The 71,833-nt window shown below is 32.1% G+C and overlaps 6 protein-coding genes across 7 annotated transcripts in view; 4 read left to right on the forward strand and 2 right to left on the reverse strand.

The window, feature by feature from the left end:
• The window catches only part of LOC123219735, a 3,794-nt gene extending 687 nt beyond the window's left edge, over positions 1-3,107 (reverse strand). The window contains exons 1-4 of the mRNA XM_044641717.1: positions 2,936-3,107; positions 1,980-2,073; positions 1,325-1,436; positions 193-1,074 (exon numbers count right to left, since the gene is read on the reverse strand). Coding sequence (XP_044497652.1) covers positions 193-1,074; positions 1,325-1,436; positions 1,980-2,073; positions 2,936-3,107 — 1,260 coding nt within the window. The remainder of the gene's footprint in view (positions 1-192; positions 1,075-1,324; positions 1,437-1,979; positions 2,074-2,935) is intronic.
• Positions 3,108-5,404: 2,297 nt separating this feature from the next.
• Positions 5,405-9,875, forward strand: LOC123218078 (protease Do-like 10, mitochondrial). The gene is made up of 8 exons (XM_044639289.1): positions 5,405-5,849; positions 6,759-7,004; positions 7,109-7,304; positions 7,451-7,710; positions 8,079-8,206; positions 8,335-8,538; positions 8,946-8,996; positions 9,358-9,875. Exons 1-8 carry the CDS (start codon positions 5,447-5,449, stop codon positions 9,595-9,597), a joined length of 1,728 nt encoding a protein of 575 aa, XP_044495224.1. The 5' UTR covers positions 5,405-5,446; the 3' UTR covers positions 9,598-9,875.
• A 19,375-nt stretch (positions 9,876-29,250) lies between these two features.
• Positions 29,251-37,977, forward strand: LOC123219174 (mitochondrial proton/calcium exchanger protein-like). The gene is made up of 15 exons (XM_044640954.1): positions 29,251-29,406; positions 30,709-31,380; positions 31,468-31,780; positions 32,040-32,186; positions 32,301-32,389; positions 32,512-32,604; positions 33,112-33,238; positions 33,835-33,899; positions 33,986-34,160; positions 35,086-35,280; positions 35,385-35,432; positions 36,185-36,328; positions 36,474-36,556; positions 37,094-37,209; positions 37,494-37,977. The coding sequence occupies exons 2-15, from the start codon at positions 30,788-30,790 to the stop codon at positions 37,580-37,582; spliced, it is 2,277 nt and encodes a 758-aa protein (XP_044496889.1). The 5' UTR covers positions 29,251-29,406; positions 30,709-30,787; the 3' UTR covers positions 37,583-37,977.
• Positions 37,978-44,136: 6,159 nt separating this feature from the next.
• On the forward strand, positions 44,137-47,759 carry LOC123219175. Of its 2 annotated transcripts, XM_044640957.1 has the most exons (5): positions 44,137-44,366; positions 44,789-45,322; positions 46,061-46,469; positions 46,624-46,701; positions 47,251-47,759. In XM_044640957.1, exons 1-5 carry the CDS (start codon positions 44,359-44,361, stop codon positions 47,302-47,304), a joined length of 1,083 nt encoding a protein of 360 aa, XP_044496892.1. In that variant the 5' UTR covers positions 44,137-44,358; the 3' UTR covers positions 47,305-47,759. The 2 variants fall into 2 exon arrangements, with proteins under 2 accessions (XP_044496892.1, XP_044496890.1); XM_044640955.1 differs by having other exon boundaries at positions 44,137-45,322.
• Positions 47,760-49,155: 1,396 nt separating this feature from the next.
• Positions 49,156-54,192, reverse strand: LOC123219176 (actin-related protein 2/3 complex subunit 2A-like). The gene is made up of 10 exons (XM_044640958.1): positions 54,004-54,192; positions 53,790-53,856; positions 53,173-53,380; positions 51,946-52,115; positions 51,695-51,772; positions 51,294-51,426; positions 51,123-51,214; positions 49,786-49,842; positions 49,569-49,643; positions 49,156-49,476 (listed from the first exon to the last, which is right to left on the reverse strand). The coding sequence occupies exons 1-10, from the start codon at positions 54,063-54,065 to the stop codon at positions 49,432-49,434; spliced, it is 987 nt and encodes a 328-aa protein (XP_044496893.1). The 5' UTR covers positions 54,066-54,192; the 3' UTR covers positions 49,156-49,431.
• An 892-nt stretch (positions 54,193-55,084) lies between these two features.
• On the forward strand, positions 55,085-59,460 carry LOC123219177 (membrane-bound transcription factor site-2 protease homolog). Its single transcript, XM_044640959.1, has 8 exons — positions 55,085-55,478; positions 55,911-55,999; positions 56,116-56,263; positions 56,434-56,514; positions 56,636-57,097; positions 57,183-57,503; positions 57,841-58,010; positions 59,169-59,460. The coding sequence occupies exons 1-7, from the start codon at positions 55,155-55,157 to the stop codon at positions 58,000-58,002; spliced, it is 1,587 nt and encodes a 528-aa protein (XP_044496894.1). The 5' UTR covers positions 55,085-55,154; the 3' UTR covers positions 58,003-58,010; positions 59,169-59,460.
• Positions 59,461-71,833: the final 12,373 nt, after the last annotated feature.

The raw sequence follows: 71,833 nt of genomic DNA on the forward strand, positions 1-71,833 counted from the left end.
CTTATTGATTATCCACAAATTATATGTCAAAGGATCTTAGGATTTAGTTGATGTAAATAATTTTTTTTATACACTTTCCAATTTAATAATTGTATATATACGTATATGTGTGTATATGTTCAGTAACAAAAGCAAAATAAGTAAAAGAATTATATAGAAAACAAAAAAAAAAAAGCTAGAAGAATTGCTTACCATATGCTTGAGAGCCATGTCTAAAGAACTCTTAGACATCAAGCTTCCAAAAGCATTTCCATGAGAAATGGAAGCTCCACGAGACTTCGTTTTTGTTTCTGGTTTCTCTTGATCACCTATTGAATTTTTTCTAGCATTCATCATCTTCTCCACCATCTTACTCCCCACAAAATTATTTTGTGTTCCTAAATTAACCATCATTCTCTTTCCTTCACCTTCCTTGGCCTCAACTTTTCGACCCCTCGTGACGCCTGGTGAGCACGATTGCCTCCTTGATCTAGCTACAACTTGTCGATCATCTATGTTTTGTTGCACCAATGGAGTTAACATTGTTGAATTAGTTCGAGTCTTCATTGTAGAAGTTGAGCGATCAGTATTAGGTCGACCTTTTGTCACTGAAGTTAATCGATCAGTATTAGGTCGACCCTTTGTGGCAGAAATGGAGCGATTAGTGGTAGTCTTTAAATTAGAGGGTGTTTCATTAGAAAAACTTAGGATTTGAGTAGAAATTGTAGACCGCATCGAGGGTGACACACCCCGACTTTTTGGCTTTGTTTTTGTGGTTGTAAGAGCATCCATTGTTGTTTCCGCTAAGGTTTTAGAGAGGTTAGATGCTAGAAAACTATCAATTTGATTATTAGTGACTGTTCTTGTATTTTTGTTGGTGTTCATGTTTGTTTTTTTGTTGTTCAAATCATTAGGCGATGGTGTTGTTTTTTGGTTTAAAATTGTTGTTCCTTTGAAGGTTTTGGTTTGAGATGGCATACTTGAGCTTTGACTCGGAGCCATTGATCTTTGAGAGATTCTAGGTTTAGGTTTTGGAGACTTCGGCCTTTTAAAGTTGTTATTGCTTCCCTTTTGCGCTCCTGAATTGCCTGCAAACTACACAAATATTTTTTTACCCTATATCAAAGGGATGCACTATACAAAACGAACAGTAGATATTAACAAGTACAAATAAATTAATATGTCATCAAGTGATTAGATAATATAATTGTTTACATTATCTCCATTCAAAATCATTTAATCACATGATGATATGTTAGTATGTTTGTATCTGTTAAAACCCAAACATTTGTGTGTGTGTGTGTGTGTGTGTGTATAGTATTATACTTTTTATAAATAAGCATACTCTTGAGAGAGGTTGCACAATTGGTAATTCCCTTTGAATAACAAGTTCAGGGGCACCGATGGCTTCCATTTCTAAGGATGGAAATAATGGAGTGGCTGGTGGCGTCTTTAACCTTCATAAACATTCATCAAACTGATAAATAATTAAACCTTAAATAAGTTTGTTAATACTATGTATGGTTACAAACATTTGATGAGTTATAAAGTGATTAGTTAGGTGATTCTAATTAGAGATCAAATAACATCCAATCATATGATGTTAATTAGTGTTTATACCTATCATTAGTGTATGAAAAGGGCAGATTCTAATCGAACCAAGCTCAAACTTAGGTCAGTTCAAATTTGGTTTAACTTAAAAGAATTGAGCTCCTCTCAAACTAACTCAAGCTTGTCGAGTCAAAATCAATTAAAACGACATTATTTTGATGTATATTTAACAAAATGAAATTGTTTTAGCCAATTTCAATCTAACTTTTTCAAGCTTGCAAATTTAATTAATCGAATACTTCCAAGTGCAAGCTCGACACTACAAAATCCTTGTGTTTGAACTTGCATAAGTTGAGATTATTTGAACTAAGTTGACAATCGAACTCAACAATCTTAGGTCGAATCCACCCTTAAATGCATGTAGTATTACTAGTCAAAAAATTAGTTACCAATCATAGTCGTTTTTCTCCTTCTCTTTCTCACCAAAGAGGTCATATCCTGTTCCTTTCTTCCCTGATGCAATTCTGTACAGTGAATAATTTCCTGTAACATTACATTGCAAATGTAAAAAATAATTATATTTATATATAAGAATAATACTACCAATCAAGAGGCGTTATTGTTCTTTATATTGACCATTGAAATAGTTTGATCGATTTGTACCATAAATATAATGTAACATCATCTCTCTTTATACATTAAATCAGAATAGATCGAGGATTTTACGCTAATATAAACTCGTTTATACACTTTTCTTTTGTATGCTTCTCCTTTGTAAAACGTATTTTAACGATAAAATCATAAAACCAACAAAAGTCAAAATAGGTAATATCTTATAGCTTTAAGTAATGTTGTACATACAAATTGGGGCAATATTAATAATGATGTCATTGGTGGGGATTATGTTAAGTGTTCTTCTTAAACCTCTTAACTAGAGACGGTTGATTTTAAAATTTGACTGTCTTGAGTCAATATAAGTCCATTGTTTCTCCTCCCTTCACAAGGTGTATTTTAATGGTAAAAATATAAGATCGATGAAAGATAAAACAAACACTACCTATATGTAGGGACGATATCAGATGTGCCTCAATTGGGGGTTGTGTTAATATTAAATTCTTACATTAAACAAGAACCAACGATCTTGAGTTAATATAAATTCATTATCTCTCTCTTCCTTACAAGACATTTTAGTAAAACAATTAAACCAATGAAGACAAAAACAAATAATACCTCACCACTCTAAGTAACTTTCTATACACAAATGGAAGCACCATCAACCCCAATCAATAAATCACTTGAAGTCACTTGAATTTGCTAGGCATTGACGAATGACTAAACCCTAGCCAACAACATAATAAAACTACCAATCACACATAAAATCATAAAAACGTAAAGAGTAAAGTACCGGAATTCGGCTCAAACTCATCGGAATCCGGCTGAAGGAGGCTAGCAAGTCGATTTTTTTCACGTTTATGCAACTCCTTGAAGAGAAGAAGATCTTCATCTCTATTATCTTTTCTCTGGGACAACAATGGCATCGAAGGGACCTTCGTCTTCCTCCCACCACCACTGTTCATGACTCTTATTTTACATTAACTTGGATGAAGAGATCAATGTAGTGAAGAATATATAGAAAGCAATTTAATGGCTTGAATAATTTAATGGAAGAAATATGAAGAGATTGACATGTGGAATGGAGGCCGGCCATGAAAAGGTCTCTGTCATTTAAGCCGATGCAAAGCAGCCAAGATTCCAAATTCATGAGAAGCTTTGGGATAAAAATACATAGATTCCTCTAAGTTTACATTTGGCATTGTTCAATGGGACAAATGAGATGCCTTTACATTATTCAATTGTAATGGGAAATCAGCATATATATATATATATATATATATATATATATATATATATATATATATATATATATATATTTGACCATAGTTATAATTATCTTATTATATACAATACGTTATATATATCGTACAATATAAAATGATATATATTATAAGGTTATACAACATGGAGAGTATATTATACAATACGATACATATTATTAATACGGATTAATACGTATTTTTTGAGAAGGGATGACATGTACAAATGTATTTAAAAGTTTTTAGATTTTAAAAAGATATTTATGATATTTTTAAAATATTGACATAATAATCAAAATTATTATTATTTTATTATCATTTTTTTTTTTAAAGATGTGTATCTTATGATAGAATAAGATATGCAAAATCTAATACGAAAAATGAAGTTTTTGATACGTGATACAATATGTGATTTGACTTAACTAAATGTTTCATAATTAATTGTGACAACCTTAAGTAAATTTTATAATTTAAAAACTTACAGACTATTTAATCAACATTTATCAAATTATTGAACTAATTTTATATTTCAAACAATGTGAGATATCTATATTCAATATTTTTTTATGTATTTTGTCAGTAAAGAATTTGTCTAGGGTGCTACAATTCATAAATTTGTCTGGGTATCATTGAGCTATTTCACACAATGTAATGACTAAGTTTGCAATATTTCGACTCTTGAATTCAAACTTCTTGATGCAAAATCTAAGTAAAAAAGGGGAAGGGGTGCAAATTTTGTTCATCTCAACATTAGGTTTTTAACATAGTTTCAAAATCTAGATTGGATTGTTGGTTTGAATGATAATCAATTATAAATCCGTTTTGGTTCTCTGTTAAAACCCATTTTTAAGTATCAAACTAGATAGAATTGAGGTTAAATAGAGTGACTCATGTCAGGTTTGTGATTCATCACCAAGTTAGGCTATTCCAACTATTTTATTGACGTCAAAACTTGTTATTTGTATCATATTAATATCATGATGATATCATAAATCCACTTAATTGATCGAATCAATTTATCTGTGGACTAATCTTTTGATCAAATTAAGACCCAATCCGGCCCTAAAGACATTGATTTTTAATGGTCTTAGGATAAGACCATCTTTATTGATTATATATATATATATGTGTGTGTGTGTGTATATGTATGTATGTATGTATATTATCATATCTGAAAATAAAATCTTAATCGATGTAATTCCTCTAGACATTTCTTGGTGATAAGTTATTTATAAGTATACAGATTAATGCAAGATTACACTTTTATTGCTTTACATAGAGTTGTATGTACCTTGGTTCATATTGAGTTGGACTTAAGTCAGTTATTGTTTAATCGAGTTTGAGTTCGCTATTGCTCGTCTTGATGAACTTGTGAGATCTTAACTCAAGTATGATATTAATAAACCTTTAAAAGTTTAAAATCTTATAGTTATATCCGGAAGTTTTACTTCACTTTTAATATAGAGGGATAATTGACAAATATATAAATATTAGATGCAACCTCAGTTTTTGAAACAAATTTGAGTTATTTGTTTTTATCTCAAGCTTGAGCCTCCAAGTGTCAAGCTCGAGGTTGGCAACACCCAATCGAGCCTAACACTACCCTGTTTGGTTATTATAGCCTAACTGCACATTTAGAAGTGTTAATGGACTAGATCGAGAGCCTACTCAATTGCAACCATTTGGATTTGGTTAACTCGAAAAATACACAAGGCTCATGACATGGCCCTATGCAACGTGACATGGCTCTCGTCACGGTCTGGTACAGTCTGCTACAGTAGCATACCAGGCTAAAATTGCCTGCTTCGGCCGGCCGACACCTCTATACACATTTCATCTTTCGTTTCTGGTTTACCTAGGAGATTTCTCTCTTTGTAATGGGCTTGAAGGGAGAGAAATTTACAATTTGGACACATAGGCCCATTCTATTAATAAGATGGGCCAAGCATACTAGCCGGTAGGCCCACTTTCACAAAACCTAGCAAAAACCAAAAATCAATTTCAATTTTCTGCTTCCTGCTCTTCCTCTTCCTCACAAAGCAATGCTGGGTTCAGCATTGCGCAGAGTCGCCACCAGGCTCTCCTCTTTTCCTTCTCCTTCTTCCTCATTTCTCATCTTCAATAATTCAACTAACCCCAACTCAACCTCAGGCAGACTGTTTCATCTTCCTCATTTTTACCTTTTTTCAACCACGGTAACGGTGCCGGCGGCTCATGAAACTAGCATTTTGAGAAGCACCAGGGACAAGTTGGGTGGAGGCCGACGAGCAAGACGACCAGTACGACATCGTTTCGTTAAGAAAAGTAGTGGTAATGTTACGACAAATACTTATGCTGCAATTGAGCTGGCTTTGGATTCGGTGGTAAAGGTTTTCACAGTTTCCAGAAGCCCCAACTATTTTCTTCCGTGGCAGAACAAATCCCAACGAGAGACGACCGGTTCAGGTTTTTCATTTTCTCCATTTTCTTCCTGTGAATTTGAATTTTTGCTCCACATAGTCCATGGCATGCATATTAAGCATATGAAGCTGCAGCTTGACTCAGAAGTGTTAGCTTTAGGTCCAACAGCCTCTTGAATTGGATGTGGATTAGATAAATTATGCTCAACATGAAATGCTAATATATTATTTTTCTCCTGATAACTCCCTGAATGAATGCATTGAGTTAGCGTTTCAGAGAGGATGAAACCAATATGTAGGAGATTATTGGATCCACCTATTAAACATCCAATAATCCAGAAGCCTACTCTGAACTATCCTTCAAATTAAACCTATTCGTAATCTTTTATTGAACTATTCAATTACTTTGTTTTATTTAATCGAGTTATAAAGAATGTTAGCCCATATCATGAAATTTTCTAGTACAACACATGCATTTAGATTGCTATTAAGCATGTTAAGTTACCATTTGGCCAAAAGGTTTTAGCTTAAATGACGACTTGGCAAAAAATTTTATGTCCATCAGCTTGAAGTGTGTTAACAAAGATTAGTTCAGGAAATAGATTTCCCTTGACAAAGAATTTGAGGGATTTGAATTTTGGACCTTTTGCTTTAACACTATGTTAAGTTATCACTTTATTGAAAACTAAGCTTTCCAGTGAGGGTTTAACATTGAGCATCATTCGAAACTTATAAGTGCCATGGTAGAAAGATGTAAGGAGAGCATGATGACAATCAATGCACATAACACACTTGATTGTCATTTTGTTGGATGAACCTATTTAGTGGTGAAGTTAGTATTAGGAAATGGCATTCTGCTCCATCTGCAATAAAATTTGGTTAGATGTGCATGAATATTTTTTTAAGTGAAGTGAGTTATTAATTTTATAATTTTTGGGTTTTTGAATTAATGTAGGATTTGTTATTCATGGAAAAAAGATTCTAACAAATGCTCATGTGGTGGCGGATCATACATTTGTGATGGTAAGAAAGCATGGTGGTTCTACCAAATTTAGAGCCCAAGTTGAAGCCGTGGGTCATGAATGTGACTTAGCCATTCTTGTTGTTGATAGTGAAGAATTTTGGGAGGGTGTGACTTTTTTAGAGCTAGGAGATATTCCATTTCTTCAACAAGCTGTTGCAGTTGTTGGATATCCTCAAGGTACCTCCAATGTTTTACAATCTCTTATTTGTTTAAGTAGTCTCATCTTCTGTGGAGGTGCAAATTACTTATGTTGTGCAAAATGTTGTGTTCCTTGGTTGCAGGTGGTGACAACATTTCGGTAACTAAAGGAGTTGTTTCCAGAGTTGAACCAACCCAATATGTCCATGGTGCAACACAGCTGATGGCTATACAGATTGATGCTGCTATAAATCCTGGCAATAGTGGTGGCCCAGCAATTATGGGCAATAAAGTTGTTGGTGTTGCCTTTCAAAATCTTTCCGGTGCCGAGAATATAGGGTAAATTTCTTTAGTAGTCTTCTTCACGTGTATCTTATGTTTATATTTAGGAAGCAACCAGATACAGACTAAAATATATTTCTTTTCATCTGGCAAAAAATTTCCTTCTCTGGCTGACATCTATTTTGTCTTATTGTCCCTTGCAGTTATATTATTCCTGTTCCAGTTATAAGGCATTTTATAATTGGTGTTGAGGAAAATGGAAAATATGTTGGATTCTGCTCTCTAGGACTATCATGCCAAACCACAGAGAATGTTCAACTTCGAAACTACTTTGGAATGAAACCTGAAATGACTGGAGTACTTGTGGACAAAATTAATCCTCTATCAGATGCTCATAAAATCTTGAAAAAAGATGATATCATCCTCGCATTCGATTCCGTGCCAATAGCAAATGATGGGACAGGTACTGACTCTGAACTTCTTTGCGATGATTTTATAAAATTTCATTTTGTTTTCATTTAATTTAGTAATTGTTACCTCATATGGAAGATTAAGTAATGCAAAATTGAGGTTAGGTTTTCAAGTAAACAAAAAGCCACATTTTAAATGTTGTACTGAGATGTAATTATTTGGTATTGCTTTTCTAGTTTGATAAAATTGAGTTTGTATATATGGTTACCTACTACTTCGCAAGAACATAACATTATTAGATCTTCAATTAAAGAAAAGTGGTACGAGCTCAAAAGTTATTGTCATCGTCCCCTTTTGGCGTCTTGATATATGTGGTTTCATTTATGTTCTTAATTTGTATTGTTATTTACAATATTGCAGTTCATTTTCGTAACAGAGAACGGATAACATTTGATCATTTGGTGTCAATGAAGAAACCCAATGAAAAATGTTTACTTAGAGTCTTGAGGGATGCCAAAGAGTACGAATTCAGTATCACACTACGACCTGTAAGACATGTTTCTCTTTTCTGTAGATTCTTGAAATTTGATGATATTAGTAGCTTGCAGATTAGTTTTTGATAAATACATTAAATGTGATGTGTTGGGACTGATCCATAAGTTTGTTGATTTTGCAGTTGCAACCACTAGTTCCAGTGCATCAGTTTGATAAGCTACCTAGCTATTATATTTTTGCTGGCCTGGTCTTTATTCCACTTACCCAGCCATACCTTCATGAGTATGGAGAAGATTGGTATAACACTTCACCACGTAGATTGTGTGAGCGTGCATTGAGAGAGTTGCCTAAGAAGGCTGGTGAACAACTTGTTATTCTTTCTCAGGTATGCTTGCTTCTTTTGCAACCCTTTGATTGCTTTTAAAGTTTCCCTGAGATATTCCTTGTACATTTCACGCTTTGAAAAAATGCGTATGAATCATTTAAGTTTCTCATTGAAACCATTCTTTTATAATTTATGCGATAAATGATCAATTTCATTCTTTGGCTGATACTTCTGGTGTCTTTTTGCGATCCCATTGACAGCCATTTTGAGTACCCTTTTTTGGGTTAAAGAGGATGCATGTACCTCTAATTTTTTTAAACCTCTGATTTCATCAGAATAATTTATTATCTTATCTTGGAAAACACATTTTATGTTGGAGGGTTTTGCTTGATTCAAATTTGACTGGCCTGGTGATCAAGCCATAGAGTTTCTGCTTTACCTGGTAACAAATCACTTGTCTTCTTCAGGTTCTGATGGATGATATCAGTGCCGGGTATGAGCGTTTTGCAGAATTACAGGTGAGCTAATTTTCAAGAATTACGTATGGTTATCATTATCAATCATATTTAAACTGTGCTTCAGTGGGTTATCTATCCTTCATACTATCTTTAACTACAAATGAGCCAAATGTTTGCAAAAAGCATTTTTAAAGCAGAAAATGGATGGCCTATGATTACTTTTTTGCCACTTTATCTCCTAGATATGATTAAAGCTATTTGATTGATGATGATTTACAAGCATCTAACCATGGAAAAGCATGCTGCAAAGCAATTCAGGATGAAAATTTATAGGTCAATGAGTTAGTATGCATAAGCCTAGATGTAAAATTTTGGCCCTGGTCAATTTTTTTTAACTGAGTTCTCAATTGTGGTTCAACAGATTAAGAGGGTCAATGGGGTGGAAATTGAAAACTTGAAGCATCTATCTGAACAAGTCGAAAACTGTAGCTCAGAATGCTTGAGGTTTGATTTGGATGATGACAGGGTAATTGTATTGGACTATCAGAAGGCGAAACTTGCCACAAATAGAATATTGAAACTTCACAGAATACCGTCTGCAATGTCTAGTGACCTTAGAGGCGAAGAGAACCCGGAAATTGAGTTGGCCTGCGCAAGCTGAATCTGCCTTCAGAATCAGAACATTGTCACTAAAATGAATGCAGAGAAAGTAAAATTTTGGTTTTGTGATCGAGTCAGTTGTAGCTTTCACTTTTAGTTACATATTGATCTAGGAATAGCATCATTTCTGTGTCAACACTACCATGTTTGAGGTTTACTTTCAAGAGCAGACCTAGACTTGGCATTGATCCGGTCAATGGGTCTGTCCGGTTTTGTCAGTGACAGATTAAATAAATGTTAGAACTATATTTAATCAACGAGAATTATAGTTTAGTGGTATATGATACATATTTCTTGCTAGATGAACTCTTTTGGATTCTTAAGAATTATTACATTTTTTAAAACAATTTTGTTTATTTAGTGATTAAATATAAAACCCAAATTACATTTTATTAACTAGGGTGTAATTTGGTCGGTTAGATTGATTGATTAAAATGAGTTTTAACATTTATTTGGATTGGACTATCCACTTGGTCCTGTTGGAATTGGTTTGACCAAGTGATCTAATTTAGATATTTATTATGCTACTTTTAAGTAGATATAAATAGTAACAATCTATAGTTACAAGTGGATTTGGTTTGAGTTGGTATCGATAAATTTATGATTTAATTCGAATAAGTCAATTTCTCGTTTATGTATCAACTCGGCTTGAGATTGGTTTATTTATTCATTTGGTGATATTGTTTATTCATTTAGTGATATTATTTATTTTTTTAATGATATTGTTTACTTTATTAGTAGCCTTTCAAAGGCATTTCAAACAAGCTTGAATTAAGCATTATAAATTCTATTTGAGTTGGAGTTAGCCTTAAACACGATATGGATCGATTACTCCCCTATCTGTAACTAGGTTTACCAAACATTTACTTGAATGTGTTGGAAGTAAAATTTACTCAAATCCACATGTTTTATGTGGATTTGATTAAGGAACCAATCAAGAAAGACTTTCTATCCAACAATTATGGTAAGAAGATACTCAATCTGAACACAATTTGAATTAGCCTCAAATTAAAAATGCTTAACACAAACAAGACTCTTTTTATCAACGATTTGATATTATTTTATATAAAGGTCGTGTTTCAGTTTGTTCAATTCATTTTATCTATTTTGACACGATATATTTTTTATATTTTTCAACCAACCGATTTTGATACAAATTCTGAATACATTATGGCACTTATATACAAGTTATATTCGAATTTTGAAGGATCAATCTAAACTATCTATTTTGCAAGTAGGTTGACATGAAGTCCATACATTTATTTTTCTTGTCAAGTGTCCAACTCTAAGTTCTAGAAACCATTTAAGCCATATGCTGGGTGCGCCTTGCTCTCCACGAAACAATTGGGAAGTCTTAATGCCTAATCATGTTTAATATTATATTAGTCACCATAATTAGTAATATAATAATCTTATAATTAATTATTTTCAATTATATTATTTTGACCGTTGCATAATAGAAGCTTAATATTTACACTTAAGAAATACTACATGTATCTATTTTGAGTATATAAATAAGTATATATTTATACATATCATCATATGATTGGATGTTAATCTATTTTTAATTTAAAATCAATCAATTACATATTAACATGTATAAATATATACACAATCGTATATTTAAAGTGAGTGTACAGTTTTATTGATTGATAAAGAGAGATAATTCTTATTATTGGTATTATATTAAGGCCAAAACATTTATTCACACCCAAGGTATAGTGTAATTTTAAACTTACACTTGTTAATTTTTCAAAACTGAAAGTCCTACTCATGAGTCAATTTCTGTTAACATTTTTAGTTAGGGTTAAAGGTTAACAATAATATAAAAAAAAAATATAATTCATTATATTTCCCTGTTAGGATTTAAAAATTAACAATTTTACTCATGCGTAAAGTTTTTAAGTTTTGAAAAGTCATATTTTTCTCTCAAACCTAAAATTACTTTTTTTCACCTCTCTGGCCATTGATAGCTACCCTTTTCAACCCTAAGTCATAGACAAAACTTCGACCACCAGATCTTTGTATGGATTGGATGAGCCCTTATTAAAGGCATACAAAACTGGTTAACTGCTTTTGTAAACTGAACCGAATTTTCGGTTTCATTAAAGTTTTACATTGAAATCGAACAATTTATAACCAAACCAAATTATCAGATAACGAAACTGAATTTTCGGTTACTCAATTTTGAACCAAATTTGACAAGAACAGAAAAAAAAAAAGACTAGTTCAATAACCTTTTATTTAATTTTGTTTGATGAATGTGGTGCATTTTGCATTTAACAAAATCTACCTTGTTGAATATTTGAGTTTTTATTCAAAACAATGTATTTCCCTTCTGTTATTGCAAATGCTAGTCGAGGTTGTATTGCTTTATGATGGAGACCCAATAAATATATTATATTAAATAAATAATACTTATAACAAATAAGAAGTGTCAACTCCTCCTCTAAGGTCGTAGCCTCCCTATCAGCCAATGACTGCCCAAATACCCAAATAACAATTTTGTTTTTTTACATCTCTTTCTACCCAATTTGAAAAAAATTCTCCCATTTTGCCAATCCAATTGTTGTTGGTGGTCGGAAAAGTCAACTTCATATTTGCCGTTGTCAAAAATACTACTGTGATATCGTTCGTCTTAAGCATGATCACATATGTTTTAAATCCCAACATTAGAACCTTTTTCTCGCCAAATTCAATATCATCCACCGCAAGAACTCTTAGTTTAGCCTTGATCTTGTTGTCTTCGTTGTCAATTACAAGGTTTTTTAATGACTTTCTTCTTAGATAGTGGCGATGATGGTTGAACAAAATTTTTTATGACTTCCTCACCTTCCTCCTCCTTAGATAGCGGTGATGGTAGTTGAGCTTCAATCTCATTGTTTTCCTTAATTTCCTTGTCGGAATCTTCCATTTCAACCAAATGGGTTTCTCTTTCTTCTTATTTCTTGTCAAATATGATTAAAATGCCATCTTCATCCAATTTGTCCTCTTCCACCACAAAAACTACCCATGACTTACATTCACAGTTGTGATTAGGTTTTTATATTCTTTCACAACAAAGACAAATTTCATTTGCCCATATTGTTCGGATTTCTAATTGTGTCAATCATCAGACAAACCTCTATCTTCCATTTACATCTTGCATCATATCAACTATCCCTATTATTAAAATCATACTACTCTGATACCACTTTGATAGAGACCCAATAGATATATTAGATTAAATAAATAATATTGACAATAAATAAGAAGTGTCAGCTCCTCCTCTAAGGTCGTAGCCTTCTTATCAGCCAATAATTACCTAAATACCCAAATAACTAATATTTTTTCTCCCCTATTATAATTTTTACTCCTTTTTATATAACTCATTAAATATTATCCTAATAATTTCTTTTTAAATATTATCCTAATATTCTAATTAAACTACATAACAAATTTTCTAACAGTCTTAAAAAACAATAAATCAAGACATTAATAAAGTAAGTGAACATTATATGATTTGAGAAAGAAATCATTGTTGATGTCATTGAAAAAAAAATAAGATAAATGTAATCGAAAAATAACAAGATAATTGTCGTCGGAAAATGATAAGAGGTTGGCTGTTAAGTTGAGCTAGTGAGTGTTGGTTTATAATGAACTTATCTTGAATGAGAATAGAGAAGATGAAGCTTGTTGCAGTGAATGTTGTTGCAAGAATATACAAAAGAAGATGAAAGAGAAAGACCATGTGTTGAGAAGTGATTGCTTACCGCAAGTTTGCTACAACTCTGTAATGTTCAATCAACACGCTAGGGTGGGTGGAAGCGTCCAAGGGAAAGGAAAAGAGAAAAGCATGTTTTCCTTAAATAATAAGTGGACTTTTATTTTAACATTAAAAGACATGTTTAAATTTTTATTATAATTTTTTTTATTACTCTTTTTAATTTGAAAACTGAATCGGTTATTGGGTAACTGATTTTCAAATTTTAGTAAATCAAAAACCAAACCAAATGTTTGGTCTTCATAATATCTTAATCTAGTAATTGAATCGGTTTTACAAATACTCTATTTTTCTATTCATATACCAATTTCGATATTAGTTCAATTAGTTATTCAGAAAATTTTGAACACCCCCAGTCCAAACAAAGGTGTTGTCATCATCTGAACAAATTGCCTGAATTTGTCCAATCCAGATGAAGAGATGGTTTAGGGAGAGATTACGACGATTTAGGGTTGAAAGGAGAGGTCGATGATGGTTAAGGATGGTGGTCGAAGAGGTGAAAAAAAAAATCATAAGTTGGGGGGGAGGGGGGAGAAGAGAGGAAATGTGACTTTTCAAAATTAAAAAACTTTAGATAGAGATAAAGTTGTTAGTTTTTAAAATCTAGAGAGAAAAATATAATGAATTATATATATTTTTAATATTGTAATTAAAATGATAATTTTATCCTTAATTTTAATAAAAATTGATTATTAGGTGGGGTTTTAGGATTTTAAAAATTGATGGGCACTATAGCTTATATTTAATAGTAATTTGAAATTTTACTTCACTAATTTGTAATGTTGAAATTATATAATAAAGTGTAATTAAAGAAGATAAAAGATTAGGTAGCGAATCGAATGGTTTGAATGTATGGTCAAGTTAGTGATGTTAGCATGAAAAATTAAAATTTTATAACCAAATTTAACCATGTGGCATCATGCTAATTTTAGTATAACGATCGAACCGATTTGATTTAAAGATTGCATTATGGTTTATTACTATTTATCTATTCAATTTTGAGATTAATCTAATTTAATGATTAAAACAAGATTTAGTTATAATTCATACTAAATTAGGCACCATTTTCAATTAAACTAATTAGATCAGTTGGTCACACGTAGATTTTAAAATAATATTAAAAATAACAAAAATCCTCTTACAAAGTTGAAAAAAAAAACTTTTATAAGAAAATAATACCAATAGTACTTTCATAAGAAAAAAAAGTCACACAACATTTGACTTTGTCTAATTCCAAGTAATTTTATAAAGAGAAATAAAAAAATTAATAATTAATTTACAATTAAACAATTTTATCACGTCAACATGATGATTCGATAATATATGAATGAATACATTTTGTAAAGAAATATATTGACTAAAAGAATGTTTTAGTTTTTAGGCCAAAAGACTTATTCTCACCCAACGTTTAGTATATTCCTAAATTTTTACCCATGAAATTTTAAGTTTAATTGTCTTTGTTTGAGACAAAGATAATTAGAGAGGGAAAGTTGAGTGAATGAAAAAGAGAGAAGTCGTGAGAGAGAGAGAATATGGTTAGAGATGATGAACTTCACTGTCTTTGATGACAAAAAAACTTTAAGAGAGAAATGATTACTTTTCGAACTTTACGATCAGAGAAAAGGGAAATGAATTGTTAATTTTTAAATTAAGAAAAGAAATATAATAAAATTTTAATTTTTTAACTAAATAATATTTTTATTTCTCACTTTAATTAAAAATTTTAATAAAATAATATATATTTAAATTTTTAAAACTTTTTAATAAGAGTTTGAGAATATTTTGATTTCTCCCCTATTTAACACAGAGTTTTTATTATTGCATTCTCCAATTTCAAAGTTCCTCTTTTTATTGAAGTTTCAGTTCTTCTCAGAGTGTGCTTCCACCACACAGGTTGTGCTGGCTTTTTGATATTTCGAATTCCTTTTGTCAGAGTTTTCCGTTTCCAGTGAATGAGAAGACTTGGAATGTATTAATCTTTGCGGTGTTGTAAGTTTTTCTTGTTTTTGGATAGAAGAATTAAAATCCTATATAGAGATAGTATTTCCTCGTAGTGCAGTAATTACCTATTTAATAACAGTGTTTAAAGGTTCTTCCTTTTGTTCTTGTATTTTTAGAGATTGCATTTTCCTGTTTGGACAGTTTCTCTTCAGATGCGTTGTTGACTTGCATTTAGAACAAGAGAAGCATCTTCCAGTCTTCTTTTGATCCATTTCCTTGTAGGGGTTGGGATAAAAGTCTTCAACAAAATTAGATTGATAAGATATATATTAAATCTTAATTTTATATCTAGCAAACCAAATTTGTCATCTAATTAATCTAGTTTTGTCATCCTTTAAAGGATGTTTCATAAACGAAGTTAAATATTTTGAATTCATCCTTAAAATAAATTCTTGACTGATAACAAATAACCGAAATCTATCAATACACTCTTTAGTAGCTAAAACCTCTTTTCATGAGTAGGATAATTAATTTCTGTTGCTGAAAACTTTCTTGAAGCATATCGAACAATTCGTTCAATATTATTAGTTCTTTTAGCCTTAAGAACTCCTCCCTAGTAATAATCAGAAGCATCACTTTCTATTATCATAGAATTTGCATCTTCTAGTAAAGTTAGATATTGTAAGTTCTTAGACACTTCTTTAATCTGGATTATGCAGTGAGTATCTTTTTCGGTCCATTCCCATGGTACCTTTAAACTTACTTTCAGTGTTAATTCATTTATAACCCTAGCTAGATTTGGGACATATTCCCTCATTTGATTTGTCAGTCCAATAAATTGTTATTACATGTGTCTTCATTCTAACACATTAGAGAAATCCAACAATTTCTTTGAAATATGGTCTTGAAGTTGAATACCTCCTTCTCCGAATTTCACTCCTAAAAATTTGACCTTAGTTTAGAATCATTCTATTTTTCTTTCAGATAGAATCATTCCATTTTCAAGGAATCCTTTGGTCACTTGTTGTAGATGTTTTATATGATCTTCCTTAGTTTTACCAAACACTAGTACATCATTTATATAAACGACACAAAAGTCGCATAAGTCGAAGAAATCCTTATCCATTTTCCTTTGAAATATAGATAGCGCTTGTTTTAATCCGAAAAGTAAAACTAACCATTCATATAATCCCTTTGGATATGTAAATGTCATCAAAGGCATACTTTCCTCAAACGTTTTAATTTGCCAAAGCCTTGATGTCAAATCAAATTGAGAAAAGATTTTTCCAAATCTAGCTTTATTTAATAAAGCTAATTTGCTAGATATTTTATAGGCATCATTTATAGTTTTACTGTTTAAAATCCTATAGTTGATAACCATCCTAGCTTTTCCTCTAATTTGCTTTGCTTTATTTATTACCGTAAGAGCAGGCGAAGAGTGAAGACTATTACTTTCCCTTATTAGCCCTTTAGCTAGTAATTCCGGAATTTACTTCTTAAATTCCTCTTCTGTATCGGGAAAGTATTATCTAGAGTCTATTTTGACTTTGTCATTTGGATTTTTTAACTTTATTTCTACAAATATCTCATTCCTTTCCCACAGTTTTAATGATAATTCATCAAAACAGGGAGAAAGTTCTTCTTTAAATCTTTTAATTTATTCAAGATTTGAAGAGTATTCATGACATTTGACTATTTCAGAAATTTCTTGTTTCTAAGGTATGCTTTAGAGAATTTTTCTTACTCTTTTGGTTTACCTTGAGAAAATATTTGAAATATTCTTTTACATGTCATTTTCCTATTTTCTTCTAGCTTAACTTATGTTATCCACAATTTTTCTCGAGGTTTTATTGAGAAAACAATGTAGTTAGTTTCTTGTCTTAGCTTTTCAGGTCTAAAACTATTTCTGACTTTAGCTATTTCAGGCTTTGCTAGAATATGAATACTATGTTCTCCAAGCATAATATAATCATTATCCTGCATAAACGACCTTACCTCTATTTGTCCTTGTAAAAATGAGTTTCCAATAATAAAGTCTACCTCTAGATAGTCTAATAATAAAACTTCTTTTAGGACGAACTTTTTTCTTGTTTAACAATATGGTTATGTTTTGAACAAATTCTGTAATCACACTTTGTCTTCCATTGGCGACTATATTCATGATAGGTTGTTCTAGCTATTTCCATAATTCTTGTGGAAAACAGTATCATCATACTATGCATTTTGTCGCTCCTGTATCCACCAAAATATCTAAAGAATATGGTTCATATTCTAGAAATTCTAGTTCTGTGGTGATACAAGTATCTATTGTACCTTGTACCAATGCATGAAATGAACTTTATGATTCATTATCATTCACGTTGATGAAGTTTCTTATTTTTCATATACTGGTCTCTGCACAAATTTATATCTGACTATCTTTCTTGTAGAAAAATTCCTTGAGATGTGACTTTTCGCATCTGAGTTGTCTAACATTTCTTTCTCCAATATATTAATTCTTGGTGCACTAGGTTGTATCTCTTCTCTTCTTTTAGAGATTGAATTTCTTGGCGAATGTACATTCCTTGAAACTAAGTTTCTTGGAATTGGGAGAGTTATGTCGAACCTATCACAAATTTTCTCAATTTTCATTCCTATATTTATTTTCATTTCCACCGCGATGGGTTGCGGTGTGAAAGTTAAAACCCAATTTCTTGGCCATGTCAATTGGCGAGGATTGACAATGGTCGGATTTATTAGAATAATCGAGTTTGTTCTTGAGCCATGCACTTCTGTATTTGAATGAGAGTGCATTAATATAGGATTGACAGAATTTGCTAATATGTATATCATCTTATATTGAATTGCTATTTCTTTACTAGATTGTAATAAGTCTTCCAATCCAGAGGTATGAATACATAAGACCATGATTCTCTTAAGGTTTGGATCTATGAGACTGACTATATATCCTGGTCGGATTATCCCATAAAAGTCTCTTAAAGCTAAATTGTCATGAAATCCTTAAACTAAAGCTTTAGTAAAAATGGTCCACCTCCTATCGAGTAGTGTAACTTGGATAGGCACATTCATACCACCCCGAAATAAGCCCTGTACATGAACCTATGCAGCTCTTAGTTGTACATAGTGATACTTTTTATCCACCCGTTTTATAAGGTCATGTAATTTTAGTAACTATTCATCGTTTGATAAAATGATTTCTCTTTTATTTGATTAGGTTAAGGCTGCTCTAATAGGTTTTTCATGCATATCTTCTAGTCCCCAAGCCTAGAATATCCATTATGAAGTTTTTCCAAACACTTCTTTTAGAGAAACCTTTAGAATAACCCATTAATTTGGGCTTATTGTGTATCCTCATAACTAGTAGACTAGCTAATTATTATTATGTATTAGTCTCGGGTTCTAAAGAAATGAGTTCCTCATCATCGATGATAGATTAGACAGCTCTTGTAAGTTTTCTACTCTATTCATAAAAATATTTAACCGATGTAAAGTAGAGACCTCTTCTTCTTATCTTGATAAATATTCATCAGTTCATAGACTGATTTATCATCCGAGTTTACTTTGTATCCTAACACAATCTTATATTATAAGGTTATAATACTAACATCTATGTTTAGTAGTTTAGTACTAGCTTTTCGTTTGGCCTTATTTGGGCATTTATTGGCATAGTGTTATGTGCTACCACATATTCAGTAGCAATCACATTCTTTTTTCCTTATGCCTCTTTGCTCCTTTTTCCTTCGTTGTTGGTTGAGTTTTCCTTGTCTTTCTCATAAATCTACCATGGTTGAGAAATTAGATTTATTATAAACAGGTTTTTTCCTTATAGTCTGAAAATATTTAGGCCTAAATTTCTCCTTTCTAAAGAATTTATTCTTTTTCCTATAAGTCCTTTTACTTTGAAGTTTATCTGATTTAGTTTTACTACAATTGTATTGTCTTAGGACTCATTCAAAGTTATAACAGTAGGCATCATCAAAACTAAGCTTTTTAGCTTATTTGTCAAGCTTAGCATTGAGAGACCTTGTTCTCACGAGTTGCCTTACCGCTTCTATTTTTCCTACTAAGGAATCAACTATTTGATTCTTTTATAGGAGTAGCTTGAAGGCCTCGTTAGCCACTTTATCCCACTCGCTGGGCAACTTTGTAAAAAATGTATTTTTCATAACCTTCTAGGTTCGTCTGAGTAATTGATAAAATATCACCTGTATTCACAGACGAAATTTTCAAATAGACACGTATCGCAAAGTCAAAACTTAGTTAAAGCTTCTAAAGCAACTACCTCTGCTAGGTTTCTATTAGAGATCGTAATTCTTGTAAATTCCCTAGAGAGCATATCCAAAATGTCGGTACTAGCTTCTAAACTCATTCAAAAACTTCCTGTAGCCCCTTATAGTGTAGACCGTAAGAAATGATAGGTTTATCCTAGGTCAAAAGATTTGTTTTATATATAGACCCAGTTTATAGCTTCCCAATTTGAGATATCATCAGCTATATTATTGACACAACTTATATTGAGAAAACTTCCACTAGACAATATTTCTACCAATCTTAGTGTAAGTCTAGGTGTAAATTCTAACTTTATCTTTGTAGGATAAGTTGTAGAAGTATATTTAGACTTTGAGATTTCTCGTAGAAATCCTTCAAAAAAGTGTAAAAGATTTTTTATTCCTCCCAAAGTATCATTTTTAACCTCAGTTTCTCTAAGATTAGAGATTAGATTCTCTATGTCTTTTATTTTTGGTTCTAGAGATATCTTTTTAGAAGGTTTTCCCTTTTCAACATTTTTTCTTTTGTTTTTTAAGCTCCTTTTTATAGTATTTGTTGATTTTATCAGCATCCGAGAAAGTTATATTTGAAAGTTCTTCTTCTATTTTTTGTTTTTCTTCTTTTTTAGAAACAAAATATTCTTCTTTTATTGCCTTTAATACAGTTTTTCAGCTTTGTCCCAATCTCATTGGGACTCCTATACTATAAAATTTGCATTTTCTGGAGGGAGACTAAGATATTTATTCTAGAGGCTGGCAATGAACTATTTAAGAGTTTTTTAGTCTACCATTCTTTTCTTCAGTCAAGAAATATGTTACGTGACGTTGAAGGATCTTCAAGATTATGAGATTCTTCATACTAGTATCATATAACACCTTCTACTTTATCCAACCATAGACTTTTTAACTCTACTGCTCTTGTTTCTATGGTCGTTATTCAAGTTGGTATGAAGCAAAGTATATGCATACAACCTTGACTTAAAGCTTTGTATACCATGTCTAATAACCTTTTTACTCCTAACCACTCTAGATAGTCGTGGCAAATATTTAGATTCCCTTTACAGAGATCAAAAGTACACTGTTTGATCTCTTGTTCAATGTATCCTTCAATTGGATTCACTTGCTCTATATCATAAGGGTTAGTGACATAGGGTAATTACCTATCCTTATGATAGTATTCAAATAGCCAAAATTATTAGCCAATTTTCTATGTTTAGCCAGTTTTTCGTGTTTACTTATTGAGTATAATAGTAAAAACACGTTCCAGAGCTATAATCTTCTGTAAATTAGCACTTATTTTAGAGAAATATTCTTCCACTCTAATTAGCTCTTGACTTACTAAAAATACACGATAAATTGTGTAATTTAGCTTCCTATCTAGATTTTCTATCTTGAGATTAAGATCTTCAAGTTTATCTATAATAGTATTCAATAAACCAATATCAGGTTTACTTTCAATTTCATGATCTAAATGAAAACACGATTTATTTTAAACATTTGTTTCCATTTAGCTCATTATTCATAATACTTTTATCAAAGTTCTAACGTCCACCAAATGACATACCAAACAATGAATAAAAGTATTATTAACACATTAAATTTTTATTTTAATCATGATGTCATTAACATGGCTTTGATACCAAGTTCGGTTACCAAGTTAACAGGTCATTAAACAGTTAATAAACATAACATATAAGTTGTAATTATTATCTTCATCAAAATTTAATAAATTATTCTCAATATATCATGCATATATTTCATTAAAAATTAAAGAGTCATATTATTATAATATGCATGAATCATAATATAACTGAAAGAGATATATAGGAGTACCTTGCTTCTTGATTCTTTAAAATATTTCCAAAGAACAAGTCTCACAAGTTTTTGAAAGAAAACCTCTTTTATTTATCTCTTGCATATTTCAATTGACTATCTCATTTTATAGATAGAAGAATAGTACTATTTTGGATTCTACTTACTTTTGAATCTGTGGACATCATAATAATTGCCTTTACATTTGACTTATCAGCCGATGCAAAACAATAAATATACAACTTCACATTTGGCTTGTTAGCCGACGCAAAACAATAAATATACATACTTTTTATAAAAACACTGGGGTCTCTGTCTCACATGTGTTTTATAATATTTATTTTATGGAAGTATCTAAATGTCATGTAATACCCTCAGATACGTTTCAGGGGCATTTACGTCTTTTAACCCTATTTGAGATACTTCCCATTTTTTTAAATATATATATATATATATATATATATATATATATATATATATATATGTTATGTATGGGTGTGTTTATATAAATATATATATGTATATAAATACAAAAAGAAAAAGAAAAAGAAAAAGAAAAAAAAAAGAGAAAAAGAAAGAAAAGGAGATAAGGCTTATATAGAAAGAAAAGTCAAAGAAAGACAATTTTTACTCTTTTTCCATCATTTTCCCGTCCATATTCCAGCAGCCACCATTCTTCAAGCTTTTTCTTTGTTTTCTTGAAGAAAAATGAAGGATTTGAAGGAGTTTGGAAGACAAGAAAGAAAAGAAAGCACTTTAGAAGCTTTGGTAACCAAAGATCTCCTTCATTTCCGTTTATATATGTTTATATGCATGTTATGTCAATATGTTAGTATGTTTTGATATTGATTTAAAGTGGTTTTGGTGATAAAGGAAGCAAAACAAAGAGAAAGGAACCAATTTAGCAAAGATTGACTTGAAATAAGGTAAAGGGAATTATCCTTGATATGTTGCATGTTTTAGGCTTTTGGTTCCTTGGATCTATGTTATAAATGATGATTTTGAAGTTGAGAAATGTGGTTTTGCCATTTGGGATGTCTATGTGTATGATTTTGTTCATGGCAGAAAGTTGCATAATATTTACAGTTTTTGCCACTGAGTTCGTCCCATGTTTTGGCTGCCTTATCTGATGAATTATGAGTGCTATTATATATTGCTGGAAAGCTCTTTGAATCCTCTTTTCAATGATATATAGCTTGTATGAATTGGGGATCACTGTACTGTTAAATATTGCATGAACTACAAGGACTACTTTACCAAATAAACAGAGGAGACAATTTTTGCTACTGATTTTATCTCATGTTTTGACTGCCTCATCTGATGAATTATGAGTGCTATTATATCTTGTTGGAAAGCTCTTTGAATCCTCTTTCCAACGATATATAGTTTGTATGAATTAGAAACCGTTTGGGCTATTAAATTACATGAAAAAGAAGGTTGCCCTGTGAAATGACTGTTCTGTGAACAGTATTTCGTAGTTTTGGGCAGGAAAGAAAGAAAGAAAAGGAGGAGAAAAAGGAAAGAAAAAAAAGAAAGAAAAGAAAAAGAAAGAAAAGCCAGAAAAGGAATTTGGGGCTCAAGATTTAGGGGTCGTCCCAAGAGTAATGTCTGGTGAGTTATGAATAAATTTAGATAGAAGCAAAATTAGTAAGATATAAGACCCGCATGCATGCTATAAATTATGAGGGGGCACTTTACACTACACCGTCCGCAGTAGGGCACGTCCGTAGTAAGATACGTCCGTAATAGGACATAAACCCACAGTAGGGTCTGCTCGTAGTAGAGCACAATTCAGATCACAATTGGTGTAGTGAGAGAAAGGAAAAGAGCTCGGGCTTAGAAAAGTGTCAAATCTCTATAGTTAGCTTCCAGAAAGCATCAAATAGACACCAGATGGGACAAAGTATGACCCAAATAGTAAAGAATGAACTAGATTATCCCCTTAATCTCTTATAGAGGTTAGGATGTGAGGTTGAGTCCCAAAAGTGAGGTAGAACAGGAAAAGAGATAGTTTATTTGATTCTTTCCCCTTACTGAGTATTCTTATCACTTACTTCCTTTACTTTCCTGATTGCAGGTACAAGTGATCGAGGTAGCTGCGAGGCAGGGTCAGGTCAGCGTAGGTAGATCTGGCTGGAGCAGGTTATCTTTGGTTTATATTACATGCATACAGTGGTATGTTATTGTCGATTTTTGACTTTTTGAGATTATGGTATAGTTGCATATGATTACTCCCTGTTTTCGGATGCTTTCAGATGAGTTTTCATATGAGTATATACATCTTTTGTTCACTTCCAGATTTTCAGTTTTCTTGGAATACTTCCTAAACACTTTTAATGATCTGTTTATTTTAAAGTATTTTAAAAAGAAAAAAAATAAGACGCTTCGGATAGTAATTTGTAACATTTCTCTTTTAGTGGGTAGTACTTTTAGAGGGGGATGTTACAAGTTGGTATCAGAGCATGATTTTGGGAACCTAAAAGATGTTTTCTAAAACAAAATGGAGTAATCCAAAGTATCACAGAGATGGAATACCCTCCAGCCACGCAGACCACCCTCTCAGCCGATCACTGTAAGTTAAGTTTTCACTTCTACCTGCTGAGTTTTATGAAACTAATGTGTTCATTTTAAGGACCTATGAGTCAAACACCAATAGATCCCTCTCAGAGTAGCCAGAATGAAGGAGCAATCCCCCAAGTACCCCAGGGGGCACTTAGTGCACATGATGTGCGAGAGATTTTCAAAGAGATGATGAGAGAGCATAAAGGTGCTCCTATACAGGGAAGTGAGACTGCTCATACGCCGCTAATCTAGGGACATGATATGAGGGAGGTTACTTCAGCATCTACAGCAGCCCTAGTGAGGACTCAGTTGCATCATATTTTCAACCTCCCTAGTATGCACCAACCTAAAAAATTTGATGATGCAAGGGGTCCAATAGCAGTTGAAGAGTGGTTGGAATCAGTAGAGAGTGCAATGACCCTATTTGACATGACCGACCAAGAGAGAGTGAGATATGTCACCTATCTTTTCAAGTCAGGGGTAAGAATATGGTGGAACTTAGTCAGGGAGACGGTCAATGTCTCAAAAATGACATGGTCAGAGTTTAGGCATCGATTTGAGGCAGAGTACAAGGGCGTCGATGTTACTTGTATCAGGGCCCAGGAGTTTATCAATCTAGTGCAAGGGACAGACTCTGTAAAAGAATATTTCACGAAGTTTAATCAATTGTCCCAGTATGCCCCCGAGATAGCTAGCACAGAAATGGGGTATATGCAAAAGTTTATGTACGGGCTAAATCCAGAGATAGCTCGAGATGTTATGATAGGGGTGCAGCCACCCAGAACTTATGCAAAGGCCCTTGATAGAGCTTTGAGGGTAGAGGTTTTTGTCAGGAGGAGGTTTGGTCAGACTACAGGGTAAAAGGTTACACCTCCTTCTACCATGTCAGCTCCCCTGGTGAGTAGTGGTTCAACTTCAGCACAGAGAGGCTTTCCTCTAGAGCGAGACAGGAAAGGTAAATGACCTCTCCAGTTCAGAGGCATGAAAAAGAACTAGAATAGTGGAAAGAAACAAAGAGGACTTGAGATACCAGCTTGCCAGAAATGTGGGAAGTAACATAGAGGATAGTGTTTGACAGGTCATACTGTTTGTTTTAGATGTCGTCAGCCTGAACATATCGCTCATTTCTGTATAGCTGCCCTAGTGAGAGTAAAACAACAGCAGCCTGTAGAAGGGGCCACAACCAGAGTTTATACGATCACCCAAGGCCCAGCAGAGGCTAACCCATCAGTAGTCACGAGTCAGATTCTTTATCTTGATACTTTTATTTATGTTTTAGTTGATTGTGGGGCTACTCATTGTTTTGTAGCCAAGAGTTTGCTTGAGAGGTTAAAGTTGCAACCCATAAGAATAGCCCAGAAGATTATGATAGAGTTACCTGATGGGGGGTCAATCATTAGTAAGATGATGCTACTAGAATAGAGTATTATGATTCAGGGTCGACAGTTACTAATAGACCTGATTGTGTTCGAAATGCCAAATTTTGACATGATTTTAGAGATGGACTTTTTGGGGAGATACGGAGCTGAGATTGATTGTAAAAAGAAGAAAGTGAGATTTAACCTGGACTCTGGAGATCAATTCAAGTTCGGTAAAGGTCATATTCGAAGTTTGATGAACTAGATTACCCCCTTAATCTCTTATAGAGGTTAAAATGTGAGGTTGAGTCCCAAAAGTGAGGTAGAATAGGAAAAGAGATAGTTTACTTGATTCTTTCCCCTTACTGAGTGTTTTTATCACTTACTTCCTTTACTTTCCTGATTGCAGGTACAGGTGATTGAGGTAGTTGCGAGGCAGGGTCAGGTCAGCGTAGGTAGATCCGATTGGAACAGGTTATCTCTGGTTTATATTACATGCATACAGTGGTATGTTCTTGTCGACTTTTGACTTTTTGAGATTATGGTACAGTTGCATATGATTACTCCCTATTTTCGGATGCTTTCAGATGAGTTTTCATATAAGTATATACATCTTTTGTTTGCTTTCAAATTTTCAGTTTTCTTAGAATACTTTCTAAACACTTTTAATGATACGTTTATTTTAAAGTATTTTAAAAAGAAAAAAAATAGACTCTTCGGATAGTAATTCGTAACATTTCTCTTTTGGTAGGTAGTACTTCTAGAGGGGGATATTACATGTCAGTAGCATCTCGAGTGTTGATCCATTAAATTTCGGCAGCATCTCATCCTTCCATTTGTATTTCGCTTATTGGATACACATCATGTTTTACGTGTCGATCATTTGAAGGTTGATTGAATCTCCTCTCTTTTGGGCCTTAGACAATTTTGTCTATAGAGTCCATAAAGAGTCCAAAGGCATTCACATTCTCTTTTTCCTTAGTTAGGACTTAGGCTTCAGTTTTAACTTATGCTCGGGCCTGAGCTTCTTGAGTTAATATGTGTCGAAGAGTTTTTTTTATTGTTTCCATTAGACTTTGTTGAGAGATATTCTAGATTTTAAATCCATCAACTATCTCTTGAAGTTAAACCCAATTTCCTTTGAATATAGTATATTGAACTTTTGTATATTTGTTTGGTAGGGTTACTATAACTCTTTTATCTTTGTGAACCGTAGTATCCTTCCTCGAAAGTTCTTCAACCTTGGACTGGACCTGTAGTAACTTTCCTATGTGAACTCTTGTCCAATACCAATCCTCTTTATCAAGGTTCTTTGCTATTTGTTGTAGTGCATGTCGTCCCATTAAGACTTCCTCCCAAACCATCAATCTATACCATGGTTCTATAACAAACTCCCATATTTGTACAGACTGTATATTATCATCTTCTTGAATGGAAAAAGTGATAATACAAGTGAAGGTGTGAATTCTTCTATCTAAAACACACAATGTTTACTTCACTGCGTCTAATATGTAAGGGTCTATCATCGCTTCCTGTACATCTATTTCCATTACATCTATCCATCATTTTTTTAAGAGTTGTTCACAATTTTCTCTTCTAAAGAGTTTCCAAGGAACATGCAATTTCATAGCTCCATCTGTAAAAACAGGTAGACCTACCAAAAGATCATCCACTTCTTCTATGTGTCATTAAGCTATTAATGTTTCTATGGTGACTAGATTCAGATAAGGCATATTGAAATCTGCTATCTCTATGAATATCCTAGTCTTTAGAAATATTTGTCTCCGAAAAATAGATCTTCCCACAAGTTCTTCTTTTTCGTAATATATTTCATCAACTTCAAGTCAAGCTAGCCTTTTTACTAACCTTCGCATTAGTTAATGAAGCTCTACTAGCCCTAAGCCTGTCACAATAGCTATTTGGCATTGAGCTTTTAGGTCATCCCACAATGCTTTACTGGCTTCTGTCAGCTTAAGGTTTTCAGGAAATTCGAAGTTATCTATAGTGTGTATCATCTCTTATAGCTTCTTTTCTTGGTTGTAATAGTTTTATCCTGACTTAATTATGAATAAGTCTTTGGGACAAAAACATATAAAAATTCGGTTTTTAATATGCCATTGTCATGTTATGCGTTATGACTCATATGAGGCCTATGGTTTTTTTTTTTTGGCCAAAAGGTTATTTCCCACCTAAGGTATAGTGAAATCTCAAATTCTCACCCTCTAATTTTTAAAAACTCAAACACCCACCCACAACTAAGTTTCTATTAAAAATTTTAGTTAAAGTTAGGGGTAAAATCATTATTTACTAAAAAATTAAAGTTTTATCACATTTTTCACTCTCATATTTAAAAACTTACGTTTTCCTCCCAACCCAAAGTTTGAAAAGTGACCAAAACCACCTCAAGGTTTGTTCCTCTTCATCCGACGTCAATTTCTCCTTTCCTGGCTATCAATCGTCCTCCCTTCTCCTCTAGTCTCTCTCCCTTACCTCTCCAATCATCTTCAGTCAAAGATGAGATGAAATCAGACGAATACAACTGGTCTTCGTTAAGACGAAGATTATTGATCTTCGTTTGAAATGAAGATGAGTCGTCTTCATCTCTCATATGAAGACCATTCATCTTTATCTGAGTTTTGTCTTTGTCTCTGATCGAAGATGATCAAAAAGACAAGGGAGAGAGACTGAAGGAGAGATAAAGGGGAAGGGAGGACGACCGATGGATGGGGAAGGGAAAATCGACATCGGAGAAAGAGGAACAAACTCTAGGGGGTTTTGGTCACTTTTTAAACTTGGGTTAGTGGAAAATGTAAGTTTTTAAATATAAGAGAGGAAAAATGATAAAACTTTAATTTTTTAGTAAATAATGGTTTTATCCCTAACTTTAATTAAAATTTTTAACATAAATTTTATTGTGAGTAGGTGTTTAGATTTTTAAAAGTTGGAAGGTTGAAGTTTGACAGTTCACTATATCTTGGGTGGGAATAGACACGTCAATTGGGTCGGGCTAAATAGAGGCTCGGCCCGAAGCACGAAAAAAATCCCAGGCACGATAAAGCCTGGCCACGGTCGGCCCAATACTGTTTATAAATTTTTTTTTTTTCCTGGGCGTCATAAGCAAAAGGCAACAAAAGTAGATTTATGCTTCTGCCAGACAGAAGCCTCTGCATAATTTTTTAAAAAAAAATTTTAATAAATCTATTTTATTTTCACTTTTATTTATAAATCTTGTAATCACTCAATTTCAATTATTTTAATATATTTTCAATCTTATTAACTCTCTTTCGAAAAATATCTAAATTCATAAATAATAATTCTTTATATTTACAATTTCATTTTAATTTTAATTTTATAATTACAAAATATTATAAAATATCTAAATTCACAAATAATAATAATTTATTTTTGAAGAAATCAGAGATTTAAATATAGAAGATGAGTAGATAAATATTATATAGTAGATATATTTTATTTATGTTTTGTAATTTATACCGTATGTAAATTAATTTATTTGTACTATGTTATCAATTTATAATATTTTTCATCATATAACTACGGTATTCCTCTACCACAAGTGAGGGATTATAAATAAAATATTCGGGATACTGTTATCGGTTTTAATAATTGAAAAAAATTTATGATAAAAAATTTTAATTAAAAAATTTTTAAAAAATTGATTAAATAGGTCGGACAACCCAATTAAAGCCCAACTCGGCCACTAAGGCTGTTATTATATGGGTCAGGTCTTGGGCTTTTATATTTCAATGGGCCGGCCCGGGTCGAAGGCTTGTTACTGTTTGGATCGAGCCGGAGCCAGTCCGGTCCGACCCATTGACACCTCTGGGTGGAAAATAGTCCTTTGGCTTTTTTTTCCATTAAAAAAAGTCCACCAATCTGACGGATAAGATTGCACTAACAAAGATATGATTAAGTATGAAATGAGGCCCTGGTCCCACCCTTCTGAGCACGAGTTCACATTTGTCAAACTCAGACACCTTCCTGCCTCTTCTTTCTCTCTTTTCTCCCTTGACTCGGCAACACACACTCTCTATAAACTCTCTCAAGAACCCTTCTTGATACCTTTTTCTCATTCAGAGCTCCAAAGGGTATGTTCAAAATAAGCTTTTTTTCACCGTTTCATCAGGTTTAATTTCTCTGTATCGAAGTTGAAGTTAAAAAATTTGGTGATTTATTCAGGGAAAGGCTTGCTGTAATTTGTGCTTTTTTTTTTTTTGTATTAATTTGTTTCCTGATTGTATTCAACCTAATGCGGTTCTTGTGACTTAAGGTCTGGTGGGATATAGGAGAGCTTTGACTATTGAGGGAGTGTTGTTATTATTTTGTTGATTTTACTTGATCTATTTATAGTATGTTTGGTTGCTAGAAAATGGAGAAAAGTTGTAGAAATTTCAACTTTGTTAGGAGCTTTAAATTAGTGGGATTAAGAGATTATCTTTTAGAAGGCTCACGCGTTCATTTGAGTAATGATTCTCTCTTGAATCTTAAATTTTCATTTGCTAGAAGGATATGGTCAAAATAACCTCCAAAGGGTATGTTCAAAATAATTCTTTGTTTCCATTTCATTAATTTTAATTTCTTTGTATTGAAGTTGAAGTTAAAGATTGGAAATTTATTCAGGGAATGGCTTGCTGTAATTTGTGTTTTCTTTTTTTTTTCAATTTTTTTTGTTTCTGGATTTCTGTTAAGTTTGATGTTTGCTTTCGTGTTATGTTGTTGGCAAATGTGGTTCTTGTGACTTAAGGTTTGGTGGGATATAGGAGAGTTTTTTCTGTTGAGTGAGTGTTGTTATTTTTTTTAAACTTAATGTGATTCATGTATAGTATGTTTGGTTGCTAGAAAATGGAGGAAACTTGTAGAAGTTTCTACTCTAATAGGAGTTTATAAGTATTTGGGTTAACTGAATATCTTCTTAGAAGTTCATTTGAGTAGTTTCTGTGATTTATGTATGGTAGAATTGCTTGCTGTAATTTGTGTGTGTGTTTGTTTTTCCTTGTATTAATTTGTTTCTTGGTTGTTGTTAAGTTTGATATTTGCTTTCACGTTGTGTTGTTGGAAAATGTGGTTCTTGTGGCTTAAGGGTCGGTGGGATATAAGAGAGTTTTGGCTATTGAATGAGTGTTGTTATTTTTTTGTTAATTTTAATGTGATCTATGTAGAGTATGTTTGGTTGATAGAAAACAGAGGAAAGTTGTAGAAGTTTCAACTCTATTAGGAGTTTTAAGTATTGGGTTTAACAGATTATCTTTATAGAAGGCTAACTTGTTCATTTGAGTAATAATTCTCTCTTGAATCTTAATTTTATATGTTAGGGTGAATTTTATTTACCCTTTGACCTATTTTAGTTTTTATGGTGTTGTGGTTTTGATGGATTATGCCATTGCTTACAGACGGGGGAAGTCAGGTCATCTGATACCTGCATGAGATACATTAACCTTTTTCTTTGCATAGAGGTTTTAAGTTGTGATAATGTCTTCAAGATTAATTTTGCGGAGGAAGAGTTACCTCATCAATTCCCTTAATCGACCTACTTGGCTGATAAGGGGATTTTCTAGTTTTGAGAATGGTCAATCGAGTGCATCTAATGAGTTACAACAGTCAAGCTGGGTTGGAATTTCAAGTCATTTGTCTGAAGATACTGATCATGGACATGAAGGAGATTTATCTTCAGTAACCAAGGGTGAAATATCAAAATATTTAGCTCGAGAATTTCTTAGATATAACTCCTCGCCAGTTCCAAATTTGGGTTATGGGGTTGGAAGGGTTAATCTTTTCTCTCCATTGGGATCCACATGGATGTCACAATCCGTACGTTATTCTTCCATAGCCACAGCTGGTCAGCGTGAAAATGATGGAAATGAACAGCAGACTGCTAAACAGGTAAAGGAAGCATCACCAGAGGAGTGTGACCAAGCTGTTGAAGGTTTGAGTACAGTAAAAGCCAAAGCAAAAGCTAAGCAGATACAAGACTCACAGAAAAGTGCTAAATCTTTAGTGCAGAGAGTGTGGGCTATGCTACTGGGTATTGGTCCTGCTTTGAGAGCTGTTGCTTCCATGAGCAGGTTGGTAACTTTGCGCTATAAGTCATAATTAAGTTGCATTTAAGCTTTTATAAGTAATCTTGTTTTATATTTTATGTTTTATTTCAGGGAAGACTGGGCTAAGAAACTCAGCCACTGGAAGGATGAATTTAAGTCTACTATGCAACACTATTGGTTGGGTACAAAATTGCTTTGGGCTGATGTGAGGATAAGCTCAAGGTTACTGGTAAAACTTGCTAATGGGAAGGGTCTTTCTAGAAGGGAGAGGCAACAACTCACAAGGACCACAGCTGATATTTTTAGGCTAGTTCCATTCGCAGTTTTCATTATAGTTCCTTTCATGGAGTTCTTGCTACCAGTATTCCTCAAATTATTTCCTAACATGTTGCCATCAACCTTTCAGGATAAGATGAAAGAAGAGGTAATGGTTGGAATGACTGGCACAGTAGTGCATGATTGCTTTATCTCTATCTCTGTTGCATAAGCCTTATTTGTCCAGAATCTTGGCAGTCATATCTCCTAAATGTATCTGATGCGTTTTCATTTGTCATTCTCATTGCTTAAGCTTCCAATGGGAGTACATGTAGATTAAAATTCATTCAGGTGTAATATTCTTCAAGTTTTTACACTGAGATTCTATCTAAGAGAGCAGTGGTTCAGTTACAATGCTTAACTTGTAGGAGGCACTAAAAAGAAGGCTAAATGCAAGAATAGAATACGCAAAGTTTCTTCAAGACACTGTTAAAGAAATGGCAAAAGAAGTCCAGAACTCACGAAGTGGAGATATTAAGAAGACAGCAGAAGATCTTGATGAGTTTATGAACAAGGTAATCATTGTTTTCTTTTTCTTTTCCTGGCCACGAACTGAAGTTTAGTCTTTGTTATAACTGTTTGGTTGCTAACAATTATTGACTTTAGGTTTTATTCTTCCATTTGAACAGGTTAGAACTGGTGCCGGTGTCTCAAATGATGAAATTTTAGGCTTTGCCAAACTATTCAATGATGAGCTTACTTTGGATAACATTAGCAGGTTGATTTTATACAATCACTCCGTTTTTTGGAGTTATCCGGGTCATTTAGTGTATTATTCATTTGTTTCAGGAACCTAACTATCTGTGCATTGATCAATGCATCTTTTTTGGCTGAATGCAGGCCTCGGTTAGTAAATATGTGCAAGTATATGGGTATCAGTCCATATGGAACAGATGCATATTTACGTTATATGCTTCGGAAGAGACTACAAGAGTAAGACATATAAAACTACTGGTTTGCATTTTTTTTTTTTGTCACTTCCCCTTGTAAAAGGCTTGGATATACATTTTGCTTTCTCCTTGTTGTTTTTTTTAATAATTTCTTGGGTGCTATACATTCTAAATCAAGAACATATCTTTGGGACTTGGTTTATTTTAAGCTTTTTTATAATCTCTTAAAGAAGGAAACACCTTTTTTGGAGACTGGATGGAGTTTTATTCTGCTTTAAAGATTCTGGTTGTTGCTGCATACTCTTTCTTGTTTTTAATATTCATGATTGGACCAATAACAACTCTATCATATTTTTGGACCAGTAACTCCTCTTATCATGTTTTCTTTTTTTCTTCTAATATGTTGAGATGTCATTATTTGATTAAACCGTCATATAAAATATGAAGTATATTGCAATCTTATAGCCCTTTGGTGATGAGAGATGTTTGGGTGGCAGGGGGGTTGAGTAACATCTGGCATCATAGTAAATATTTTATTGTTTGATTGCAGGATAAAGAATGATGATAAGATGATTCAAGCTGAGGGTGTGGAGTCTCTTTCTGAAGCAGAGCTCCGCCAAGCCTGTAGAGATCGAGGCTTACTAGGATTACTTTCTGTGGAAGAAATGCGGCAACAGGTTAATGCTCAATCATATATGTTACATGTCTTTATTTATTCTTATAATGGATGCTCTGTATAAAAGTAATTTTTTCTAGTTTCTTTCATAATGGTGGTTGCATTAACAAGCCTGCTTTACCTTTCCACATGGTTAGCCCTCAGCCTATAGCACAGTAATGACCTTTCACCAGTTATCTTCACATTATTATTATTTGGATAGGAAGCAAGAAAGTCAGGTTTTATTAATAAGAATTGGTAACTACTGTGTAGGAGAGTCAGCTGTCTACTCATAACATCCAGGCACTACTGCAAAGAACAAAAAGAAAAAGTCAAACTATGTCTTGTCTCTCAAGATAAAGAACAAATGTTTGTCTTGAAATTGCTTGTATGGGGTATACTAATCAGAACAACTCTTCAAGATTTTTATTTTTCAAGCAGTCTAATTGGACATATTTTGGCATTAGCCCTGACTCTTGAATTCTGTAACTTCTGTTTGCTAAAAGCAAATGCTGGCAACTGCAATTGCTCTGAGGTTTTAGTTTTATTTTCTTTCCTTATAATGTGGGAGAAAAACTTTATCCAACCTGGCCTCTAATTCGATATATCTTTGTGCAGTTGCGTGATTGGCTGGATCTGTCTCTCAATCACTCTGTACCATCTTCACTTTTGATTCTTTCTCGGTAAATTAATGCTTCATCTGTTCGTGTTTGTTCCAAGACACAATACCATATTTATCATTTTCTTTTTTCCTCCATAACATATGCAGAGCCTTCTCTGTATCTGGAAAAGTTAGGCCAGAGGAAGCTGTTCAAGCTACACTCTCCTCGTTGCCTGATGAGGTTGTGGACACTGTTGGGGTTACAGCTTTGCCATCTGAAGATTCTGTTTCAGAAAGGAGAAGGAAGTTGGAGTTCCTAGAAATGCAGGAAGAATTGATCAAGGTAAATTATATGATGCTCTAGCCATTTCTTTGGCAAAAAGAGAATTCTTTTGCTTTGTTTGGTTATATTGCATGGATTCCACAAATGGATTTTTTTTTTTCTGCTGCTTCATGCAATAAATAATCGGTTGATTAGTCATTTGAGAAAAGCAGTAAACGCTTTAAATGAATTTTTCAGTTAAAAATTTTTGAGGTGGGGGTTATTTTCACACATGCAATGGTTATGTTAACTGTTTCTCTTTTTAAAATTTATAAATCTCATTCTTACGAGGCATCTACAGTCTATCCTGTGCCCCACACTAGGAATCCTCTCTATCACTTTTTCATTACTTTTCTCTCCCATCTGAGGAAAACTTAACAGCCCTCAACTGAAATAAAAGTGTCCAGTTCTACAAAATTTGCTTTCATCTACTTACACATGGTGCTTGATATCAAAATTAATCTCACTATTCTAAACTGGTGTTGCAACTTTTGGTGTAAATACTTTATTTAATTTGCTGCATTTAGGTATGATAAATTTATGGTTGGTTCAAGTGAGTTCTGATGAATTGGATAATTTTTAGTGGGTCCAGCTAAAGCATCTGATCTTGTTGAGGGGGATTTTTTCTCCAATAAATTATGGTAATAGTAGGCGTGTGAGACATAACTAAGTTTAGCTGAGGAAAAAGCCTATCTAGTTGAATCCATGTCATGGGGGCTGTTTAACTGGATTGGGTAGAAAATCTTAGTAGTGTGTACTATGTGTAGGCTGAAAAAACCTAATTATAGGATTTGAAGACTATACATAGGTAAACTCTTTTAGTCTCTTAGATTAAATAGTTTCAACAAAATTTTTGAAGCTTTTTCACATATCATAGTTTCCTTTTGAATTCTTTATTCTAATTTTTTTGAAAAAAATAAATCATTGTAATTCAACTGCTTTATAGGAGGAGGAAGAAGAAGAGGAAGAGGAGCAGGCCAAGCTGAAGGAATCTGTTAGCAGTCAAAAGGATGTTGCTTTGGAAGAGATGACTGATCCAGTGGCTAAAGAAGCACGAGAACAAGCAAGAGCAAAAACATTGGAGAAACATGAGCAGCTTTGTGAGCTTAGTCGTGCATTGGCTGTTTTGGCTTCTGCATCAGTAAGGACTGTAAACAATTATGAAATTGCTGTCAATTCATCTTTTTTTCTCTGTGCTGGCATCTAATTAGACTCTTGATTTGCCCTTCTTGTTGCTTGTTTCAGTCGGTCAGCCGGGAACGAGAAGAGTTCCTCAGACTTGTTAACAAGGAGGTATAAAAGACTGATTTCTATCTGTGAAGTGTTACTAGTTTATTTGATATTTGCATTCCTCAACTAAATAATATTTTCTTTTGTTTAAAATTTGAATTATTGTTCACAAAAACGGGGGACAATGTTAGTGGCTTAAAAATACGATTTCAAAGGCACCATTTCTTTTGATACCATATTCTCCATTTGATTCATTGTCCCTTTCTTTCCACATATACCTAAAAAAAGGTTTGTCTTTGGCTGCATTGTCTAAATCTAGTGTCCCTACAATTTCATTTTTTGTCATATTTTATTGTATTAGAGCTTAAGCACTATTGCTGAGCCGATGCTTGACGGCCATGTCCTTTATTGGTTCAGTTTTACACATATATGTAAGTAATTTAACAGGGCCCCTCATTTTGGGCCTTATTTAATTAAATTCTTCATCTTCCCACAAGAGACAAAAATACTAGTAAGGCCTCCTTATAATCATCATATATCGCAATCATTTTGTGTTAATATTAAGTGTAAGTCTTGATATCAATGGAGTGGCTTCAGGTGATTTCCACACTTAGAACCAAGTCATTTCTCATGATCATATTTAAAACTTTGTTTACTATTACAAGCCTTGACTATCATTTTTGCTTTTTGACATGCTAGATAGACAACCGAATAGTTGGGAAGATCAGAATAGAAATTTTGTATTCCATCTACTACTCCTTCATTTAAGGAAGTATTAATGTCTTTTTGCTTGTCTGTTGCTATTACTGTTTCAGATAGGACTTTATAACAGGATGGTCGAGAAAGAGGGTAAAGAAGGTGAAGAAGCCAAGAAAGCATACAGAGCTGCGAGGGAGAATACTGACCAATATGCTGAGAAGGAAGTTGGTAACAAGATTTCTTCAGCACTTATAGACAGGGTAAAGATTTTCTGATAATTTCTGTTGCTAAAGGCTTCATCATTATTTTAATATTACCAATTTATTACCTATCTACTTCTTGGACTTTAACACATGCAATGTGCCACAGGAAAATGACTACTTGTTTTGATTGTTCAAATGTCAGGTTGATGCTATGCTCCAAAAGCTTGAAAAGGAAATTGATGATGTCGATGCCAAAATTGGAGGTCGCTGGCGCTTGCTAGATAGGTTTGTTCATGCCTCCTAAAAAATTATGTCTTGATATGTGACTGTTGCAATGCAATTTATCTACAGCCAATAATTTATATGTAAAGACCCATTTCTGCAAATTAGCATTGAATTCAACTAATGGACCTTTTGAAGTATTTTGAATCAGTCAGTGTACTGGCTGCCTCAGCTAGCCATCATTGTCTTATATCTTAACCACCACCACTTCTGTTTATGGTACCATTCAATATTATATATTTTTTAAAAGGCTTAATTTTAGAATGCACCAATTTGGGACCACAAGCATAAAATGGTTTCCCAACAAGAAAAACTTGATACATTTGTTCACTCAATCACTGAGCAAATTTGAGGAAGATTCTTTGGGTGAACGTTTAGACACCATTAGTGGCACAGCTCTTCGATCAAGGTTGTTGGTATATAGAAAGTCACATGATTAGCTAAAATCTGATCTCAAAACCCTCAGCTTTCTAAAACAACTCATTTATATTATTTCATGTAATAGCATAGCCAGATAAAGTTTGTCTTCTTTGTTCTCAGAGACTATGATGGGAAAGTGACGCCTGAGGAGGTAGCATCAGCTGCTATGTACCTTAAAGATACCCTGGACAAGGAGGGCATCCAAGAACTTATTTCCAATCTTTCCAAAGACAGAGGTCAGTGGCAAAATATCCCTTGAAATGTGTAAAACAGAAACATACAGACCCTTATAAACCATCACATATTATTCAGCAATGAAATTCTGGGAAAGTTAAATATCAGATAATGAACCATTCTAAGTCTTCACCTATAGCACATTAATCTTTTCATATTAAAGTCTTCAAACTCTTTGCATTGTCATTAGTATATCCACAGTTTTTCCATGAAAAATTGTTCAATTCAAAGTTTTATAGCCACTCTGTGTGGTAAAACTGCTTAATTTTCCGTTTTCTTGCTACAGAGGGAAAAATACTTGTCGAAGATATCATCAAGTTAGGCGGTGAAACAGAAGATTCCAATGGTGATACAGCTGAAGCCGGAAGATCATAGAGATGTGCAGTGTGCATCATTTTTTTAGATGTGCACTTTGTTCATCTGGTTTACACAGTGGTTGTATCTACCTCCATATTTTCATAGGCTGTAGTGGTTGTGTGCCAAACCAAGACCCCCAAAAAAAAAAAAAAAGAGGAAAAAAGTATAAAAACATATTCTTTGTGGCAGTTGTTGACAGGGATTCTTTCTTACTGCTTTGAAAAATAATGTGACTGAGAAGAAAGCAATCACATGTATAAACATTTTATGTCAATGGTGTTTTGTTCACTCTCTGGCTTTATGTGTTGTATGATGGGATGCAAAATATACCCAAGAGCCTTTGATTTGTAATGTTGAATCTTCTGTAAAAGTTAATGGTAAGGTAGGTGAATAAGATTTCTTTTTTCTTTTTTTAGGGTTGAATCAACCATCACTTTCACTCATACAACTACTGTTAATAATCCAGTTTATTATTGCATTCATGGAGATCAACAAGGGCTCTGTTATAAAACTTGGTTTGGCCTTGACCTGTAAAACACAGGATTGAATATATAATTGAGTATATATTATTTTATTTTTAATTTAAAATTATAGTAATATTTTATTGTTGTATCCAATTGTATAGATATAATTTTATTTTTAAAATATAACAAGAGCAATGTTTTTTTTTTTTTTTTTTTTTTTTTTTTATGATAAGTGATTCAAATCAAGATTTGACAAGCATGATAAAGGTTTAAATTTAAGTTTTTTTTGTCTTTTTAAGTTTTAATATTCTATTAGTTTTGTTAATCTCTTGTGTTAATTTAATTTAGGAAAACCTAAGGTACAGTGAGTGAATTCGTGATGTTAATTTAATTTGGGAAACCTATGATAGAGTGAACGGATCTACAATCACTATATCAAGTAAGTTAATGAGCGAAGGTTTTACAAGTGTGACAAAAATTCGAACTTATGTTTTTTCTTTAAAAGTGTTAATACTCTACCAATTTTGTTAACCTTTAGTGCTTATAAGCGTAATGTTATATATACTCAATTTTGTTTTTTAAATATATAATTTAATATTTAGATAATATATTATTATATAATTGATGATACTTTATTACTCAGTCATATAATAACTTATTTATTTGGAGTCTTAAAATTAGGTATATATAATTTTATTAACATTATAATTATTGCTCAGATTTGAATAGAATCTATCTTTTAAAAAAGGGGAGAAGGACTATTTCCCACCCAACTTTTGATGCATTTTCAAATTGGCACCCACGGCAGATGAAAATCCAGTTTTCCCACCCGTGACCAAACTGCCGTCCAATTTTTCAGTTAGGGACAGGGGCAAAATCGTCATTTGCTATTTAAAACCTTAAAACTTTTAAATTTTACCGTTTCCCCCCTCCAGGTTTTAAAAACTAATAACTAACCCATCCTCAAAGTTTGAAAAGTTTAATTTCACCCCTGGGGTTTGCTCCTTCTCCGGCCACCATCGACAGCCGACGCATTCGACCGATCTCCCATCTCCGACTACAAAGGACGACGAAGGACGACCCTTCGTCGCCCAGATCTGGACGACGAAGCGTCGTCCAGATCTAGAAGAACAGACGAAGGACGACGCTTCGTCGTCCTTCGTCGTCGCGTCTTCCAGATGCGACGAGCCACGAAGAGAGAAGAGAAGAGACCTTCGTCGAAGCAGACATCCCAGATCTGGACGACGAGCGACGAAGGGAGGTCTCTTCGTCGCATCGTGCGACGAAGAGATCTCCGTCTCTTCGTCGCACCGTGCGACGAAGAGATCTCCGTCTCTTCGTCGCACCACCGCCGTCGCACCACCACCGTCGCACCAGGAGAAGGAGGAGGCCGGTGACGACGCCGGAGAAGACGTCGGGAGATGAGGTTGAAGAATGGGGATGAAATGCTAGTTTTGAAAGTTATGGGGGGCGGCTGTATTTTGAAAATTATGGAAACCCTAGGTTTGGGGGTGAAAATGTTAGTTTTTAAAGTTTAAAAACTTTAGGTAAGGTGAAAATGTTAGTTTCTAAAACCTAAGGGGGGTGAATGGTAAAACCCTCACATCAATTTTGAGAAATTAAATTAAGGGGTATTTTGGTCATTTCATCTAACAAGAGTAAAATGGACATTTTACCCTTATGCAAACAGATATCATCCATTTTAACAGCTCATGGGTGGGAAAACTGGATTTTCATCTGCCGTGGGTGCCAATTTGAAAATGCATCAAAAGATGGGTGGGAAATAGTCCTTCTCCCTTTAAAAAAGTATCATCTTATTGAAATTATGTTTGATTAAATATTATTTTAATATTTATTTCATTCTAGGATAATTTGACCTATCATATTTGGGTTTGAAAACATTAGATAAGGGTTGTGAGGCTAAAGTCACTTTTCTGAAAGCCATTAAATTGATACTCTATAGGAGTATGTCTACTTTCACAAAGTAATTATATGAAAATCATAGTTATTAATATCTTATAATATATTATATATTTTATGATTCAAATAAAAAATAATATGTATTATGAGGTGTATCAAATTAATACGATACAATAGACGTATTAGATGAAACAATACATATTAAGATATGAATCAAAATAGTTTTAAAAAATGATTATATAATAGAGGTATATATGAAAAATTTTAAATTTTTATGAATATTTATGATATTTTTTAAAATAAGAATATGTCAATTACATTTTTTTATTAATTTTATCTTTATTTTATTTTTTATTTTAAAAATTGTATCATACAATACGATATGATATAATATTCAATACACGATACTAGCTTTAACAGTTTGTGACATTGGATCATGTTCATATCGTGTTAATTCAAATTTTATGTCAAAGACTTTCAACTTTAATTCGATTTAAATTAGAATCTTGTTAAAAATTTGTAACCTTAACCGAACCTTTTAATATTCGAATTGATCTGATCCAATCCAAATAGATCCAAAATTATCTATTGTTTTTATTGTTTTGATTTATTCACTAAATAACTCCAACCTACTATTAATAAAATACATAATATAACATTTTATCTTTTTTATAAACACTTAAAAAATTATATACTAAAACCCTTAAAATGCGTCAATAATCTAAATAATTAAATAATATTCTTACTATTTAATAATAATTAAAATAGTTAAATAAAAATAAAAAATAAAATAAGTAATTACAATTATATAAAAATACAACTATATATAATTTATAAAAATATCAACTATTGTTGATATTATTTTTTAATATTTTTGTAATTTATCAATAAAAACTAGACGTACACACTTTTGATGTATAATTTAATTACATAAATAATATGTTATCATGTAATTGAATAATTTTAAATTAAAAATAAAATAATACTTAATCACATAATAAAAAACAATATTACATGTTGGAATGACGATCACCCAAGGAAACAAATTTGTATAAATAAAGAATAATATTATATTTACATATTTTTAGTATATAATTTAAGTACACGAATGATATATTATCATATAATTGAGTGTTATTTATCGTTAATTTAAAATAATTTATTCATATAATGATATATTATATAAAATATATATATACATATAATTTTATTGGTAAATAAATTATTATTTATAATATACTATAAATAAAATTTGTGATTTGATGGTGTAGCATGAACCCAACAAATGTGGGCCTCATGTTCATAACCCCTCATGCTGACTTTAGAACGCCCCTAAGCCACATGTCAAAGCGTTGCAATGGGTAATGCTACTAAACCGCTGACCCTATCATATACAAGACGGTTTAACTTGGAAGCCGATAGCCCGAGAGTGGGTCTGAGGATGATATGAATGGTCTCTTTGGATGTGGAAGCAGATCTACGCTATCTTTTTTTTACCAGTGTACTTGAATTGTTCAAATATATTGTTTTCGTTTTGAGTGGAGTAAAGCTTTGGTGAGATGGATGTATGTGCATTCACCCAATCATGATGCTCGTGGTGACCAAATTAATCAACTTAGTATGCACCGATTGGATGGGCTTACGGAAGGGCTTCCATCTGTGTTTATAATGTACTTATTTTTAGAAGTTAATGTATTACTATGTAATTATATTTTATTTTATTTTTAATTAAAATATATTATATTGTTATATGATTGATGTAAAAGAATGTATTATTTGGCAAAATGTCAAAGATTGTAGTTAGAGAACTAATGATGATTTACCATTTATACCCTTGATAAAATAAGAAGAAAATTTTATTTATCTACTCATGAACGGTTAAAATTAATTGAATTAGTTAATTATATCATTCTCCCCCCTCCCCAAACCTAAAAACTAAAAAGTTTTCCCCAACTCAAGTTTTCAAAAATAGCATTTTTCCCCTAAGTTTTCAATTTTTCAATTCAATTTTTTTGACGATGAAGAGACTTCTCTAACGATCTTCAGGTAAGGTCTCTTCCTCTTTGATGTGTCCTCTTTCCGATCGTCCTCCTTCTGATATTGTGCGGTGTCAATCTCGTTAAAGAACAAAGACAACTCGTCTTCACCTATGATAAAAATAAACTATCTTTGTCTCTAATGAAGATGAATTGTCTTCGTCCAGAGACAAAAAAGAATCATCTTCATCCAGAGACAAAGACAAGGTCTTCATTGACAAAGAAAACTCTTTTTCGATGAAGAGTCTTCATCATTGACAAAAACCTCATCTTCGTTCTTTGATGATGATGACGCTGCACAACATTATAAGAAGGACGACCAGAAGGAGGACGTGTCAAAGAGGAAGAGACGTTACCTGAAAATCACCAGAGAAGTCTCTTTATCGTCGAAAAAATTGAATATGAAAAATTAGAAACTTCAAGGAGAAAATGCTGTTTTTGAAAATTTGGGTTGAAAAAAAATTGTTAGTTTTTAGGTTTTTATGGGGGAAAACGAAATCAAATTTAAGCTTTTTTAATATTAAATATAAAATGATGATTTTATTTTTAAAATTAATACACTTAACCATACATAGATGAATAAATAGAATTTTTTAAATTAAGAAGAGAAAGTTTGAAAAACCAGTATACTTTAGATGGGAATAAGCCTTTTAGCCTTCTTAATATATAAATTTAGACTAAATAGGATATTTGAGAAGGGAATCAGTGAAACATCTAAAAAAAGATAATTATCTCTAATTTTTTAATAATTATTAATATTTTAATACTAATTAATCATTATATTTTGTAATTAATTTTTTTTATGTATTTAAGTTTAAGTTTATATATGCTAATACCTATATTTGATTTATTGTAAAATTTGATAATTTAATGGTTTATTTTATATTACTTATTATATTATTTATGTCCTCCTTTCTCTGAGTTAGCAAAGCAAATCAGTGTTACTTCACCTCACAAGTGGTAGGATTAAGCCTAGAAAACAATATCTTATTTTATATAACTCTCAAAATTGGTAATAAGATTTACTTTCACTAATTGTAATAATCACCCAATATTAAATAAATATTTTATATTATAAATAAATTAACCTCCGAAAAGATTATTTTTCGTTTATTTTAAAATTTTTATCTGTAAAATTTTAAACTTTAAATATCTACATTTTTATTAAAATTTTTAGTTTGTTTTCCTTCTTAAAGGTCTTTTTTTGGTAGGTAACATTTTCATGGTTTCACAAATGTGATATAGATTCGAACTCAGATTTTTTATCTGAAAATTTTAATACTCTATTAATTTTGTTAACTTTTATTTTTTTTTATCCTAAAATTAGTGCTTATTCTTAAAGTTAAATGAATATTTCTTATTATAAAAAAAAAAATTAACCTCCCAAAATCCACAATCACATATTTAGTGTAATTATGTTTCTACTATATCTGAAATATCACAATAACCATCGTGTCATTGATTACTATATCATTTTAAAAGCAATGTAATTTACGATTAATGGTTTAATTTATCTCTAATTTCAACTTATTTATAATATAAATAAATTACATATATGAAATATGGTAAAAACTTTTTCTTGCAAGAAGAATAATTTATCTCTCAAAATACGGTATAAAGATCACTTTTGTCATGATTACAATAATCTCTCGACATATCATTGATCATAGTTAAAGTGCAATCATACTCTATCTATTGTATTGAAACTATCACGATGTATTATCCTAAAATTATAATTATATTCTATTTATTATATCGAAACTATATCAATATATTATCCTAAAATTGATATATCCCTTTCAAAATAAACAATAAGCACGGAAAACAATATAAAAATTAGATAAAATTAAAAATAAAATAATAAAATAATATGTATAATTAATTTATATATAAATAATAATACAACATTTTATAATTATATGGTTCTAAATATATCATTGTTTGTATTCGAATTGCTTACCTCTTACTATATCTTTTTATGTTTTGTATCTCACCAACAAAAAGTACTTCATATTAGGACCTATTTTACCATCAATAACTTACAAACAAAAATTATTTGTTTTTCTTTTTTATAAAATATAATAAAAATTAACATTATTTATTTATAATTACATTTCTTTTATTATATATATATATATATATACACACACACAATATATTGTTGAATCGTCTCTCCCACTATATTCATTCCTCGTTTCCTGCATTGTTTGTTTCCATCCAGAAGAATGAACAACAGCAGCATCACCACTACAAACGCCACCCCCAGCGCCGTTTCCCATTAACCAAACGACAAGAAGAAAGAGGAAGAAGAAGAAGAAAGAAAGATTGTTTTTTTTCATTGCTGTTGTTGTTGTTTGGTTTAAAAACCAATATAATGATGAGGTCTGACTCTCGCTTTCCCTCTTTCAATTCAACTCCTCTTCGTTTTCCCACTAGATTCAGTGGATCCGCTTTTCCCCTTTTGTTTCTACATTCAACGCTTGTTGTTTTGTTCATCGGATTTATCCGAGATTGAAAAAGAAAATGAAGAAAAAAAGTTCAAGTATTTCTGTTTTCACTTTTGTTTCTGGAATTTGTTTGTACATTCATCTTCTCCTCTTTGATTTTCCTCTTCTGGGTTGTCTTGTTTACCGGATTTATACAAGATTCGCCGTGGAAAAAGCTTTGCTTTTAGTTTTTTTTCATATGGGTTTCTCCCTTGTAGTGTTTTGAGCTTGAAAGTTTTTTTTTTAATGTATTTGTTAATGGTGTTTTGATTTGATTTGGTGATGGTGAATGTTGTTGTTTGTGCGGTTTTCTTGCAGATTTCAGAGAGTGAGTCCAGATTATCTTCCTTTCAGCAATGGTAAAAAATCGAACTTAAGACCAACAACTTGTAAAGAAGATGGTGAAAATGGCAAAACAATCACAAATACAAACACTACATCAACAACTGGGTTTGATCCTGCTGTTTCTGAAACAACAACAAAGGCTTTTAGATTCAGATCCCCATCTAAATCTCAAGATAACATCAATGCTAATTCTCCTCCCCTCTCAGAAAACACCAACCAAAGTCACCAAAGTCAAAGACTTGACATGAGTCCTAGTCCTGGCGATGTCCTTCTGCAATGGGGTCAAAAAAAGAGGGCTAGACTCTCCAGAACTGAGATCCGTTCACTCACTGATGATTCATCTTCTTCCTCCTCAGCTCATGGCAGACACCCCATTAACAAAGTTCAAAGAAGGGGATCTGGGTTGATGGATAAACTCTCTAGTGTCCCTATGCCTCCTCCTCCTCCTTCAATTCCTTTTAATGGTACTTCTACTTCCAAGAGAAATTCTGGATTCATTCCCAGCAGGTAACTAAAGAATATCTCTTTTTTGTTGTTGGATTATGTTATCTGGGTTGCTTTCCTTTTGTTCACACAGGAAAGGTTGAATTTTCATGGATTTTTCTTTCTTTGGTGGATCTGATTTTGTAAACCCTATGCTATTATTTTTAGCTTCTATTGAATTGAACTGCAGTCTTGTTGAAGACCCAACTTTTCTTTCTTAGTAAGTTTACTTTTTTACCCTTTAAAGGATGAGGAGAAGTCTATTGCCATTTGTCAACTCCTTCCATCTTCTTCATCTTCATTTTCTTGTGGGTTGTGTTAATGTTAAGTTATGTTGAGCCTCTTGTTGAGTACGGTTAATTTTTTTCTAGGTTTTGTCTAATGCTTTTGTGCAGATCTTGAAACTGATACCATATCTTTGATATTCATTCTCCCAACTTTTGCTTTTTCTGTTTTGGAATTTGCAATAGTGTTTTCTGATAAATAAAATAAGGAAAAAAAAAAGTAAATTCTGTTATTTTTTTTAATTTCACTTGTTTAAGATTGTTATGAAACTTGTACATATGCTTTTTTCTTCTTTTAGGTGGGTATTAAATTCTGTCTTTTCAATTGTCTTCCCTTAATTTATGTTCTTATTGTGTGCATACATCTTCATCTAAGCTTGAAACCCTCAATAAAAAACAACCCATCTTTAATTCATCCAAACAACACCAAGCATTATCATCATCATCTTCTTCTTCCTCTTTTGTTGGCCATGCCCAGGAATCTCGAAGAGCGATCTAGTGCGGTAAATGGATCACCTTCAAGAAACAGTACAAGTGGTAATACTACCAGAGCGGTTTCTAGGTCTATGGTGACCGCAGGGAAAGGATCTCCCCCTTCTCCGGATAAAGTTGATAAGAAGATTACATCTTCTGAGTCACGTAAACATGAGAAGCTTAATGGATCATCCACACGGCATGATCACAACAATCACTTCAATTCTGCACCAGTTCGGTCTGAACAAGAGGTTGGAGTAGTAGAAAAAGTGAATGCTGAAGTGATTGAGTGGCCAAAAATTATTGTTGCCTTGTCTAGGAAGGAGAAAGAAGATGATTTTCTAGCAATGAAAGGCACAAAGCTACCTCATAGACCAAAGAAAAGGGCCAAGAATATTGAAAGAGCTCTTCAGGTACCATAAGTGAGAAAAAAATTTAAAGAATCTGCTAATATATTAATTGGTTTTACTTTACTTTCTCTTTTGTTTATTTATATTTATCCCTCTACTTTTCTATATTCCTAGGTTTAATACTTGATTACTTGTCTGGTCTTGGTAATTTTTGCAGTTTTGTTTTCCGGGGATGTGGCTTTCAGATTTGACTAAGGGTCGCTATGAGGTTAGAGAAAAGAAGAGTGTTAAGAAGGTAATGATCTTTAATCCGCCTTTAATTACCATTCTCTTTCAGGTTATGCTCTTGAATTACAGGATTGAGTTGGGTTGATTTTCATTTATTAATGATATTTATATGTGGAAAACTTCACCTTCTGTACAACAAGCATATATGCGTCCAGCCAATCATTGTGCATACAAAGGCCACTTGCGCCCATATGGCAAGTTGTAATTGGCTGGGTGGGCGCATATCAGGAAGTTGTTCTCCTGCGTATGCTTGTAGTAGTGGCACACACAACTACTTGACTTTATTGCAAGAAAAGCACATTGCATGACTTAACATTTCACCTTCTGGGTGGTCCTACTTCCACCTATTGGATCTTTTCTTCAATGAGTAAGACTATGTGCATTAAAACGATGATATGTTATTATATAATTAACTATTATATCTTTAATGTAGAATCACTTATATACAGAGTGACACAATATCATTAGTATATAAATTAGTATTCATTGTTATTATATATCGTTTTATTGTTTTTCTTGTGTTGTTTTGATTGGATGAATTGGATTGAATATACAGCAAAAGAAGAGAGGGTTGAAAGGATTGGAGAGCATGGAAAGTGATTCTGAATAGAAGAGAAGAAGGGTTACAAAATTTCTTCAACTTTGAAGATCACATCGTATTTGCAGAGGGTTGAAATTTAGCTGTAATAACCAGAAGTCATGACATGCATGTATGCATGAATGAATGATTGAGTTATGATGAGGAGGAGACAGGCCTCTGCCCTGCCATGTCAACCATGATTGTTTTTGTGAATTTTGCAGAAGAAAATGCATTGAGGAGCTTTGACCACTAAATCATCAACTCTTCATCTTTATATTAACATGGAAACATCAAAGCAGCAGAGCTCTTTTTGTTTGTTCTTTTTTTTTTTTTTTTTCCCTTTTTTAAGTTGAATGAATTCTTTGTTTTTGGGAAGAATCATGCAGCTCTTCTTCTGTACAAAAGCTGCTGCTTCTGCTTCTGCTGCTGCAATCTTTTTCCTTTAATTTGCCCATCAATTACAAAAGCTGCTTCTTTCCCCCCAAGTGCTTTTGTTTTTTCTTTTACCCTTAAATATTATACAAAAACATTTAGAACTGAAGTGGTGAAAGATAGTAAATTTAAATGTTATAAGCAAGGTTTAAGAATTTGAGGGTCAACATGTAGTAGATAGTAAATTAAGTGACTAAAGTAATGGTTCTATTTTCAGATCAAATTTAAAATTGGTGCCTGATAATTTAAAAATATTTGTGGGTCACCCCTGACACCACCAAAGCAGATCTGCCCTAGAGATGGCCAGTCTTTATGGGTCTTTTACATAGCTAAAGAGTCCAACTTTAACTCTGTCAACTAACAAATTTTTATTTGAAATCCTTTTTAATATCTGTTTGCCCTTTAATATGAAATTACTAATTTGCCCTCCAATTATCACTGTAGTTGACCTCAGGGATCAATCCTTGGACCATGATCCTGTAGATGAAATCCATGTCAAGAGATTCAAGTGCATACAATCAACCTTCAATGTAGATCTCTAAACCATCATCATTGAGACGGAAATCCCCAACGATATTAGGGTTATAAGTAAGTCAAAGTGCTAGTGACTCGGATTGATTATTGTGAGTTAAATTCAAGTTTGCTATTATTCAGTTTGATAATTTTAACGAGTTCATAATTTGATTTGAGTGAAATATACAATTTTTTTTTTTTAAGTTTAAAATCTGAGTTTGAATGTACGAGATTATATGTACACACTAATTTTTTAAACTAATATCATGACAATCTTTTCTATCTCGTGTTCAAGCTTTAAACATGAATTTTCCAATTGGTCAACTTTTTATGTACAAATGTGAAAGTTATCGAATATAAATAAATTGATATATTATTATGTGATTAGATGGTTTCAAATTAAAAATAAAATAAATAATTGAATCACCTAATTATTTGATAAAACATTAATCAATTTATACTAGTTAATGCATGTACAATTTTTATATGTAATATTACTTATGTATAAAATGTTCTTTGAGTGATTAAAAAAAGTCAATCAAGAAATAGTGCATCACTTTCCTAATAATTTTATAAAATTGACCTCAAAATGATGATTCTTTAAGGGTTGTAATCAAATCAAGAATATCAATTTTAGCTCGAGTCAAGTTCAAACTTCTTGCTGGTTAGCTTAGTGAGCTCATGGATTCACAACCCGACTTACGTAAAATATTAACGAGCTCCTAAAAAGTTTCATATATTGCATTTACACACCTAAATTAAAATCTTACTCATTATTTGGAATATAGGGGACTATATATATATATATGCATGCATGCACATACACATAGAAGTTTAAAAATAATTTTCTGAGCTGAATTTGAGTAAACTATTACTGTCTTGAACTCAAACCAGACGCTAGTGAGGATGTCATCATGTCAATCAGGATGCAAAATCTTGCTTGGCAAAAGACCAACAAAATCAATGTTTCAGAACTTTGAAACAAATGATATTACCAATTTAAACAACAAAATTACCTAATAAAATGGAACTCTGGTTATAACAATGCCATCTACAAACAAAATTGTTTACATTTGCAGCTAACCCTTCTCCCCCATTTTCAACAATGAATAAAGGTACAAGCACCAGGAGCAAGCTTTTCCAGATGTATGCAAGAAAATTAATCAACCAAAACTTTTCCGGGTTTCCAACCAAAAATGCTCACCCCTGCCTTCAGCGAAATGAATTTGACCGGCTGTCCTTGAGGTCTTTGAGCATCTACAATCAAGGATGTTTGTTAAAAACATATTAAACCACAAATCACGAATGTAATTTATCAAAGCATTGTGATCGAAATTCTTAGGACATACCAGCCGTTTGAACGATCTGTTGTTATTTACTGACTTCTTTGCCTCATCCAGATCTGGTTTGGCACGGTCCAAGGTCTGTGGAACAAAAAATATATATACATTTCTTAGAAGCCATAGATGGGTATGAAACTTTGCAGTTAAATGATTCCTTCAATCAGAAACAACAATTAACAACTATAAAAAGACAGTCAGTAGCTGAAGAGATTGGAAACACTACCTCAATCAAAGATTCAACACGACGCCGCATTCGTGTGTGCATGAAACCCTCTGAGCACTGAGGAATGTTAACAGAATAAATTGAGGTCAGACAATGCAAGAAATGAATAGGAATCATGAAGTAAGACTACAAATGCTACTAAATAAGCAGTCACATATAGAAGGTGCAGCAGGTCCAGAAGATATATCAGAATATCATCTTCTTCAATAAAAATCAAAGGGTCTTATTATTAAAATGGAATGATAGAACAAGAATCTCGGTATAATTTGACAAGTCAAAGAATCACAGTGAAAAGTGATCTAATATATCTTCAAAGATCAAAACAGAAAACTTTTTTTTTTTTGGGAAAGTAAAACAGAAATCATATTATAAAATCCAAAAAAGAAGTTGGTAGTATTTTTCTAAAAAAGACTTTAATGGTTTTTTCATAGTTCTTTCACTTCCAAAGTGCTCTTCCGCTAGATAATGCCTAGCCAGAACACCTGATGCTCACATTATGTTCTAAGTGAGTCATGGTAACACCAGAACATTAAAGAAACAGGTCAGATGCACCACAGTTAATGATATGCATCTTGACCAATGATACTATGCACTGTGTGTGATAATTTTAGAGTAGTTCATTCTTAGAAACATTCACCACATGACTTATTGATTATGCGAAGCAAAGATCTGAGATAATATCAGTCATAAAACATAACAGAGTAAAACAAATGGTTCAAAATATCCATGAATCATAACTTTTTAATAAGGAAATTTCTATTTTGATACTGGTTATAGGCATTCAATTCTTCATAGCCTATAATGGCAATTATACTGCAATCACCAATCTGAGTTTCAAAACTCAGGCCGTAATTGTCTTTAATGATGTAGCTTGTCTTTGGAGAGACTTGGTATTTTCTCAAAATTCCATTATCCAGTTTTATCAGGGTTTTGGGGTGGCTGTGTGAGTTGGGTAGATTTTGAGAGCTTGTGGAAGTGTTCATTGATGTTGGCAAATAACAGCATCTCTCTTCTCTGTGCACATTAACAACCATGTAGAATCACATAAATTATCTTATTCTTGACACTTGGATGTTGATTATTTCTGTTTCACAAATTATTGTTGTTCAGCACTTCACCAAAACAGTGTCACAAGCAAATTGAGACACTGACTACTAGTGACTTGCCCCTAGATTAACATACTATTAGGTTATCTTTTTTGCGATGAAAATTATAATTAGGCTGCTAGCATAATGTGATTTGCATTATCATCTCATTTCTATATCAGCAAGTTAATTGTATGTAAGAGTTTGAGATGAAATACCAAGAATTAATCAAGTTAAGCAAAGGAAACCCACCTTAACATGATAACTAACATATGCATGGAAAGTTGATAAATTCCAAACCGTACGGTCCAGTTTTTTTCCTTCCACATGTCTAGGGAAAATCACTGCATTGGATGAACGCAATAAAATGTTATAAAAAGAATGAAACTAAATAAATATGCCTATTCATTCTTCTGATATTACCAAAAGTGACAAATCCTGCATTAGCGGATAATGCTTTAGAAGGAGCTTCCTTCATTTCTGGAGGAGGTGAAAGAGACCATGAACAAAGAGGTGCATTATTAAGTCCAGCTGTACGCCTTGCTTCTAAAAATTCCTGAATAAAATCAAATATGGAAAGTGAAAAACAAGAAATCACCTAAGAATAGAAAGCAGAAAATATTCAAGAAAAATAACCTCCGAAGCTTCAAATAAGAACTGCCATAGACACTGCAAACTTGACTAGTTTTAGTATTCGAATTCCTTAAGGCTTGATTTTAAAGAAGTAAGAAATCAATCTTAAATATATTTATAGCCAATAATGAACCCATATTGGAAACTTATGAGACTTGAAGTTAGAAAAGGAACACTATTTTAGATTGTACCTGCAAGAAGGAAGATGCCAGAACAGTATCAATGGAGTCGTTGAATCTCATAGGAAATACCACTGTCACCTTCTCTGCCTGCATTAACAATTATGTCTATTCACTCAGCCAAATCACAATTTCCCACCTCTCATAGAAGTAAATTAGGGAAAGATTAAGGAAAAGTATCCGGATGAACATGATGTAAATAAAAAAGGCTTGACTTCAAAAATAACAAAATAATAGAAAAGACAGAAAATTTAATAGAATACCTTAGGGATAATGAAATAGGACTCCTTTGGTCGATGCACAAGAGCAACAAGCTGATCCATATCTGGAGCAACAGTCCTTGTAGCAAGATGTTTTAGAACTACTCTTAATGGAGCACCTAGTACCAATTCCCTTACAGATGCAACCTTCACAAAAAGAGCTTGTCTGTTTGCTGCAGAACATCAACAACAAAAAAATGTCACAAGTATTATCGACAATATGGAAGAAATCAACCTCAAATTCAATTACTACACTAAATATATATAAGGCAATGTTTTATACAATAAAACCTAGGTAAACCTAAATTCCAGGGCTAGTGCACTTGGTGGAGTGGTGTATTATAAGTGACCTAGGATCAGTTCCCCTCAAACCTAGAAGGGGGACTGAAGACGTAAATTTGACTTACTATCGTGAGTCCTAAATGCACAACGGGTTCCAATATACCCAAAACAAAAACCAGAAGAAAAAAAAGTGAAACCTTAAGAAATCACAAAGAGAATTCAACGCTTCTGCACTTATATGCTACTCTACAGACATGAATGCAACAGGAAATAACACTATAAATGCTCAATGCATTGGCTTGCATTTAAGATTAAGATGAAAAAATTACAACCTGCACAACAGTTCTGGAGTACATTGTAAAATAAAGGAAAAGAATCCAAAAAGTTCTGAGCCTCAACCATCATGTAAATTAGATCATGAAGGATCAAACATACAGATCTTGCATATAAAAGGTTTATCATTCTTACCAACATAGCCTAAGGATGCATTCACTGGCTAATTTCTGGTATTCCAAACAAGTGTTTTCCAGATAATAGGCCATTATGGATATTTTAATTTATGTCTGCCTGTGCTTCTTACAGTCTTTTAATAAGAAGCAATAATGCTTGATTAAAGGATACTTTTACAGCTCTGAAATAGCTCCTTGGCATTACAACCACTAGTTTGATGCTAATATTAATTATAAGGAGATCAAGAGGACTATAATCATTATGTAGAAGGCACTTTTAGGTGCTTCACAATGTCTTACATCAGAAGGGTTTATAAGTCCAACTGCATCTAAATCTAAACAAAACAAGGAAATCCATTCCTATTATGGAAAAATAGAACTTTGAAAAAAATCACAATCTCAAAAGGCAAAGAAGTTGAATTTTTAACAAGCTAATCCTAAGTTTCTGTTGCATTTCATAGCAAGCTCATAATGACCTTAGAAAAGGAACTCGTTGAACCTTCATTTGGAGAAAGTTTTGACAAATTGAGTTTCAACGTGAGATTAAAGCCATCCCGAGGAGGATCAAGAATCTGTACAACTGAACCATATGCAGCTTTTATAGCTTCTATAGCTCCAAATGGAAGTCCCCCAAGGAAAACGGTTTCAGGAGGTGGAATCGGCAATGACACTGATAACAACACAAGATGTGGATTCTTTGTCGTTACCTGCAAAACAATAATGTCTCCTAATTAGGCGTGCCCTACATCGTCACTTTTTTTTTTTAATTTTAATTTGCCAAACTTGCAAATGCAAACCAAACCCCTCCTAACCCCGGTGTGAGTGGAACTCGAATCCAAAATCTCTCAAAAAGAACCAACCAGCCAAACAAACTAGTAATCACAGCTCTATACAATACCATGTTCACTAGCATAAATGCATTCAAAACATAATTTAACATAACCAACAGAATGAAAACTATAATGAGTTAAACACAAGGTGAAACATCATGCTTCTAAAATTATCAATAACCTCTCCTATAAGTAAACAAATCTTGACAATATAAAGGGGGTTTATGAAAATTTTCAAATTTCAAGTGGGCCAATAACATAAAGAGAAAAAGCTAGTGAAATTGACCTGAACGTGGTAACGAACATCGTCAAACTCAACCCAGTGATAATCCAGCTCAACCGCTTTATCCAAACTGCAAAATGAATCCATCAAAACATAGAATTTATCTTCTCACAATATTTTTTTATTGGGTAATAAAATTAAATTTATTTGCATAACAAGTAAATACCCATTTATCAAATTTCACAAATGAAATTTGGAATAACGAAAAGAAGCTTACTTTTGAACCCGATTCAACAGGGTGTGAAGAAGGAACCTCGAATGAGACTGTAAAAGCAACATCTGGTTATTTGTTCAATTTTAATCTCTGCAACAATGGCTGGCCTCAAATGAATTGTGATCTGTCTGCTTTGAATGAAATGGAGATGACGTATGGAAGGGTGGTGGAGATTTCGTTCTTTATATAGTTTTTGTAGTTGTTCAATTGATTTATAGCCTGGTGCTTCCCGTAAACTTTTAAAATGTAGTGGGTTTTACAAAACATATACAAAATCAGGGGTTTGTTCGATATTATCATAATTAAGCGGAAAGGCACTCCGATATGATTGTGACTTATGAGTCATTAAAAACTTACCACATTATTCTCTAATTATTTACTTTATTTTAACATTTAAAAACTTATTATATAAAAATATTTAATAAAATTATATTTACATATTTTTTTAGTACATAAATTTAGAAACCATGAGTTGATAATAAAATTATTAAATTAAGTAAAAATTAAAAAAATCAATTTAAGATTGATGATTTGATATCTAAATTTGCAAGAAAAAAATTTAATTTTGGATTCGATTTGAACCACTCGAATTCAAATATTCGAATCAACTTAAACTTTGCTTGTTTTCGAAAAGTAAGCATAATCTTTGATTTAAACTAAACTTGTTTGATTCATAAGTTAAAACTTATCTTTTTGATGATTTTTTTTTTACGATTTTTTTTTCTCTTCTCCAATGATACATTTCACAAGTTGAACAAATCGAGTTTAATCTCAAATTGACTATTATGATTCAAACACCGAGATTGAATTAGACTTTATTTGAATTCAATATGATTCGAAATCTACCACTCATGTTGACAAAAGAGAGACAAAAAAATTATAAAAACGATCTTATTTTTTGTAAACTTTTTCGGTAATATTTAAGGTATAATTGCATTAGTCATGAAAAATTCTTTGTAAAATTGTTTTGAAGTGATATGACTAAATTGCCCTTCCAAATTTAACTCTCCTTCAGCACTACCGGGGATAAATTATGTATTCTTGAAACCTCTAGGGATGAAAGTTATTACAGAAACATATGGGGTGAAAATGATTTTCCCTAAAACCACAAAATGGCTTATTTCTCCCTGCGGAGTTGAGAGAGCTACGGCGAGATGGAAGGTCGGAGATTGAGAAGATTTGATCGTCCATCACCACGTTCCTCCTTTCTACCGGTGACCACCTCCACCGCCGCCAACGACGCCACCAAAGCCACTGTGTCCTGCTGCTACTGCGACTTCAAAATTCATTTTTTAAATCAACCCCTCTTTCGATTTGGACGAACACACGCTGCCTTCTTCAGGCTCTGGTTCTCCATTGGCGTCGGTTTCGCCCTCTCCTTGGTCTTTTCTGTTCTCTTCATTCTTGTTTGGGGTATTTTCTATGGAAGAGACTCCAATAACACGGCTTTTTTCTTCTTGTTTGGCTTCTCACCTTCGGTAAGCTAAAGCACTTTTTTGTATAGTCAGAACTCAAAAGCGCTTTTTATTTGTCTTCATTTTGATCTCATATTAATTGTCATGTAAATAGAGCTTGCGGGTTTAAAGAGAGATGCTGAATTTTTGTGTGAAGAAGCAAAAATATTTTAGTTTTTCTTTAGTAAGTATTTTTTTAGTGTTGGAAGAGTAAAGCATTTTTTCAGAAGCACTTTTTTAGCATTTCGTTTTTGTCTTGTTTTGATTGAAACTCAGGAAGATTTGGTGGTTTAAAGAAAGTTGCTTTTTAAAAAAAAAAAATATTTGTGAAGGAGGAAAAAATTTGAGCATTTTTTGTAAGGTTTTATTTTTTTCCTTTTGGTTCTGTGATGTGTGCCAATTTAACAATGCTAAACCATCATATATTTGATTTGATTTCTGGTTTTGTAATTGCAGGTGTCAATTGGTGATGCTGCTTATGTTATAATTTCTTCCTTGATTGCTGTTTCTGTGCATGAGTTTGGTCATGCTGTTGCTGCTGCAAGGTCTTTTTAGCTTTCTCTATAAGTTTTTTTTAGGGGGGTTTGTTAGATTAATATGACCATAATCAATATAGCAAAGATATATTGTGTGAATGAATATTATGGTTCTTGAAGAGCAGTGAGGGCATACAGGTGGAGTATATTGCTGTTTTCATTGCTATTCTGTTTCCGGGTGCTCTTGTCGCTCTCAACAATGACTTGCTGCAGGCATTGCCACGCTTTACTGTTCTCCGTGTGTACTGTGCTGGCATTTGGCACAATGCGGCGGTAAGATACTTGTTCAATGGTTCAAATTTATTGTTTCTCACTGTCTCAACAAAAAAATTGCACCATTCGTTTGCTCTGGATAAATATTCTGGTCATGTTACATTTTTCATATTTGGTGTTTTTTCACAATAAGCTAAATTCAGTACTGATTGTTTCGCATTCTTTTCTAGTGTTGTGCAGTTTGTGGGCTGGCTTTATTCCTAATGCCTGTAATCTTGTTACCCTTTTATACACATGGTGAAGGCCCCATGGTAAATATTTACAACGACACACTTGTTTCATTTTCTTCCTTATGCATGCATTCAAGATATATGTTTTATAAATTTTTATTGCTTCTCATTGATTTTGGTTTTTAATGTTTGCCTTGAATAGGTCTTGGATGTACCTTCAACATCACCTTTGTCAGGTTATTTGTCCACAGGGGATGTCATTGTGTCTTTGGATGGCATACACATCCATAATGAGCATGATTGGATGGAGATGGCTTCCTTTCTGGATAGACGAACACTTAAAACATCAAATCATACTGACTTTACAGGTTTGACAGTACCAAATGGCAGAAAGGGGTACTGTGTCCCTAATTCTATAATTGAAGAAAGTGAGAAGTTTCAATCGGTGGACAACCAGTATCGCTGTCCTGATGAATTAACTGCATTTGTCACCCTTGAATGCTCTGATACAAGTACGCCACGTAATGTTATGAGTGAAGTTGGTCAGTCAAACAAAAGAGAGAGTAATCACTGCTTAAATGCAAAGGATATTGTCAAGTTAAATAAATGTGGTGATGGATGGATGACTACTGTAACAAATCAAAGCAACTGCATATGTGCAAAGGTAGATATTTGAATGTTCGCGAAGAATATGGTGGAGAATAGTTTTCTTTTTAATGACGTACTGTGTTTTTGAAAAATGTTGACAGCAAGAGTCCTGCTTAAGTCCAGATCTGATTGTCGGTTTAGTATGGGTTGAGATCACATATTCAAGACCATCTCCAGAGTGCTTGCAGCTTGGAAGAGATTCAATTTCAGATTCCAGTGGTGCTGACTTTGTCAAACATGACTGTGGTGGGACTTTTGTATTCGTTGGTGATGTGATCACCATGGCACAGTCAGTTCAGTTAACTGCATATCGACCTCGTTGGACACATGGTTTTTCTGCGTATCTTCCAAATATAATAGAAAAGGGTTTGATGTGCGTGTTCCATATTTCACTAACCCTAGCTCTTCTTAACAGTTTGCCTGTAAGTTCTTGAATCTTTTGCATTATAATTGTAACACCATCGAAATGTACATAATTGTTAAAAGGCTTTTCCTCTTCTGTTTGGTAAAAGAATGTGATATCACAAGCATTATATCAGTATTTCAAAACATCGTAAAGATACAGGGGAGTGATTTTTTAAAAAATTCATTAAATGGTCTATCAAAATATCTCTTAAATCAATTTCATGGGAAGCAGCATTACCACAGCTTATCGGTTCAGCAGCTATACTCGTATAATAAGTCATAAATTATTTCAAAACTTGATCATATTTTCATTAGATCAAATTTCATTTTCTCTGATCAGAATATCATTTTTAGGTATATTTCCTAGATGGACAATCTATTTTAGAGGTGACTGTATGCTACATCACTTCTTTGAGCCCAAGGAAAAGGCAAAAGGTTCTTCAAGTATGTCTATTGGGAGGGACACTCATATCCATCCTTGCCTTCGTGCGGATGTTCTTCCTCATTTTATGGTAGATAAAAAGGTAATATGTGCTCTTTCATTTCATTCTTTCTTTTTCGAGAGTTCTGAATCACCTTTTTGCTTCTAGTTCTTTATTTTGCATGTACACCATCATTTTACCATAATGTATATTAGTGGTGTTTAATTTATGATTTTGCAATTAATTTGACAATGTTATGACTTGAAGTCTTGGTCATGGAGAATACAAATAATATTCATAAACCTGGTGATAAGAATGCAATCACATAGCTGTATGCATGACATATCTTTCGATGTAAGGTAATCAAGATATATTCTTAATATAAAATCTTGAGTTTAAACTTGTATTTTTAGTAACGCATTTGAATCCGCAAGGAATTATAGTTATTTCTTCTGGTTATTTCATCTGTGTTTGCTTATTTTCTCAACTGAGGTCTCTATTGCATATAGATGTATTCAAGGCCTTATTGTGATTGTGCAGAACAATAACTTTAGCCTATTCTTTACCTTGTTTTAATTGTTTGGATGTTGTTGCTTCTATGATATGTATCACTGGATTCCATATTATTTAAAACCATATGATTTTTGTTGCGATGACTGCATACCTAGGGCTGGATTTGAATCAAGTCGAATTTTAGCTTCAGTTTGACAATTTGTCTCAAATCCCTTTTGGTAGTACTATTTACCTTGTTGACGATATTATTTATCTTGCTGGTGATCCTCTAATATCTTTGACAAATTTGAACAAGCTTGAGTTCAATTTGGCCATTTAGGATTCGAACTAAGGTCGAGCCAACCCATGTTCAAGGTTGACTCAAATCTAGCCCTATGCATACATCAACTATGCACTATAAATAGAAGTAGATCCAATCTGAGCTAACTTAATTTGAATCGATGACTTTGCTTAAACAAATCGAACTTGAGTTGAAGTTCCAACATGGTAATTTGGCTCGAGCCCAGTTTTTTAGTCCATTTTGTGATATTGTTTATCCCCGGCAATGATACTATTCACCCTGTTGGCTGGGCATTATAAATTCGATCTGAACTGAGTTAATCCTTTAATCTAGTTTTAAGCAATGAATCTTAGTATTTTTCAAATTTGATGTTGGTTTTTAAAAAGCATGATTGATTAAGACTGCAAATCACGGTTAAAATCGCACATTTAGCATTGTGATTCTCATGATGGTATTTTTTTCTGCAGGTTCCTCGAACCCTGTGAAATTGTAGGCTATTGAGATAATATACAAACATGAGCTTCGATTAAACTATTAGATTCTTCACACTAATTAGTCAATCAGAAGAGGATTCAAATCCATTGTTAGATGTATTTACATGTGAAATACTAACTAAATTGTGTGGATTTTGGATGGTGTACTATATAGGATATCTTTAGGGGTGAATTTGATTTGAACTGTTTGAACTTGGATCAATATTCGGCACAAATGAACTGAGTTTGAGTTGAAAAAATTTTAGCTCGTACTCTCTCACTGCACCCGAAAATTGGCTCGCTATCAATTCTTTTTTTTGTCCAACAATTATAACTTTTCCGATGATTTGATTGAGCCAAACTTGATCTTAAATTGATCATTTTAGATTTAAGTTGAGGATTCGGTTAAAATCCATCTCTGGATGTCTTGAAACTGCTTATATTAGATATATGAGTCATATTTTGCAATTTTCTTGTGTATTTCCTCAATCTCTATGGTTTGGTTTGATTCAATTTAGTTTAATACCCAAATGGAACAAAAGCAGCCCAACAGTTTTGGTTGAAATGAAACCAAAACCAAATTGAACTAATCTAAATAGAGCCAAATTGCTCAAGAGGCATCAGTCGGCTCGGCTTGGCTGGGGTGGGCCATCTCTGGTGCAGCCCATCGGGCTTAGCGGTTGGGTTGGCCCTCAGGCCGTATAATGGCAAGCCTTCTGGCTGGGCTGACCCAAAAATATATAATGTCCACGATTCAGCTCTTTAACCTGTCAGCTTGTTAATTATAATAAAAATAATAATTTTTTAGTAATTATGTGGACAGTAATTGGCCAGGCTATGGGCCAGCCCGGTCCATTTGCCATGTCTAGCCCAGATTGTTTTAGTTTGAAGAGGGGCTGACTCAGTTTTCTAGGTTTGGTTGTATGTTGTATGACTTTATTCATGTTGGTTTAGTTTGAACTCTACACCTGAGCATGAGATTATTATGTCAATATCTCATGGCAATAACCTTATTGGGGTGAATTTGAATTGAGTCGAGCTTAAACAGGAATTGGGCCAAATTCAACTTGATTGAAAAAAATCCAACTCATGCTTGAGTTAGCAATAAGATTATTGGAAAAGTCATTTAAAAAACATTGGAGAAGTAAAAGAACTGTTGGAGATGAATGGTCATCAAAGAAAAAGAATTTGTTGATTGTTTTTTCGGTGACTTGTTAGATTTGAATTGACTCTGCTTAAACTTGAGTTGGAATAACAACTCATTCAAGTGGGATCAGTTTAAATCTAGCCCTAGTTTTGTTATCATAAAGACCATTATCACTCGATTTATTTTGACTCACCCGATATTAATGGAGATAAATGCCTAACGAATCATAAAACTGGAGGGAGTAGTGAGTGGGCTCGTGCAAAATCAAAATGGCAAGACTTGACACATCACAGATTGTGTTGTGTCAAGTGTCACAAAAATACCGACATTAACAGGTCATGTTGGCCCGCCAAATGTCAAGGGCTCATAAATTTGTAGGTCATGTCCAAATTTGGTGGGTCTACTTGGCCCATTAGTGTCTCTACCTGAAATAAACCATTTTCGATTGCCTATTATCTTTTAAATGCTCTATATTACATTTTCATAAATACTTGTGTAATTTGTGGGTTTGGTTGTCTCCATTGGTGGCTCATTTTTGGGCATTAGGCAGGTTGGTTTAGTTTGAACAGTTAAACCTAACAAACTTTGAAGCTCATTGCTTTTAGCCAGCTTAATCGAACCGAATCGTATAAATCAGTCATCTAAAACCCTACCCCAATGGACTAGCAAGTTAATTCATTTAAGTAATTTATTTATATTCGTACTTACTATAACTTCGGTCATCGATTGCCTTTGAGCCTACGCGATACCCCGGTGTTTTTATTAATTATCAGTAAAACCCTAGTTGGCTCCTGGTGCTAATTTTTGAAGTGAAATTTTGGTAAATCATAAATTGTCTAGTTACACATGCAGAACCCTGGATTTGTGTTCATATTGTTTTTGAAAATCACTTTTTGAGTAGGATCACACAACTATTTGATATAGTAAAGTATCATGTTTTTATCTAGGCCAAATGACTATGTCCCACCTAAGGTTTGATGAAATGACATTTTCCCACCTTTAAAGTTTGAAAAAGTCTTTTTTTTTTACCCGTATGTTAAATTTGTCAAATAAATCTATTAATTTTTTTAATAAAATTATTGAAAAGACAAGCTAAAATAACTGTATGTTTAATAAATATGTTAGTCAGTAATTTTAAAAATGGTAATTATAGTTCAAAGCAATAAATTACGAGCATGAATGTCATATTACAAACTATGAAGACTTTAATTATATTTTTAAAATATATAGAGCAAATATAATAATTTATAAAGCAAGATAATGGAAAAATGTTCATTTACCCTTATTAAGTTTAAAAAATAACATTTACACCCTTATAATACTATTCATTATTCAATTTGATAGGGGTATTACTATAATATTTTAAACCTTCAGGACATTATGACAATTAATTATACCCGTATTTTAACATTTGGACACTGATATAAATACCATTTCATTATTAAAACTAGCGGCTAATTTTGATTGGTCAGTGAAAAATGACTTTTTCAACTTAAAGGTGAAAATATGTTATTTTATCAAACCTTGGGTGGGAAGCAATAGTTTGGCCCTTACCAAAACATAAAAGAATCTTATTTTGCTACAAGATATACTTTGTTTTTTTTTAAGAATCCCCTATTGCTTACCCACACGTCTCCCATTTAGTTTGTTTTTATTTATTTGTATGGATTTCTAGGGTTCTTCTCCAACCTCCTTTGTTGCTTTTCAAAACCTCTCAAGTCTTATCTAGGCTAACTCAATGTTTTTAGATCTTTCCAGTCCTCAAGTTAATTGATTTGATCGATTAGACGAACTAGTATTGTTAATATGATATAATTAAAATTTAAAACAGGTTCTAATCATACAAATATTAACATGACATTCAAACTAGTTTAATCTGATAATTGAATTATAGTTTAACATAATTCACTCAGTTTAATCCTAAATTAATCTAATCAAATGATCAAAACGAGTTTTATCTATCATTTAAATCGACTATGTGATCGGTTCCCAATTATATCAATAAATTCGATTTGAGTTTCAAAACACTGGGCTAATTTAAGTTATTTGGTGCATGGTCGTTTTCATTGAAAATCACAAAAAGCTAGTGTTTTGGATAAGATATATTTGTATCTATTTGTTTTTTTATTTCACTCTTGAATCTTCTTTGGCCCTAATGACTCTCCATCCATATAAAAAGGTTTTGTAATATTTAAATTTTCGATCGCATGAGTATTCGTACGCGAGAGATTGTTGAACTAACTTAGGCAAGAGCAATAAATCTATATTCAACATAACTATACGGTACGTATATAAATTAATACACATTATTAGTATATATATATATATATATATATATATATATATATATATATATATATATTTTTTTTTTTTTATATATAGTCATCTTCGAATACGAATCAGATATTTTGATCTTGAAAAAAATAAAAAAAAAAAGATGCTTTAACTTTGCATTCGAGAATATTCTATATCTAATCTAACAAGTTGTCTATTCAAAATTTCAATACTAATTAAAACTTTCAAACAATTGATGTTGATTCAATTTCAATTTCACACTACTTGAATGGAACCCTAATGTGACCCACTTGATCAAGATGAAATATTTTAATTATCTTCAAGTGAAAAAGGAAATGGGTGCATAATTTTGACCAAAAAATATAATTAATTTTTTATTAAAGATATTAATTTGCCTACATGGACCAATCAAATTCTTTGGGTGGGCTAGCTATCTCCCATACGACTCCTTTGTTAGTTCAAAACCGTTTTTCTTGTTAAAAACAAGCTTCTAGAGACAAAAAATTATTATAATTATTACGGCATAATATCTCATGTATTCATAAAGTGTCCACGATATAAATATTGATATATTATTATATAATTAAATTTTTTTAAATTTAAAATTCTCTAATAAAAAGATGATACGTTTCGATTAATACAAATAATTATTTTTAAGAGTTTTTATATAAAAAATTATTGATGAAGACTTTCACCTTTTAATCTTAGATGATAATAATAACAATTCGTTTTTACAATTTTTTTATATAAAAGAATTCTCGACGTAAACTATATCTTTTAATGTTAGACTACATCGTCGTTTACTTCTATAGACTATAAACAATTGAATATAAATTTTATAACATCTATTGAAACCCTTTTTCGCTTTAGAAATATTTTAGCTTTTATTTGGATAAGGGTGATACAAACCGAATTGAATTTGAATACCCCTTAATTTGAGTTTGACTTAAGTGAAAAGTTGGATAGTTTAGGTTTATTTAGTTAAAATTAAGGATAGCTCAAATTCAGTTTGGTTTTTAACTTTAAAGTTCGAAGCTTTGCTCAATATTATCACTCGAATTTATAACTTAGATTTATAACTTGAATTTACAATTCATTAATAAAACGATGTCATTTTGATAATTGTTTGATATAATTCAAATCAAATTGTGAGTTAAATTCAAACTGAATTGAATCATTCATTTGACTTATGAACCAAACTCTCTGTAACTTGAGTTTAATCTAGTTTAAAAGATAAGTTAACCTTCAATTTAAACTTAATTTAAATTTGATCAAAATAAAATTGAGTTGAACTAAACCAAACTAAATCAATTTTCATGATCGATCTAGTTTGGTTTGGGCCAGCCTCATATTTGAATAGTAAAAAGTAATGTTTTTGCACGCTTCCATTGATTTTATGAGTAGTTTTTGAATGATTGAAAGTGGTGGGGTAAGTTTGCAAATTTGCTTTTATGATGGACAATTGTTGACACTTAACTTCCATAACTACCGGCGTTTTGATTTGAACCCCCACATGCGCTCCTTTATTCATTGCTTCCTATTTTTCTTTGTCACGTCATTCATATTTTATTTTTTTGGTTAATACAAATTTGTTGAACTTAGATTATTGTCAAAGCAATCCAAGTCAAGTCAAGTTTACGGTTGGTTTATACTCAAATTAAAATTATGATACCTAATTTAAACTCGTATTCAAACTAATGTATAGTGTTATACAATGACTATTAACGAGATAAATAATACATAAAAAAAATAAAATAATATCATTAACAGAATAATAATGTTACAAAAGAGTTTATCTTGATTTGAATTATTCAGTTAAAACATTAATTTGAGATCCACTCATTTGATCTGAACCAATTCGGATAGATTCCACCTCTAAATATTGTACTTTGAAACATCAGTGGATAATGTCTGTTTTAAAAGTTTATTATTGAATTTATAAAATTGTAAACCTACAAAGTATATGTAAGTTGTAATGTTTTACTGCAGTAATATGACACATGATTCAACAATTTGACCTTTTATTGCACTTAAGTAAAATAAATGTACGTAACATGAGGAATTTTAGTCAAGTAGAAACGGGGTGCAACCAAAAGTTGTAACAAAATGTGTGTTGTCGATTCAAACAAAGAAGATGAGGAGAGAAGAATTGATAGAGAGGGTTCAAGTGGGTGAACTTTGGTTTGTAAACAAAATTCTCGCTAAAACTTAGCAAAGTTTTCTTTTGTATAGTGGATTTATCTTGTTGCATGCCCCTAAGAGTAAATATAGATAATCGATCTGATTGTCGAACTATTATAAATCCTTGTTATTTTTTTTATTTGTTTTAATTTCGTCTATCGCTTTTCTATTTCTTCGTTTACAAACATTATTGTAGCCCATTTATTTTCTATTAATGTAACTATTACTCCATCTTATATTTTGTAGCTCCTCTTAAAATCTATATCTTCTGAGAGTGAGCTACGTCTCGACCAATTGTAGGGTTTATGACCTCCCTACCTTTGGGTGGCATATTATCGTGGTTGGAGCAAGTCATTGTTCTGATTCCATGTGAACAAGCATTCCCACCAGTCCCATCTAAAGGAACAATGATTGGTCTTTCTTCTATTTAAACCCCACAGAATAATGAATTTCCATAGGTAAAAATCTTGTGTTAATGTTTTAGAAATTAAACTTAGTCAATATATAATAAATTATTAAAGTTCTATTAAACGTCCAACTATCCTTACAGTTTACACTAATGTTATTTATTTAAATCATTATATGTAAAGTGAAGTGGGTTTATTCTTATTGATTACATTAAATATATCAGTAAATTATACAGATAAAACATGTTGAATAGGAAAATTAAAATTTTTACCATTTTTTGAACCCTGTCTATACAAATTTATGACACATGTTATTAATAAACATTTATATCACAAAGTGTAGCATACTATTTAACGTACTTTTGTTTAGGTACGATGAATTTTACGATGTTATGTTAGACTTTGTGGTATAAATTTTTAGTTAGTAAAATATATAGTAAATTTATATAGACAAGATTTAAAAGTGGTAAAAGTTTCTAACTTTCCTCTTGCATACGGAATGATTCCACAAAATAATGTTCAAAATCACAATGAATGGAGTTGTCGGCAAAATTACCCAATATTATTAGGCAGCTTATGTCAAGCTCACATGGATGGTTTCAGAGGAACACATGGATTTGCCATCACCCGTCAATGTCCTCTTCTTCTTCTTCTTCCTCTATTATATATATTGAAGAAATTATAGTTCCAAGAACAGAAAAAAGCACCCCACCTACCATTTGAATTTTGGGAATCCTTCCATTTTTAAGGCCATCAATTCCTATCACATGCTGTCACTTTATCTCTGCCGTCTATGCCTCTTTCAATGGAGACCATGTTCTTGACTCATCATGAATACTCTATACATGTATGAATATTTCTTGTCTATTTGGGCGCAGCTAAATTGAGGTCTATAAATTTGGACATAATACGTGAAGATTATGTAGGTTAAAGAAGTTGAAATTAACAACCATTTCGTCTATAAAGTGCAATCTAATTTCTAGTTAGTGGGTAGGGATTCCGTTCTCAAGTGATGGGTGATGACAGAGACAATGCTCTGTAACCCATAACTCGTTTGAGCTTAAGTCATAAAGGGTTGTTTTAAAATTTTTTTAAAAAATTAGAATCTTAATAGAGTTTCTTTTATATATAAAAATATTAACTCTGTTAAACGTAGCCTAACTTTGAGTGAATCTAGATACATCATGTGTTCTTTCTATTTGTCGTTTATATTGGTTTGAATGTGATTTTTTGCTTTATTGATTTCATATGCTCTCTAGTTTGTTCATTCTTTACATGTTTATGTGTTTCTTTTCTATCTTAAGTGTTGGTAAAGTGTGAACTACAAATTTCAAATATAAATGGAAGAGATTGTGTTATAGAGATATAACAAATCATTACAATCACACTTAAACTGATATAAATAGTAAAAAAAAAACGTGGGATTTATCCTAATTTATCCAAAACAAGACTACGTATAACAAAGTCAATATTATTTCAATATATGCTTATCTATATTGTTAAAATAAATATATTTACTAATAAATTATTATATCATTCATACAAGGGTATATTATATTTATATACTAGGATTTTTATCCTTAAGAAAAAATCCATTATGATTTTTATTCTAACGAAAAATCATAAAATGACTTTTCATGAGATAAACTAATTACGGGTCCAAGATGCAACCCCCTACCCCCTCTCATCTACTTACAAGTTGGGAGCAAAACCCATATGCATCGCACCTTGTAGAAAAAATGATTGTTAATTTTTTTCCATAAACCATGTTCTAAGTCAAGATGATTGTTAATTCTATTGCATAAACCATGTTCTAAGTCAAGGCAAACCACAATAATGTTGTCTAACCTAATTCATCACACATATCTAGAATCTACTTAATCAAATGGAGATTTGTCCTCATGATTTGATTTCAATTAAGCATATTTCTATAATTATTTCTACTATTATTATTATTATTATAAGTGCCCCAAGGGATTCACGAGAGGCTAAATTTTCACATGAATATAGTAAATCATTAGCCTCCACATGCATGCGCAGCTTGGTGATAGAAAAATATAAAACCAAGTGAGGTATCAATACCCACATGGTCTTGTCTTGAGATGGCATAAAATCTTCTAACTAACCACATTAAGATTGCGCTAGGTATACATGGTAGTTAGAAGACTCCAAATTTTCTTCCTTGATTTTCGATTGTGTTCATGTTATTTTTGTATGAGCATATCACATCATTCATACGAACAAAGTTTTTCTTCTAATTTATTGTAATATGTTAGTTTATAATCTATCAACGAAAATAAATCCCACTTTTATGTTCATAAACAATTTTGTTTTTGTGTTATCATTGATTACATAATAACAGTACGTAAAAACCATTATTGTTCTTAAAAAAAAACCCTTTTCACTTTGACAAATTTTCGTGTTTTACAAGTTAGTTAGCGTCATTTACGTTATCCCATTAACTTTCAAAAGAAGAGGAAGGAAAAAAACGAGCGATATTTACGCGAGAAAATGACGGATAAAACAGATAAACCGATAACACGAATCATGCATCTAACCTTTATAATTTTCAATTACCCATGTATAGAAGTCTTCTGCATGCTTGAATTGAAGAAAAAATTTTGATTTGCACTTGGAATATTTGAATGTTTTTATCTATCTATATGGAAAGGTTAGGTCTAGAAGACTTTTGTTTGCAGCCACACGTGGTGAGAAATCAAGGAAAATTCATGAAGCACGTCAAACACGGCACCGTTTTAGCTGTGCTGTTGCTGACAAAGCCCCAATCAAATTTAGCCAAATCTTATATTTAATTATTTATTAATCAATTTATATATAATTATACAAAGAACACTAGAATTAATATATAGACTTAGCTTGAATTTTGATTATTAACCAAATTTATTCTTCCCCATGTGTTGGATTTTTCTTCATTTTAATTAACTTTTCAATAGAGTTGAAATTAGGAGATTGGATTTCATGATTTCATATTTTATTAATTTTATATGATTTATTCAATTTAAATATCTCTCAAATGGGCTTATTTTATTAATACGCATACTAAAGTTATTGGTTAAGTCCTGCGTTATTACCAAATAATATCAAATATAACGTCAACGAAAAACCTAAAGAGATGTTGAATATATATAAATATTTCACATTTTTTTACAAATAATAAAATAATATTGATTAAATATTTTTTTAGTGTTTAAATTGTCAATATGCATTCTTCCGTAAGATAGACAAAATCTTGATAATGAACCGAGTTATTAGACTAGATGATACATAATCCTTACGCAATTAGATATGTTCATACATCATTTAAGATACCACGAAACCCATTATTTAATTTTATTGGGAAAGAAAATACTTACGTGAAATCTACAACAAACAATATCGATACAATCAAACATGTTCACACAACCTTTATCTTAGTAACATCTCTCGAAACATGTCACCTATTGTGTTTCATTTTATTAGTAAAGCATGCTTGAGTGAATCGAAAATAGAAAAAAAAAACTTTATTTATCCAATTATACATATTTATAATATTATCCTTCGAAACAGTGATTAAATCAGAAATAAAACTTCAAAAGGTCAATATTTGAATAACATCAAAATATAAAAGTTCAATGAAAAATAAAAATAAAAAATTAGACGGCGTAAAATTTTAAAAGCTTTATTAATATTTTATATATACTCCAATATAAAAAAAAAATTCAAAGTCAGTGAGGTCAATTGACCCCATAACCACCCCATATATTGTAATACTATTAGCAAATGAAACACTTGTGACATCAAGAAAAAGAAATATCTGTCCAATCATAGAGGTTTATAAAACGTCGGTAAGAATAAAATTATATATATAAATAAATTTTATTAAATTATTTATATAATTTTATATGATAATATATGATTAAATAATTTTAAAATAAAATTCAAAAAATAATCATATCACTCGATCATATGTCACATTAGTTTATATAGATAAATTAATAAATTTTATTTGTATATATAATTTTATTCCATCAAAAAAGAGTAAATTAATATCACTCTTTTATTTTAATATATAAAATATCCTCGATGCGATTGAAATTTAATTTATGCAAAATTTAAAACAATTTCAAGGGTGACAATGTTTTGTTTCATGTAGCTTTAAGATCCTTAAGTTGAGGGATTGGTGCCCTAATTTAAGGGAATGTTAATTAGGGTAATTAATTAGTCATTAAGGGTACAGTTATCAATGATATTTGAACAAATAATTATCAATTAAAATGAAAAAAATGAATTAAAAAAGGGAAATATATTTATAATAAAATTATGTATGTTTATTTTTAGTACATAATTCATGCATACAGTTGATGTGTTATTATATAATTAAATAATTTTAAATAATAAATAAAATAATATTTAATTATATGATGATTTATTATTTATATATATAAATTATGTATAAATTTATGTAGCACACAAGAAAGAGACAGATTTTGAATTCAAGTCATGAAAGTCGGTCATGTGATAGAAGTTGACCATTCAAACAAATTTATCAAATCTTCTTTTGAATTTTTTCTTCATCAACATTTTTTTTGTTTTCTTTCTTTGGAAAAATGTTTTTGATGTTGATGTTGTGAATTGTGCCTCAACTCATTCATTATAAGACTTTTTGCGTTCCGTAAAGTTAGTTTCAAATTGAGTTAAATTTAAATATAAATTAATTTAAATTTTTTATATTGAATTCAAATTATTCAAAGATATCGTTAAAAAATTATCAACAAAATAAATAATGTTATCAACATCAACTAAGGACCCAAGAGGGTCAAAGAGAGTCACTTGAATTTAAAAAATATGAATTACCCCCTTGAGATATAAAAAATAATATTTAATACGTTTTAGGTTTGAAAATTTATTAATTTAATATATTTAAAATTTTAAAATAATCTCTAAAATTTCACTCTAGCTTTTTTTAGATTTCATTTTTTCTTAATTAAAACCCTATATTTATACTTATATTCAATTTTGACCCTTATATATGGTATCTCTGGGTTTGCCACTAATCAACATAAGGAATACTGTCATTAATAAGTTGAAGAATATTATCAAAGGTACCAAAGTTCTTAAAGTAATAACGATAGATTCAGAGGATTTAGGTTCGGCTCTATACTTACAGAGGACTTAAATGCATACATTAATATCTTATAATAAGCCCGTGTTGAAGTAAAAATCCTTGACAGTGGATTACCAGACTATTCTCTCCGAAATTCACTACTTTGATAATGAGTTCTATCAAATAAGATTCTTTATTTAAAAAAAAAAAAACATAAGTCTAATGTTTAGACGTAAAATTGACTTCAACGTAAAAAAATTCAAAAACATAAAACGCGTAACATAAAACACGAAACATGAAACACGAAATTAATATTTTTGTATCGGAATTTTTCAACCTTCGATTCACTTTTTGTAAAAAGCAAACCAATAAAAGCTTCAAATGTGAAATGTAAAAAGTTATATTTGACCTAGAATTTGATCACCCATCTTTAAATTGTCAAAAACTATAGCTTTTAGATAAGATAAGATAAGATAAATAAATTATTTTAATTTCAATTTTGATTTTAATTTTAATTTATGAAATGCACGCTTCATGATCAAGAGACCAAACCCACAACACAACACAACACAATCCTCGGTAAAAAGAAAATTATTAGTTAATAATCTCGGGAAGTTGTCGGCATATGAGACCCACTTTATTTGACCAAATTATAATTATATTAATAAATTAATTTTGCTCACAAGTATATAAAAATACACTCATTTAATTTATAATTATAATAATAATAAAAATTTTATTAATGTTTTGCACATTTTCAGAGAACATGTATGTGTATTAAGAAGCTTGATTTATGCTGGAGTAAATCTTACGGTTTGTAGGTATTAGGGTTGGATTCGAGCCGAGCTAGCTCGAGCTCGAGTTCGGCTCGGCTCGGTTCGAGCCTGAAACGAGTCGGGCTCTGATCAGTTCGATCGAGCTCGAGCTGGCTCGGGTTGGCTCGGTAATTTTTTTTTAAATTTTTTATACGAAACGACGTCGTTTTGATCCATATATATATATACAAAACGGTGCCATTTTGATATGAAAAACGAGCCGAGTCGAGCCATAAACGAGTCGAGCCGAACTCGAGCCGAGCCGAGTTCAGCTCGAGCCGAACTCAAGCCGGCCATAAAAAAACCGAGCCGAGCCCGAGCTGGCTGTGAGCCGAGCTCTGCTCGGCTCGAATCCAGCCCTAGTAGGTATGGATACAAATTAAATTGAGACAGGATATTTTTTAGTTCAAATTTAGTTTAAATAAAAATAATTTGGTATAAGTTTAATTGGAGTTTGACAAGTTAAAAATAAGGGTAATTTAAATTTAACTTAAATAAAAAATAATTCGGTTCAAATTCATGACTTGAATCTATAACTCAAAGTCATAATTTGAGTTCATCGCGCAATGACAAAATGAGGTTGATATATTTAATAATAGATAAAATAACGTCATTTTAATAATTGTTTAATATAAACCGAATTGTATTGTGAGTCAAATTTGAACCAAATCGAATCATTCACAAGCTCGCGAGCTAAATCGAACCGAATT

Source organism: Mangifera indica, chromosome 6, assembly GCF_011075055.1.
Source record: "Mangifera indica cultivar Alphonso chromosome 6, CATAS_Mindica_2.1, whole genome shotgun sequence".
Taxonomy (NCBI): domain Eukaryota; kingdom Viridiplantae; phylum Streptophyta; class Magnoliopsida; order Sapindales; family Anacardiaceae; genus Mangifera; species Mangifera indica.

Bases quoted from the DNA above. Each gene is read 5' to 3' on its own strand.
- LOC123219175 (XM_044640955.1), top strand. From the start codon at position 44,760: ATGTTGTTGTTTGTGCGGTTTTCTTGCAGATTTCAGAGAGTGAGTCCA. The intron at 45,323-46,060 runs GTAACTAAAGAA...GGCCATGCCCAG, and splicing joins TCTGGATTCATTCCCAGCAG to GAATCTCGAAGAGCGATCTA. The intron at 46,470-46,623 runs GTACCATAAGTG...TAATTTTTGCAG, and splicing joins ATATTGAAAGAGCTCTTCAG to TTTTGTTTTCCGGGGATGTG.
- LOC123219174 (XM_044640954.1), top strand. From the start codon at position 30,788: ATGTCTTCAAGATTAATTTTGCGGAGGAAGAGTTACCTCATCAATTCC. The intron at 32,390-32,511 runs GTTGATTTTATA...GGCTGAATGCAG, and splicing joins ACTTTGGATAACATTAGCAG to GCCTCGGTTAGTAAATATGT. The intron at 33,239-33,834 runs GTTAATGCTCAA...ATCTTTGTGCAG, and splicing joins TGGAAGAAATGCGGCAACAG to TTGCGTGATTGGCTGGATCT.
- LOC123218078 (XM_044639289.1), top strand. From the start codon at position 5,447: ATGCTGGGTTCAGCATTGCGCAGAGTCGCCACCAGGCTCTCCTCTTTT. The intron at 5,850-6,758 runs GTTTTTCATTTT...GAATTAATGTAG, and splicing joins ACGAGAGACGACCGGTTCAG to GATTTGTTATTCATGGAAAA. The intron at 7,005-7,108 runs GTACCTCCAATG...CCTTGGTTGCAG, and splicing joins AGTTGTTGGATATCCTCAAG to GTGGTGACAACATTTCGGTA.
- LOC123219177 (XM_044640959.1), top strand. From the start codon at position 55,155: ATGGAAGGTCGGAGATTGAGAAGATTTGATCGTCCATCACCACGTTCC. The intron at 55,479-55,910 runs GTAAGCTAAAGC...TTGTAATTGCAG, and splicing joins TGTTTGGCTTCTCACCTTCG to GTGTCAATTGGTGATGCTGC. The intron at 56,515-56,635 runs GTAAATATTTAC...TGCCTTGAATAG, and splicing joins CACATGGTGAAGGCCCCATG to GTCTTGGATGTACCTTCAAC.
- LOC123219176 (XM_044640958.1), bottom strand. From the start codon at position 54,065: ATGTTGCTTTTACAGTCTCATTCGAGGTTCCTTCTTCACACCCTGTTG. The intron at 53,857-54,003 runs GTAAGCTTCTTT...TTCATTTTGCAG, and splicing joins CTGTTGAATCGGGTTCAAAA to TTTGGATAAAGCGGTTGAGC. The intron at 49,477-49,568 runs GTATGTCCTAAG...CCTTGATTGTAG, and splicing joins ACAGATCGTTCAAACGGCTG to ATGCTCAAAGACCTCAAGGA.